Genomic DNA, 65,189 nt, shown 5'->3' with positions numbered 1-65,189 from the left:
CATGGATTTAAAGAAAAAATGCTCAGGAGTTCGAATCTGGCCTGAATTTTGTCCAATTCCAAGTATATAAAAAGATACAAGGATTTGAATTTTGACTTCAAAGCAACTCAATCTTCTTGCCTACATTAATAGGACTTCAGATAACCAAAAATCACAAAGAATGGTGAAGAATTGAGAGAGAATCAAAGAGAAGAAGTTTTTGAAAAATCACCTTCGAGTTGATCTAATTCTAGTTGATCTTGATCTGGATTTGATTGCTTTTCTCCTCTTCTTGCTTGCAGAAGCCAAATGAGATGAAAAGGGAAGTGAGTTTCTGGAGTTTGAACTTCCAAACAGAAGATGAAGTTCAAGCTCAATTTTAAAATAAACCTTCAGAAATTCTATGGCAGTGGGGGTTTGAATTGGTCTAGCAAAGCTTGGGTAAAGTGTTGATGATGAATATGAAGCCTTAAGCTTGTTTAAATAGACAATGCACTTGATATTTGCACCACTTGAAATTTGGACAAATTTGGAAACTCCTTTGCGTGGGTGCATGGGAAATCATCTGGGCCTTAGGGATGATGCAATCCACTCCCAATTCGTGTACAAAGTATGCTGAATGCATCATGTGTAAGCATGCAAAAGAATTTGATCACTTGAAATCCAATCTTGCCAAAACACTCTCCATAATGAAGCCATGCGCAAGTCCCTCAATTTTGATCCAAATGAAATGATCTTGGATGTTTTGGAAAGGTGAGATCAAGGGGAACAACTTTCATGTTGAACACGTTTTCATTTAAAGCTTGTATCATGATGAATTTTGAGGTGGAAATTTGGGAAATCAAACATATTTGAAAATTTTCTAAGTCCCAAGTCAAATGTTCACTTCTTCCACCTTGAATAACTTTTTATATGGACTTCAAATGAGAAAGGTTCCTTCATAAAAGTTGTATCTAGTTCAATCATATTAAATTTGGTCACAAATTTGACCTCATTTGAATTTGGCATGAAGGAGTTATGCATTTTAGAAGTTGAGGAAAATCACTTGTTCAATGGTATTGGTCCAAAATGTCCTATAATGTTTCCTCTTGGCACATGCATTTGCAAGTTGAATTTGCACTTCCTCCAAACATCAAAGTTGAATTAGACATCTTAAATGTGATCATTCAACTTTAATGGAATTCGTCTCATAAAAATTGAGCAAGTTATGGTCTTGGGTAGTTGACCTCTAAACTAGGGTTTAGACAAAATGACCTAAAATTGTAGGAGATAAGGTCTAGGGAACCCCAGTTTTGACTAGTTGACTTCCTCTGGTCAACCACCATGAACCATCTTGCTAGCTTGACATTTTATTGACTTTTGGGACTCATGGAGGATAATATATGCATAAGGTGATGTAAGGTGAAGTATCCCTTGAAATATTTGATCAATTGTTGAAGAAACTTGTTGAAGAAGTCACACAAGATACCTAGATGAATTAGGGTTTCCCAGGCAAACCAACTCCAAACTCTTGATGATTTCTTGATCAAAATAACATGTGAAGATCATGGGGATCCATATATGATGTATATAGCCAATGTAAACCAATTCTTGATTGAGTTCCTTGCATTGAGGGTCTCAAACCCTAGAGATGAACTTGATAGAGCATAAGTGAGCATGTACACTACCTATAAAAGCAACAAACTATACATTGACATATTTTTGGTATTTTGGTTAGTAAATAATGAAGAACAAAGTATGATACAAGGTGATCTCTCCCAATGAAAACCCAATGGATGAGGGGTAAGGAGGACGCCAAGGTGTGATCCCGATGCTAATGCATATGATGAGATAACATGAGGGATCTTAGGGTCAAAATTGGGGTCTTACAGTTGTTACTACCTGGCATGTTGTAAATGTCCAAGAGTAGCTAAGGGATCCTCTCCCCCATATACACGTTATGATGGACATTCAACTGAGACCAAAATTTATAGTTATTGCCTTTTCATTACCTCAAATTCATATGATGGTTGATGCAAGTATGAAATGATAGGTCGTAACATTATAGGTACAAAATCGAGGTTAAAGTTATTGATAATGGAATTTCAACCATTTTTGTGTTTTGGGATCGTGAGTGTAATGAATTGTTGGAAATATCTGCCTCTCAGCTCTGCCAAACAATGTTGTAGGTTTGCTTAAATGATTGTGATCTTTTGATTTTTCAATTCATTACATATCCCATATATATTTATATGATTTTCATTTAAACTAGGATGCTATTAGCGATCCACTTGAATTTCCATTGGTCTTTGATAATTTAATTGGGCATGAATTTGCATTCAAAGTTAAATGGCAACCAAGGTGAAAAAATGAAAGTGTCATGGCGGTCGTACGAGACAAAGAAACTATTGATAAACTACTAGTGCAATGGGAAGTTTGTATGGTATTTCACAAATCCCTATATGTTGTTTTTATTGTAGACCGACCTACTTCAAATATAAACCAATTTCTTTTTTTCTTACATCAACCTACTATCATTGAAGTTAAACTCTTTGATGATCAAGTTAACCGGGTATTTCATTATCTTGGTACAAACTCTTTGTTGTTTTCGTATTTTCCATCCCCTATTATGTAAAACTCATGACATTTCTATAATTTTAGATAAGGGGAAGTGTTGATGAAGCAATATTGATTGAGGAATGGAATATCATAAATGTAACAAGAACTTCATAATCTTAATATGCACTTCTATATTTATCTGTTTATACACAAAAACCTTTATGAAATTAATGTGTTATTTTGCAGGATTTGGAAATCACCTCTAAATTGAATTCATAACTTTTACCTTCTGATCCATCTGCAATCATGGTTGAATTCACAACTTTAACAATTATTTGTTATGACATGTAATATATATATATTATTACGTGATTTATATATTATGTGAATCATTAATGTTTATCTTTAATTATGTTCGGAACTATACAACCCCTGAAGAAATCAAGGCAACAACAACACCACCAGTAACTACAATCAATGAATGAGTTAAGGCAACACCACCACCACCAGTTACTCCAATCAATTATGGGAAAAGGGTTACAGTCCATGCTGTAAGTGATTCTGCGACTATGAAAGAACTTGCTGCAGGAGAATAATCTACAACTAGGCTACCTCGCAAGCATGTGAAGATGGATAAGAAATAACTAATGTTATGATGTCCCTATGATTTTCAATGTCTATGTATGTTATTTCAAACTTTGTGGCAATTATGTCTTTTATAATATACAATTTGGATATGTATGAAGATTAGATCCCTTTACTATTGCCCTAATGGCGTCGAGTTTTATATTAATTTCTAAAGTGATCACATTTATTAAATATATATCAACACACTCTTATAAATATCCACACCCAAATATCTTAATATTAATTTTTCAGATATCTAAATACATGTTTCATGTGTACTTCTTATCGTACTTATAATTTCATCTTCAAACCATTATGGTTACTAACAATATGACTCATTATCTACGTTGTCAATAGTGAAAATCATAATATTAGTGCTCCATGAGTTGATCCTACCAACTTTTGAAATCATGATATATATGAATCCTAATTTTCTATAATTCTACTTTGTAATTAATGTCTTGTAGATGAGCCTATTTGTGATTCAGGTAATGAGCCAAAGGGAAAACGTGTTTCTGAAGTTGAAGACATAGTAGTTGGTGAACAAGTGAGTCTGAAGGGTCTCATGCAAGGATGTAACGAAGGTGAAGCAATGAATCTGAAGGGAAAATAAGTTGATTTGGGTGAAGAAGGCGGTAGGGGAAAAGTGTTGATGGTAAGATTGACAAAATTATAACTGATGCGGCACCGTCACATATATCGATTTGATCTGGTAGTGACAGGTAATTGTTGACGCCTTATTAATATGTAGAAGGTAGTTTACGTGTTTATGGAAGAATTATCCTTTGCTTAAGTATCACTTGACCCGATGTATTATAAATGTAAGCAGTGTTTAGTATCTTCCTTTGAATTATCATTTGATCTGAATTTGTCTTGATACTAAGATTTATCATTTTTAGAAAATTCATTATGTGAATAAATATTAGAAAAAACATTAAAATATTCTAAGTATAACAATTTAAGGTATTATTTGTATATAATGGTGCAATGTATGTTAGAAGACATTTGATGGTTGTTTTGTAAATGCAGTTCTGATGAAAATATTACTGGTGATGAGTTCAGTGATCAAGACCTTTCTAACTGGCCTAGGTTTGTAGTTTGGAAGAAGGAAATCAAAGATGGAAATGTTGTTTAAAGAAACATACTTGTAAGTTAAATTATAGTATCCATAAATAGTTATATATAAAGTTGTTTGTCCTGTGATATATCTATATAAACATATGAATATACATATGTATGAAAGAACTTATGTTATTGTGCAGCAAATTCCCCAATCTGTGATTAAGAAATGTTTCTTAACCGGACTAAGGAGTATAAAGCTGTTGGATGCTGATACTATGGAAACCTATGATTGTGAAGTCCATACTCCATAAAGGAAATATTGCGTTGAAATGTTTATTGGACGTGGTTGGTATGGGTATGCCAAGAAGAAAGGCCTAAAAAAAGGTGACACCGTGGGATTCAGAATTCGTCACCCATCAACATGAAGAATAGTTGTTAGCGTGTTGAACCGGTGAATTTAGTTTTTAGATTGGCGTAAGGTCAAAGATGATGGTGTGAAGTGGTTGCAGGAAGTTCTAAGTCGGTTGTCTAATGATAAGTTTACTTTGTGTAGTTGCTAATGAACGGTATTCGAAAGAATTGTAAGTGGGATAGGTACTATGAACCCCTCTATGTTTAATATTTTGGATAATGTAATATGAATGTTGACATTTCTGTGGATGTTTTTTTTGGAGAGGACGTTGTATTTCCTCCAGCATGTGTCGTTTAATTAGTAGTGTAGAAGTAGCATGACTATATGATTATGTATTAAAGTTTGGTTATAACACCGGTTAGTTATGTTTTGTTTGATTATTACTTATATGAGTATACCTATAGTATCATTGTGACCATTATTATGTATATTTAGGATGATTATACTAGGAACAACAATAGTTTAACGTCAAGAAACAATTTCATATTTTACAATTGTGCGTGCACTAACACAGTCATAAACAATTTTGCAGAACCTGTTGAAATAAAGTTTTGGTTGCTTACCCAAATAAACATATAGTAGTTGTGCATAAAATCTGATCCAAAAAGTGGAAAAACAATATACTGAAAAATATTGCACGTTTGATAAGATCTAAACGAGGGAGTAGGTGTGATAAAGTACAAAAAACGACGGTAATCTACTGTGACGAACATAAGTGGTATAAGTAAAGAACAAAAGGAAAGTTAAAAGCAACTTTATTGTGTTGAATATATTTGTAATATAAGAAGAAATACAAAACTATTGATTTGACATGTTATATGAGACAATTGCTTTTAGAAATAATAGTTTAATGTGGAACATTGAAAAACTAACTAAACATCCAAAGATAACAATTTATATTTTAAATTACTTATCAATTTTCCTACCATGACACAAGTACACACACACTTTTGTTGTCCATCCGTTGACATTCTATTTTTAATAATATATATTCATTTCTTTGCATTAACATGTATATCATATTAAAATACAAAGTAAGTCGTACACAACTTTTGTCATATTCATTTCTATTAGCTTGATGATTTGAGATTGAGAGGGAACTTTGTGCGCCATTTTTTTCATACCATTGTCCTCCCGTTATTTTTTCCCTGTATATTATACAAAAAATTCAGTAGCATATAATTTTTTTCATGTTCATTTTGTTTTTAGTTCACTAAAAAACCATGGATACAATCAACAGTATTGCGTCTGCTGTTACAAAAAAAGAAAATGGACATTAATGAATAGAAAACTCCATTTAAGTTCTTCAGAAAAAGAAAATATCCATCCCCATGCAATTTCCAAGCCATATATGAATCAAGCAATAAACATATCAAACACAACACCAATTCATGGTTCAGCTTCTAATTTTATTAGCACTCAACATTCAAAACGTCATTATAGGTCTACAACCAACTCATTTGTTAGACCTTTTGGAGTTAATCTCTTTAGGAAGTTTAAAGCAACCACTGTTGAAACATCTAATTCTTCTCTTACACCACCTCAAACAACTACACATGAAACATCACATACCACCAGCTCTATACTCAATCAAACTATTCCACAACATAATAGTAACCATTCAACCAATTCCTATGTCCATGACCATGACTCGGATATGGGGTCAAACATTTCTTCAAATGGCAATTCTGATAGTGATATGGATATTGACGATGATTATTTGGTTGATGACCATCTTCAAGGTTTACCATTACTTCAAATTTCAATACCACTTTATACAAGGCTCTGTACAATAGATAGTTTCAGAACTTTTCAATGTCATGTATATGCAATATTTTTTTAACATTTCATGGTAACACATAATTCTTTGATATTAGAGATCCTATTTGGGAATGCCAATATTGTCTTGCTTGCATGTGGTATGGTGAACGTATGAGTAAATCAAGGAATACGATGTCGCCTAAATTTCAATGTTGTTGTCATGATGGAAAGGTTAAACTACCATTGATTGGTGACCCACCCGCCATTCTTCAAAAATTACTTTTCGACCCTGCATCAACTGATGCCAAGAATTATCAAGCCAACACAAGGACTTATAATGTTATGTTCTCTTTCATTTCACCTGGTATGAAATTTGACACCAAGTTTATAAAAGGTGGCGGTTCCCCAACACTAAGGCTTCATGGACAGACCTTCCATAGAATAGGGACGATGCTTCCAGAGATAGGTCAACCACCAAAATATGCACAATTATATATATTTGACACTGACAATGAAATTCAAAACCGAATGGAATGTTCAGGTACATACGTTAACAACATAATTTTTACATTGCCATATACTGATGTCATTAGGTAGCATACTAAATGAATTTATTAATTCTTATATAGGGACAACAAACATATTGACAGGGCAATTGTAACAAATCAGAGTCTCATGTTGAATCAACACAATGTTCATGCAAATGCTTTTAGGATGACACATGATATGCTACAACATCAGAACGTTAATGATTTGAAATTGAGAATAATTTTTTATCGTCTAACGAATGGTCGCATTTATAATAAGCCCACAACTTCTGAAGTTGTATCCCTTATTATTGGTGACATAGATTCAGGTACCAAACGAGATATCATCATTCAGGCATGTGGAGGTAATTTACAAAGAATTGATGAGTTTCATCCTAACTACCTTGCTTTTCAATATCCATTGCTATTTCATTTAGTGAGGATGGATACAAAGATAATATTCTCCATGCATACCAAGGTAAAATTGTCGTGACAAAAAGAAGTCACCAAACTATTATGGAATGACTTTCATTTAGATTGCAACAAAGAAAAAGTGAAGCTACAACAATTTTGTCATCACGAAGACTATTTCATCAATTTTTGGTTGATGGATACACAATGATGGAAATCGAGAGACTTAATTGGCTCAGAAAAAATCAATCTAAATTCAGGGTTGGGAAATATAACAAACTTAAAGAAAATGACTTCAACCCCCGTCAAAACAGACATGCCAAAAATGGAAAAAGAGTTGTTCTTCCTTCGTCATTTGTTGGCAGCAAAAGATATATGGATCAAATTATTTTGATGGTATGGCTATTACATGTACAGTTGGGTTCCCTGATTTGTTTTTGACATTCACATATAATCTCAATTGGCCCAAAATCACAAGAGAGTGTGTAAAATACAATTTAAAACCTCATGATCGTCCATATATTATATCGAGAGTGTTCAAAATCAAATTTGATGAGTTGATGGTTGATATCACACGCAAACATATACTTGGTCGGGTGTTAGCATATGAGTAATTTTCTAACTGGTTTCAATAATCTAAAAGCTTTTGTTTGCATTCTTAGTGTACGAACATTCACACTTTACCATAACAATATTTCACACCATTTTTCAATATTGCAACTATGCCATTACTATCATGATGAATGCATACGGAAATACTTACATTATTATACTATTTTTAACTTTTTCAATTGCATGTTCACTTTATAATATAAACATTCTTTCAAAAATTTGTCAATTTATAGTACTCATGCAATACTACTTCAGTATGACATCATACTTTAGAAATGTTGTGGTAACAATATGCATTTGCCATTAAATAACTTTGAAATTTGTATCATACAAACTGCCATATATTAAATGCACATATATTTTTTTTTTTGATGTTTCAATATTCCTCCTTCACTAATCATATTCATACATTTCATAACAGTTATATATACAATTGAGTTTCAAAAAAGAGGCCCGCCACATGCCCATATTCTCATTTTCCTGCACCCTCAAAGTAAGTATCCGAACCCTACTGATATTGAAAAAATCATTTCATGTGAAATTCCTAACCCCGATTTACATCCAAGACTATATAAATTAGTGAAACAACATATGATGCATGGCCCATGTGGGTTGGCTAGATTATCATCACCATGCATGAAAAACAAAAAATGTTCAAAATTCTATCCAAAAAAGTTCAATGAAACCACAATTGTTGACTTTAGATGGTTTCCCTCAATATAGAAGATAGTCAAACACCCACATAATTGTCAAAAATGGAATTTCTCTTGATAACAGACATGTTGTGCCGTACAACAAAAGGTTGTTGTTGAAGTTTTAAGGACACATAAATATGGAATGGTGCAATCAATGTTCAACCATTAAGTACTTATTCAAATATATTCATAAGGGCTTTGATAGAATTACTGCTTCTATTTTTCAAGCCAAGGGAGGAAATTCTACATCGGGTGGGGCTATAGATGAAATTCAATAATATCTTGATTGTCGTTACGTATCACCAAGTGAGGCATGTTGGAGGATTTTATCTTTCAAGATTCATGCACGAAAGCCTGTCGTGAAACGTATGTTTTACCATCTGATTGGAGAGAAGACTATTTTTTTATTGAGCATGCCACAATGGAAGATGTCCTTGAAAAATCAAGTGTAACCGAGTCGATGTTTACAACATGGTTAACTGCCAATGAAAAGTTTGAAGATGCTAGAACCCTCACATATGCCCAATTTGTATCAAAGTTTGTTTATGATAATATAACTAGAAGTTGGAAACCAAGGAAAAAAGATTTTACTATTGGCAAGTTAATATGGGCTCCACCTACAACATGGGAATTATTCTTTTTAAGAATGATGCTAATAGTAGTTAAAGGACCAACAACTTACGAGAACATTTATAAAGTCAGTGCTACACAACATTTTACCTTCAGAGATGCGTGCTTCACAATGGGGTTCCTTGAGGATGACAAGGAATTTATTTTGGATATAAAAGAAGCAAGTGAATGGGGGTTAGGAGGATTTTTGAGAAAATTATTTGTCATTATGTTGTTGTTCGGTACAATGAATAGACCATGTCATGTTTGGAATAATACTTGGACATGGCTATCAGATGGTATTTTGCATGAATAACGTATTTTGTCTTGCAATTCAGGTACAAAATTTTACCTATATTGCATCGTTGAACTTTTAGTTACGTCGACATATGAGTATATAGATTACAAAAAAAAGCTTCTAATGCAAACCCATGTTCTTACTACAGGCCTTATATTAAAGGATGAAGAACTTCAAAATTTGACATTACTTGAAGTTGAAACGATATTGCAAACAAATGGACATACTTTGAAGGATTTCCGTCCGATTCCATATCCAAATGGGTATGTTTTGGAACAACTTGGTAATCTATTGATTTACGACGAACGAAATTACGATGTAGCTGAACTTAAAACCGAATTTGCAAATATGTTTGCATCACTTACAGGTTGTTACATGAAATTTCCATATCTGAACCGTATATATATGTTACTTCCCATCATGTTTTTTCCAATTATTTTACATTCTCTATTATATACCTACAATTGTTTGCATCACTAACAAGCAATTGAAATATTGCAATTATATTTAAAGCAATACTATTTCTATGCAATTGTTAATTCTAACTAATATTACTATAACTTATTCTCATTCCTGGCTGTTAATGTTTTAAACTTCCAGTACTGCATCAATGCCATTTACACTACATGTTCATTTCAAGTGGTACTTCATACATCATACTTGTCATTCAATTCACCAAAATTATTAATTGTATTCCAATTTTTGTAGGTGAACAAAATACTATTTTTAATAAAATCATCAATGCTGTCACATAACAAAAATGTGGTGTTTTCTTCCTGCATAGGCATGACGGAACGGGAAAAACATTTATGTGGCGAACTCTTGCAAATTATTTGAGATCAAAACATCAAATTGTCATAACCGTTGCATCAAGCGGAATTGCATCACTGTTGCTCCCTGGAGGGAGAACGACCCATTCCAAGTTCAAAATTCTCGTACCTACTTTAGAGAATTCTGTTTGCAACATAGAACCAAAGGATGATCTTGCAGAAATGCTGAGACAAATGCAATTGATAATTTGGGATGAGGCTCCAATGGCTCACAAACATTGTTTTGAGGATCTTGATAGGACACTAAGAGACATTATGGGTAATAATCCTAATTCCAATTCCATTTTCGGTGGTAAAGTCATTGTTTTTGGAGGTGATTTTAGACAAATTCGTCCTGTTGCACCAAGAGGAACTCGTTCAGATATTGTACACAGTTCATTGAATGCTTCTTACATTTGGAATGATTGTGAGGTACTTACACTTACAAGAAATATGAGACTTCAAAGTGGTTCAAACCCAAAAGAATGTCTTGAAATTGAACAAATTTCAAAATGGTTGCCCAATATTAGGGAGGGAAAACTTTCAGAACCTAATGATGGATATGCTGAGTTTGATATTCCTTCTGAAATCTTAATATCAAGTTTTGATGATCCAATTACAGCAATTGTGGATAACACTTATCTGAGTTTTATGGATAACTACCACTCGTATGATTATCTCAAAAGTCGAGCTATTCTAGCAGCAACAATTGAAACTGTTGATAAAATCAATGAATATTTGCTTGCTCTAATGCCAAGTACATCATCTCATATACTATATTACATTCATATGTCTTTAAAATGTATACATTTTCTTAATGAATTGAATTTAATTCCTTTTAGGTGAGGTAAGAGACTACTACAACTCTAACTCAATAGATAGATCGAAAATACATGACATGGACGTTATAGAACTACTAAGTCCGAAACTTCTTAAACTCTAAGAACTTTGGGCTTACCTGGACATCACATTAAATTGAAGATATGAACTCCTCTAATGCTAATGAGGAATCTTGATCAATCCGAAGGTTTGTGTAACGGAACACGTTTAATTGTGACTAAGATGGAGAACCATGTCCTTGAAGCAAGAATAATGGGTGGTAAAGGTCACAGAAACATCATTTACATACCATGTATGGATATGTCACCATCACAATCTCCATGGCCATTTAAATTAAATCAAATACAATTCTCAATTATTGTCTCATATGCAATGACCATAAATAAATCACAAGGACAATCCCTTGATTGAGTGGGTTTATACTTGCCTCAAGATGTTTTTAGTCACGACCAACTATATGTGGCATTTTCAAGGGTCATTTCTAAGAAAGGAATCAAGATTTTGGTTCATGATGAATAAAATAATGTCAAGCAATCAACAACAAATGCTGTTTATAAAGAGGTCTTCCATAATATATAATAGGTTCGAATCATTTTAACACTATGCAATGAATTACTATGAGAGTGTTAATTTATATTTACTATTTCTTTCTCTGTTACTATTCACAATTTTCTGCACCTACTAACCATTACACTTCTTATTGCATTTCAATTTGTTGTTGTGGGCTCTACTGTGCATTCAGATTGAATTTCAAAATTTATCACATGTAGCTTACCACTATTATGGGTTTTCCTTTGGATGACTATGTTTTTTGTTTATAATATAATTTGCATTATTTGTCTATTGAACACTACAATGACAAATATCACATATGGAGCATTGAAAGTTATATGAATAATGTGTGCTTGGCCATATATACCACTATTGCATATTTCATGTTACATACTTGAAAATGAACTGAAACTTGAAATAGTCACCATTTCTACTTTTCATTATAACCTATTTTCAATCTTATTACTTTTCCAATATTACCACTTACATATAAAAGTCATCCGTTCTTCATCTTGTTCTTTACGTCGAAATTGTTTCAACACTACCATACATGAAATTGTTTCAAACCTTAAACCAAAATATTATACCATACCATTGTTTCAAAATATTACTTTTCCAACACTACCATGCATGAAATTGTTTCAAACCTTAAACCAAAATATTTTACCATACAATTGTTTCAACATTGCCAATATCCATAAACTACATATGTTTTACGACAACAACTTAACCATTAAAAATAGACTACATATTTCATCGCTAATGTTACCCGCTTGAAACTGACATTTGGAAAAATCATATTTGCGTAATAGATTCATTTTTATGTTAACTGAAATGATTTATTTATTAAAAAATTACTACATTTTTCATCGCGAGTGTAGTGTTTCATTGCTAATTTTTCTTTTTAAAATTACTAATTTCAACTTTCTCATTTTTGCCTTTTATTTTATATTTATCCAAAATTTGATTTGTTAATTTTCAACCCATCTTCTAATTCTCTCCTTGCATTTCTAGATTAATATCATCACATCTATTATATAGTCTATAACATTGTGCGTAATCGATTCATTTTTCTATTAACTGAAATGATTCATCTATTATAAAATTTTATCATATATATATATATATATATATATATATATATATATATATATATATATATATATATATATATATATATATATATATATATATATATATATATATATATATATATATATATATATATATATATATATATATATATATATATATATATAACCTTCTATTTTTTTTCCTATTTCATTTTTTATTACAATTTTTCATCATGAACACTTACTTTTTATATATGTCTACTTTTTCTTTTATTCTATTCTTATCCACAACTATTTCTCATACTTACCTATACCAAACTTGTATTTTTATTATCTATTTCAGTTCCAAATTCAAATCCCCTCAAACATTCGGGCATCTGTGAACCCACGGGTTCAAAGATAAAAGACCAAAAATTTCCGGTTTTTCTTTTTGGCTACCATTACACTACCGGATAACAGGACGTTGGCTGTACTTGCACTCCCCCTCATATCCAGTATGACAATGGTGCTAAGAAGAGGAGCGATGACGCTCACTTTCCTATTCCAAACCCCTCCTCCTTCTCTCTATCTCTCCCACACTTCTTCTCTCTCCATTCCCACAACCACCACCACCACCACCCCTTCTCTTCTCTCTCTCCGACACTCTTCAATTCCCGCTTCCAAAACCCTAACCCCTTCTCTCCCCCCTTCCGAGAAACCCCTCTTATTCATCCCACCAGGAGTTGAACCCACCCAAGTCAACGACTCCATGATTCTCCCTTTCTCTAACATCGTCGTCGGACCCTACGCCGGCGAATCTCGAATCAAGGATGTCCAATTCGTTAAGAGTAGTCCCCGGGCAAAAGATTGCCCTAAAGATGACCGACCTGAATTCGCCATTCTTGGTCGTTCTAATGTTGGGAAGTCTTCTCTTATCAATTCTCTTGTTCGTAAGAAAGAACTCGCCCTCACTTCTAAGAAACCAGGTTCTTCTCCTTTTTCCATTTTTCTTAAAGTTTTGAAATTCATTAGATGCTTTTAGGTTTTGTGTGTAATGTAATGTAATTCATTTTTGGAATTTGTTGCAGGGAAGACACAGCTTATCAATCACTTCTTGGTCAACAAGAGCTGGTACCTTGTGGATTTACCTGGTTATGGGTGAGTCTCTCACAAACACCCTCATATTATAATTGTATTGTGCCAATGACTTGTTTTAGCTTATATAATGATAGAAGCATTTTTAAGACTCTCTAAACAACTTATGATTCTTCATAACTTATTTTCAGTTTATTTTGATAAGCTTTTCAGGATCCCTTACTCAAACAACTTAGAACTTGTATGAAAACAACTTGAATTTATTTTATTTTTTGCTATAGAAATCACTTATACATAAGCACCGATATGGTATGCGTTTAAATTATAAGTGTTTTATTAAGTCATTTATCCAAACAGAACATAGTTCACTTGAATTGAGGACAAATCAATGATTCAACCAGCTTAGTGACAGTGTTGTGTGCTTACATGTATTCTTAATTGGTAGGGCTCATCAGTGGTTTCTACAATGATGTTCTTTTTCTGTGTTTTTCTTAGATTAGAGAGTATTTAAGGTCAGTGATTGGAGGTGTAACTGTTAGCCAGTTGTCATGGGTAAAACTGTTTCTCATCATGCACTCTTTTTTGTATGTTTATGCAGCTTTGCTAAAGCATCTGAATCAGCTAAAACAGACTGGTCTTCGTTTACAAAAGGTTACTTTTTAAATAGAAATACGCTAGTATCTGTCTTGCTTCTCATTGATGCAAGCGTTCCGCCTCAAAGGATTGACTTCGATTGTGCAAATTGGCTTGGACGCAACGATGTATGATGTTTTTTGTGTTTAGTCCGTGATGTAATGTTGTTAGGGTACCAAATTAAGTCTGAATTGTATTATAACTTTGTGGATTGCAGATACCAATTACCTTTGTTTTCACTAAATGTGACAAAATGAAGGTGGCGAAGGGAAAGCGGCCTGATGAAAACATAAAAGAATTTCAAGAGATAATAAAACAAAACTACAAACAACATCCCCCGTGGATTATGACCAGCGGTGTCACTGGATTGGGCAGAGATGAGCTTCTCTTGCATGTATCTCAGCTAAGAAACTACTGGGATCAATAGGAGAGCAACTTAAAACAAGCAGAATGTGAATATCTATAAGAAGAGCATTCCATGCAGGAGCAACATTGAAATAACCAAAGATACAATCACATAGAAGAGCCATGTGAAAAAGGATATGGGCTGACTTGTATTTCAGCTGAATCATTGTTCCACTCTGACCACAACCTGATATATATGCTATCTAAATCTTACACGTGGGTGAGTTTGAGTTGTTTGTATACTGGAATTTTACACTCTGTCATGTTGTAGTTCTAAGCATGTGGGAATAATACAGTATAGGAAATATCAATACTTTCAACTGTGAGTTTATGATTTTATCTTTTTTTAATCTTGAGTACATGTTTCCGCATACCATTTCCTTTGCTTTTGTTTGCTGGAGGAAAAGGAAACTTGTGCAATACTTGAACATTATTGATGTTTTGCCGTATTTAATAGATTTCCGCAGTTATTGACGCGGCCCCTTTTTGCTTACCACCGGTATTGTATATATAGGTTGAGTATTCTAATACTCAGGCTCACACCTATATTCACAACTTATAATGGGTAGTACTAAATAAAAACCATGCCTTTTTCAATTAGGTACTCCGCACTGTTGTAGTTTGAGATGATATTCTGTTTATTTAATGCATAAATTTCTGCATGACTAGCCCAGAAAGATTTAAACTTGTTAACTTTCAACTCTGCTACATAGATGCAAATGATTTCATACCTTCGGTTCTTTTACTGTGATGACCTTTGTATTCATTTTAATCCAGCCTAGAATGAAGAACAATAGAACCCAGATTCAGTGGCTGGTCTGTCCTTAACTCCACATATAGACCTGTTATTAGGCCATTGCACTAATTGGCACCCCTTGTCCAGTGACGTCACATCCTAGGTTTGGTATAAGCATATCACTTGGTGAAACTTCATGGCTGCATCCATTCCTAAGTTTTGGATCAGCGTTTCTATTGTTAATGTCCTTCTCAATATTTTTCATGTCAATTGAAAATTGGTTGAATGCATTGATGATCTCAGGTTCTTGCAACCAGGAAGACTTGTCAATTCTATCTCCTATATACTCACCGGGCGAGTGTGCCGAACCTATGTTGGTCATAGCAGGCAACCTTGTTGCCGAAATTAACTTGGTAGTGATGACAAAAAGTATGTATGTGGATCCATGAGAAAATATTTGTTGTCAGAATCCCCATTGGGAGTTGGTTTTCTCATTAATCCTGATTGGATTGGAACTTACCCACCATAAGGGTATTGACTGAAGTTCAAGACAGCATGCTGATATAATCCAGAAAATGGTGGTGAGCAAAGATATGAGATTCTCAGGGGCGTTAAGTTTTGGCCAAAAGTAGCATCATTGTGATCAGGGTGCCCCAAAGTTGATGATTGTTTGTACCCAGGATTTGAGTTCGTTGTCTGAAGAAATGTCATTCAAATCTTTGTAGTAATGGTTGACATGGAGGTGCTAAATTTTATTTTTCGGAATGTGGTTGGAAATCCTACATTTCCATGTTCGTTTCAAATTTTAACAAATTTTGTTATTTTTTATTTTATTTCAAGGAATATAATTTATTCATAAAATTTTAAAGTTTTATTCTTATATCAAAGTGGAGAAATCTTATATTTTCATGAGAATAAAAAATAACCATCCATTCTTATATTATTTTAACACTTTTTTTTTATATATTTTAAAATTTTAAAATTATAAATAAAGTAAAATTCAAAAATATTTCTAGGAACCTTAAAAACTTATCAAACAAATAGATGGGATCAAATTTTTTGGCATTAAGAATGACATTCCTGATCAAGTTAAAAATAATAATATTAGCTATGATGCATAGGTTCACAATAAAACGTCAATATAAAAGTTTAAAAGAAATAAAACATAATGTTAAGATATAATAATAAAAAAAAATTAAAATGATATATGAGAAAACTATAAATTTATCCAATATAAGTGCATAGCTGATATAAGTACTTCACCGTTTTAAAAGTCTCCGATTAGAGCATTTGAGAAACTACATAGAGAATAGTATAAGGTTGCAATTAGTGCTTGGGAATAAATATAGGATCAAAGTACACTGTATGAATATGTTAATTGCATTTTACTATGTTTTTACACCCTCTTTTATTTTTGGAATGTACAATCTTTTGTTTAATACTATGATTGATGATAGGGCTGTTAAAAAAAAGTCATAAATCGAACTAAAATATCTAATCGAAATAATCGAACTGTAATATTTGATTAAAAAATTAAATCATATTGCATAAGCAGTTCTAGAAGGACCACGAAAATCGAATCGAAACTGAAACGAAATTGAAAATAAAAAATACTAAAACAAATTTTAATTTTAAAAAATAAAATAAAAAAATAGTTTAAAATTTTTAAACATATGATTTGGTTTAAGAAAAATTATCTTTTAACAATTAACTATAGTTCAACATTTTGAAATAGTATACCAAATTAATAATTTTAATTAGTAAATTAAAATGGTTTGATTTTTTTAATAATTAAAATGGTTCAATTCGATTTAAATTGATTTTTAATATATTTGATTTGATTAGGTTCGATTTTCTTATTATATTTAACTGTACAGTGAATAGTTAATGATGAGTCTATAGGGATAACTTCATAAGTTGTATCTAAATTTGAGACAGGTACCAAACTTTGGATGTAGACAATGACTAAGCTTTACATTTTTTTTCTCTCACAATTTTCTATCGACAACATGATTAAGGTTCAACATATGATGATATCCACTTCAGACAGCTAGTTTCTTCTTACTGTAGTACTTGTCCATTGGATAGTAATGCTGAAGGGAATTATTCATGTATTAGGATTTAGATGAGCTCTGTTGCCTATGTCCATTACACCCTCTTTTCTCCACTACTAAACTCATTCATTGACTAAAGACACTATTTCCCCACTTTTGCACGTTCAAAAAATATTAAATTTGTGCAGTTTTAATGCATGTTTGTGACTATTTTGTATTAATGTAAATGTGCACTTATGAAAATTAATATTCTGGAAAATCAGTTTCAGAAGAGTTCTTCTACGTTAAATTATACTTTTTTTTTATACATATTTTTAGTAGATAGATGAGTGTCACAACCAGGGCTTCGAGAGCGAGGATTCAGACGGACTCGAACTAAAGAACTGCCTCCTCAAAGGGAATGAGAATACAAAATCAGAAGAGTTACCACCAAATTTTATTTAGTTTACCTTTATCGGAGAGGAGAGGGAAAATAATCGATAAAATCTTCGAATGAGAAAATGGATGCACACGGATAGTGCAAGGATAAAGAATCGGTCTTGCAACCGAGACTTGGGTTCGGAAATCGATCATGCAAGGGGAATGTATTAACACCTCTCACGTCCATGGTACTCCATGTGAACAATTTGCGTACATGAGCATTTATCTCATTTATTGTTTTGTTTTTCAAAAGAGTGTAAAAAAAGTGTGGGACTCTGTAGTTTTTTATTATTTGTTCTCGTCAAGGATTGTGACCCTTGTGCCTACGTATCACTAATCGGGGATGAGGAATCAGAGCTCCGTAGTTCAGAGTAGAAAATGTTTTTGTGTTGGTTGATTTTACCTTTGAGAAAAAAGTTTTCGGAGTGGTGCCCTAAGGCACAAAAATAAGATTTAATGGATTGTGTTGTTTTTACCTTGAATAAGGGTTTATGAAAAGAATGTTTGTGATTAGATTGCACTTAAAAATTCTAGACAGTAAGTCAAGCGTCTTGCGTCCAAAATAATCAGAATAAGGATATGAATGCTCCATTCTTACTCATTCTCCACCACTTAAGATTCGTGGCGCACAATACTAATCGTAGTTTTAAGTGTTTTGAATTTGATTATGAAAATGACAATTGACGTTGAATCAATGGTTTATTTATTTATGAAATTGACTAATGTAATGCAACAAGTATGCAAAGTAACTAACTAGAAAATAAAGGGTCTCATTGTAAGGTAGCCCAAGAGAAAGTCTTGTTTGTGCAAAAGTGATCTAAGCTAAACAAAGGATGTGGTTTTACAAATATATCCCCCTAGGATGGTGCCATGATGCCATTCTTGCAACCGGTATGTAAGTTACAGATGAAACCCAAAGTTGAAACCAAATATCACAAAGTAATGGAAAAGATCACCAAGCAAAGGTCCTAGGATGAGATCCTCTAAGTCTAAGTTGATTAAGTGAAATGATTTGTTTTTGGTCTTATCGTTTTATCATGTTTTTTTTTTGTTTTTAATGTATGATAATAATAAAGATAAATGACAATAATAAACATGCATGGTGAGTTTATACAATGAATATGATGATGATGAGTACTTAAATGTAAATTACAAGGTAATATGAACAAGACCGACACTTGAGGATTATCTATCCTTAGGTCAATAGATTCAAAATATGGCACATCAGGGGATAACTTATCACTGATGCAAAGTATTGAAGGTGATCAAATGATCAACTTACAATAGATTTGTAACAATGAAAGTTATGCAACCCCAAGTCCATCTATCAATAGATTGACAAAAGGAAGACTATACTAACTCAAGGTTTAAAGTTGATATTTTGATTAAATGATTATGTTAAGAAAATTATAAAGGTCAATGTACAATATGAACAAAATAGTAAGGGTTAGTGTACAATATAGACAAGTTAGTATGAAAGTTAGTGGGTTAGTATAAGTAAAAGTAATGACATGAATCAGATGAAACCAACAAGTTAATATGTACATAACAAGGCTTCGTCTATATCTCAAATGACCCAAGTTGGTTGATGTAGGGGCAATTTATCCATGCTTCAAAGTACCATGAATGAACACTTGATTATTCATTAGTAGGTTTGAAATAAGGAAAATTCAAGCAACCCTAAACAATCAAACATCATGACAAACATAAACTTCATTAGCCACTAGGTTCAAGACCTCATAAGTCAATGGAAAATTGTTCTAATGATATAAAACAAGACATAAATAAATACTAGAGACAAAAATAATAAAAGTCCATGTTGGGAAAATTGTCAGAATAATAAAATTAAGTGGTGTAAAAATAAAAATGAAATACATAATAAATAAGACGAAAATAAATAAAACAAAAATGAAAAGGAATAAAAAAAGTTAGAATGCACACGATGGGGGTTGAACCCCTGACCTTGAGGTTATAGGGGGATTAACCCCCTCTCCCACTAGGCCAAGCACTTGCTTGTGATAACAAATGTGCTTAACAAAATAAATAATAAAAACAAATAATAAAAGGGAAGCGTGCGCGAACCAACCAATCAGAGTGGGACACGAGATTCTTTTGCATTCAAAATTGCGTGAAGAACATCATCTTCTTCCTCAAAACATCCAAAATCAATTCCTCAGAACTCAAGTTTTTCACTGGATTTGATCATGAAAATAACTTGCAAACACATATTCAAATCAACCTTCACACTCATGAGCCATTGATTGGCTCTGAGTGTGCAGTATTTTCAAGAAACTCAGATGAACAAGTTAACCTAATTTATAAAATAAATGTTGGATAAAGGTTAATCAAAGCTCAAAGTATGAGGTTAATGATCAGTGAGGAATTTCGAGTTGAATGGTAACTCGTTTGAGTGATGGGGTAAATGGAACCACCTGATCGAAATCGATCTCAGAGTGGTTCTCCGATGAATTGGTACAACTCAGGTGAGGTGCAGGGAAGGTGAGTTAGGACTTGGGAAAGTTTGAGTGAAATTCAAAGATGGATTATGGGTGGTTATTTGGAACTAGAATACTTTGAATCTTAAAAATCGAAACTCTGTTTTGAGACGTTCAACTCGGGTTTGCAACAAAGTGTTTTTGGCTTTTTAAGCTTGGATTTCTGATGGAACACCTTCCTATATTTATATGGAAGGTGATGGAATGGTTTGAAGGGAAGAATGGGAAGGTTTGCTTTAGAAAGGTGTGAAGCTCGAAGCATGCTCGAGGTTGAACTTGGGGAGACATGTGCGGCTGTGTTCTGATCTTGCTTGCACTCCAGACCAATTGGTTTTTCCCCTTAGCATCAGATAGGTGCAACAATGGGCTTTGATCTGACCTACTATGGATTTGTCTTTTTGCCATTTTGGAAAAAAAATCACTTTTTGACTTTGGCTTGAAATGCTCCCATGTGCTTTTGTTGCCACCAAGTTGACTTGTAATATTGTCTTGGAATGTTATGCAATGTATCTTGGGCCAAAAGGGATCAAAACACAAGAGTTTAAGGGTTTGGTGCATGATTATGCAAGTTCCGACTGAAGCATGTCTGTTTTGTGCACCAGGATGATCTTCAATCTTTGAAGCAAGTCCAAATGAAATTGGCTCGTGCATTTTATCCAAAACTTGTGTCAAATATTCCTTGCCATGTCCTTGATTAGATTGAAAAAGAACCAGGTCAAAAGGAGTTGTGGTTTGAAAATGACAATGTGGTAAAGTAGTGTCTTGGTCATGTTTTAGGGCATGACAAACATATTGGACCAGGTTAGCCAATGCACAAATTAGGGTCCTTGCTCAATGAATTAGGTCTTGGACCTTGAATCAAAGTTGGCGAGGGTCTCAATTAGGACATTTTGATCAAATTGGAACTTAAAAATCTTGTGAAATGAGAAAGTTATGATCTTTGGAACTTGCCATAGGCCATTCTTGCCAAAATGTGACCAACCAACATGACCTAAAAATGTGATTTTTTGATTTTTTGATTTCCAAGGCATAATGGTGGATGATTGAAGTTCATATGACCATATAATGATATAAAATGAAGCTTGGGGCTTTGTGGAGTGATGTTAGGTCAAGTTCATGGGTGAATTAAGTGCATTGAAAGTTCAAAAACATGATCAAACCAAGTATTTGTAACATGAGTTAGATGAGTGTTTGAATGGTGAATTATGGTTATAATTGACATGAATTGATATTTAATGAGTGTTTGGGTGATTAGATATGGTTTAAAAGGAACAAGCTTTAGAGAAAACAAGGATGATCAAAATGGCTGCTTTAATTGTCAAAAGTCTGATCATTTCATTGCTGCTTGTCCCAATCTTCAGAAGGACAAAGCCAAGAAGGAAAAATTCTAGAAGAATAACTTCAGAAGTGAATTCAATAAAATTCTCATGGCAACATGGGATGAACTTGATGTCAAATAAGAAGCTGCCAAGAGTAAAGAAGAAGCCAACCTAGCTTTGGTTGCTTCAACATTCTTATATTCATAATCATAAGCTAGTTCTGACTTAGATTCAGAGGATACAAAAGATGTATTTTCTAAACTCTAAGTATGATTTAATTACTTTATGTTAATATCTTATGGAAATATACCAACAAAAATCCAGACATACGAAAATTATAAAGAAGCAATATGGTCTTATAAGATATGAAATAAACTTCTCAAAAGACAAGATTGATTTTTTTTAATAGATTAGATTCATTTAATAAAAGATATGTCTGACAAACCTCTTGATAAATATGAATTATCTCTTCAAGAGTTTGTCATATCTAGCTTTAACATAACCAAATTTGCATCCATGATTTATGGTGTAAGTAAGAGAAAAGGAGAAGGTCTTGTTTATCATCAAAAACCTTATAATACAAGGTCCAAAATCTTAATGAAACCATCATATCCTTCTTCTTCAAGCTCTTCTAAAAAAAGGTTGAACTCTCATTTTATGTCTGCTAGTAAAACAAAGGGTTTAAACCAAATATAACTTGTAATTGCAGAATCAAAGATTCTAAAAGAATCAGAACCTAAAACATCTAAGTCAAAGGCTCTGAAGAAGATGGAACCTAAGACATCAGGTTACAGGGTTCTGAAAGGCCAGGAACCTAAGACTATGAATCATTCAAAATAACAAACTTCAAAATCTAAAGTCTTGAATGATCCAAAGTGTAACACCCCTTTTCTACCCCAAAATACTTAACATATAATCAGAGTAAATAAGCACGCATATGAACAAAAGGGCGTCACATCGACGTTTTCAAAAACTAAAAGCTTTCAAAAACCAACATCATTCATCATCAAGATACAATACACCCGGTCATTTAAAATAACACATTTCCCTTATCATGAATATTCAAGAATATGCGTTCGCAGCGGAAAATAATGAATACTCATGCATTTCATCAAATGATCCATGTCCCATACCATGATCATCTCTCAATAATCTCTTCAAAATAAACTAAAACCATAATCAGAATATTTGGCACTATGGCCTCTCAACAGCAATTGCAAATAAGCATGTTCACAAGTAATAACATAATACTTATCCAATTAGGATACGAGTTTAATACTACTAATTTACCCAGTGTTACATGACCAGAGCATTGACTCATTACCTAGTCTTCAAACTAAAATACGGGAACTCTCCAGCTAATCTCGAGCGAGCTACCGTCCACTTACTTCAGCGCTACTACTCCTGAGTATCTGCGTGATACCCATGTAAAGGTAACATTCAAACAGAAAGGGTCAGAATTCAAATCATTATGAAGAAGTATAATCAAGCACAATGATTAAATCAACAATTAAAGGAATTCATCACACTTCATATAACCATGTAAATAATATTCACCAACATCAATTTCACATGTTTCAAACATCCATCAAACTCAAGGAGTACAATATTAAAATCCAATATTATATTCTCAAATATACACATAACTACAATTATCACATAATCACATATGTTGTCAAGTTATGTATCCAAACATCACCAAATTCAATTATCATATCTCATACACACATCACAATCACAATAATGCACACACTCAATTATCATATAACTCTAATGTGACTCAATGCATGACATGTGACTCTATGCATGTGGTACCATAATGTGAACCCAACGTTTCACCGCTTTCCGATTCAATATCTAGAATCCAAGCCACCACGTCTATTTCCAATTAAGGATCAACGTCTGCTACGCCTATTTCCAATTAAGGATCAACGTCTATTTACCACGCCTATTTCCAATTAAGGATCAACGTCTGCTACGTCTATTTCCAATTAAGGATCAACGTCTATTTACCATGCCTATTTCCAATTAAGGATCAACGTCTGCTACGCCTATTTCCAATTAAGGATCAATGTCTAATACCATGTGAACCCACAGTTTCACCGCTTCCACCATGAAGCCGACCATGCCATGAATGAATGTACAAATACCAACACATATGCAATTAAGATCATCTCTACCATCTTAACATTCAACATATCGGCATAATTCAACTCTATGAATTATCCACCAATGGTACATATACACATTCATAACAATATATCATTCATAATCCACCAATGGTACATATACACATTCATAACAATATATCATTCACAAGTCAACAATGGTACATATACACATTCATAACAATCTATCATTCACAATCCACCAATGGTACATCTATGTATTCATAACAATATATTATTCACAATCCCACAATGGTACATATACACATTTAAAATCTCAATTTTTCACTTTTCAAACAGTGTTAACCGGTTAACGCATATGGTTAATCGGTTAACATAAAACAAAATCAATTTCCTGGTAATTTTCAACAGTGTTAACCGGTTAACGCATTTGGTTAACCGGTTAACGCAAGACAAAATGCAATTTCTAACGTAATTTCAAAAGTGTTAACCGGTTAACGCATTTGGTTAACCGGTTAACGCAAAAACAGAATGCTATTCCTGCGTTAACACAAAACAGAATGCAAAATTTCCTACATTTTTCATCGTTGGAGGACTTCCGGACCTCCGATTTCGATTCCGTAAAAAGCTACACGTTCAGAAAATTATAACTCATACAATACTCTTAACATATAACGTTAATTTACAGTTTTAACACAACCAATCACCACAATTCAAGAATAATCATCAAAACCTAATAATTTCAAACAACCATACCAAATTAAGGATTTTAACCTAAGCATACATCTACCCATTGACCCAATCATACTAACCCATAATAATAAGGATTCCCCCCTTACCTCTTCGATTTTCTGGAAACCCTAGCTCCTCCTTATTTTTCCTCTTCTCTTTCTCTATTGTCTTCAATGATCAAATGAACCCTAATTCTCACTCTCCTCACCTCTTACTATTTATATTAGTATTCTATTTGGGCTTGAAGAGTGATACTTCTAATTTAATTAATAGGCCCAATAAGACATAATATTTAAATATCTCTATTTAATTCAAATAAATTAACTAACACCATATATCCACCAAGTTAATTAATTCAATTATTCATGATATCTGATATCAACTAAATAATTAATTAACACACCAAATTAATTAATATAATCGATTATTATACTACCGAACAACCCATTAATTAATTAACACTCCACATAAATAAAATAAAATCTAGTAATAATAGCATAATAAATAAATACTAAAAATTGGGTTGTTACAACTCTCCCCCACTTAAAAGATTTTCGTCCTCGAAAATTCACCTCAAACGAACAACTCCGGATACGATTCCCTCATCTTATCCTCGAGTTCCCAAGTAATATTGCCATTGGTGACTTCGCCCCATATCACTTTCACCAAAGCAATTTCCTTACCACGAAGCTTCTTCACTTCTCGATCTTCTCTAATCCCGTCAAGAATGCCACACGTAAGCTTCAACATACCAAGCTTAACGCACGAAGACGTCGCTTCACAACCAATCTTCCTTAGCACCAACCTCAAAAAAATAACCGTCTTCTCGGAACAGTTGATATACACCCGATTAAATTCTAACCAATTCATACCCAAAATCACATCAAGTTACTCTAAAGGAAGACAAACTAAATCAATTCCAAAATCCCTACCAAAGATACTCAACGGACAATTCAGACACACATAGGAAGTAGAAACAGAGCCCATAACAGGTGTATCAATAACCATACTTCTACGCATATCAGATAATATAAGATTCAATCTCTAAGAACAATCCAAAGAAATTAAAAAATATGTTGTACCGGTATCAATAATGGCAGTCAAAGGTGCACCATTAATAAAGCACGTACCTTGGATTAGCCTATCATCGGTAGTGGCCTCCGCACCAGACAATGCAAACACCTTTCCCTTCGCTTGCTCCTTCTTCAGCTTATCACATTTGGTACTAATGTGACCTTTCTCACCATAATTGTAACAAGTCACGCTCGAACCAACTCCACAATTGTTTGCTTTGTGACCACTCTTGCCACACTTGAAACACGTCGCAAGATCCTTACTACAATCGACAACACGATGACCTTCAACGCCATAGTTGAAACACTTAAGTGGAGTATAAGATCCTCCCCCACTTGGCTTCTTGCCAAAACCATATTGTTTCCTCTTGTCATCATACGGTTTCCCACGATCCTGGTCTTTCCCCTTTAAAGTCTTGTAGAAAGAAGCACTTCCCCTACTATCCTCATCATAAATCCGACTCTTGTTAACCAACTCCGCAAAACGAGTAAGCTGTTGGTAACCAATGGCCTTCTTGATATCATGTCTCAAGCCATTCACAAACTTCAAACATTTAGATCTCTCAGCATTAGCAGTATTGTAATGAGGACAATACTTGATAAGCTCCTGAAATCTAGCAGCATATTCAGCAACAGTACCATTTCCTTGCTTCAATTCAAGGAACTCCACCTCTTTCTTCCCACGACAATCTTCTGGAAAATAGTTCTCCAAAAAGACATCACGGAAAAGAGCCCAAGTAACCTCAATGCTGTCTTCTTCGAACCTCTGAAGATTGTTATTCCACCAATCTTCAGCTTCCTTCTCAAGCATATGAGTACTAAACTGCACTTTCTGAGCATCAGTACAGTTCATGACTCTGAAGATCTTGTCAATTGCCTTCAGCCAAGCTTGAGCTTCATCAGGTTCATGCCCACCCTCAAAGACAGGTGGATTGTTCCGCTGGAATCTCCCTAAAGCACGGAACTCATCATCATCTCCATTTCGGTTACCAACATTCGCTTGAGGGATCTGACCCATGGATTCAGCCAACATCCTCAGCGCCTCAGCAATGGCATCATCATTTCTGCCTACAACCATCGTCCTGAACAGCCCGAACCATCAGACAAACAGTATCGATCGTGTCAGACACAAATCAAATACAACGGGATGGGAAACCCTAACGAGTACTGACCAACTGGTCGACCATGCTCTGATACCACTAATGTAACACCCCTTTTCTACCCCAAAATACTTAACATATAATCAGAGTAAATAAGCATGCATATGAATAAAAGGGCGTCACATCGACGTTTTCAAAAACTAAAAGCTTTCAAAAACCAACATCATTCATCATCAAGATACAATACACCTGGTCATTTAAAATAACATATTTCCCTTATCATGAATATTCAAGAATATGCGTTCGCAGCGGAAAATAATGAATACTCATGCATTTTATCAAATGATCCATGCCCCATACCATGATCATCTCTCAATAATCTCTTCAAAATAAACTAAAACCATAATCAGAATATTTGGCACTATGGCCTCTCAACAGCAATTGCAAATAAGCATGTTCACAAGTAATAACATAATACTTATCCAATTAGGATACGAGTTCAATACTACTAATCTACCCAGTGTTACATGACCAGAGCATTGACTCATTACCTAGTCTTCAAACTAAAATACGGGAACTCTCCAGCTAATCTCGAGCGAGCTACCGTCCACTTACTTCAGCGCTACTACTCCTGAGTATCTGCGCGATACCCATGTAAAGGTAACATTCAAACAGAAAGGGTGAGAATTCAAATCATTATGAAGAAGTATAATCAAGCACAATGATTAAATCAACAATTAAAGGAATTCATCACACTTCATATAACCATGTAAATAATATTCACCAACATCTATTTCACATGTTTCAAACATCCATCAAACTCAAGGAGTACAATATTAAAATCCAATATTATATTCTCAAATATACACATAACTACAATTATCACATAATCACATATGTTGTCAAGTTATGTATCCAAACATCACCAAATTCAATTACCATATCTCATACACACATCACAATCACAATAATGCACACACTCAATTATCACATAACTCTAATGTGACTCAATGCATGACATGTGACTCTATGCATGTGGTACCATAATGTGAACCCAACATTTCACCGCTTTCCGATTCAATATCTAGAATCCAAGCCACCACGTCTATTTCCAATTAAGGATCAAAGTCTGCTACGCCTATTTCCAATTAAGGATCAACGTCTATTTACCACGCCTATTTCCAATTAAGGATCAACGTCTGCTACGGCTATTTCCAATTAAGGATCAACGTCTGCTACGCCTATTTCCAATTAAGGATCAACGTCTATTTACCACGCCTATTTCCAATTAAGGATCAACGTCTGCTACGCCTATTTCCAATTAAGGATCAACGTCTAATACCATGTGAACCCACAGTTTCACCGCTTCCACCATGAAGCCGACCATGCCATGAATGAATGTACAAATACCAACACATATGCAATTAAGATCATCTCTACCATCTTAACATTCAACATATCGCCATAATTCAACTCTATGAATTATCCACCAATGGTACATATACACATTCATAACAATATATCATTCATAATCCACCAATGATACATATACACATTCATAACAATATATCATTCACAAGCCAACAATGGTACATATACACATTCATAACAATCTATCATTCACAATCCACCAATGGTACATCTACGCATTCATAACAATATATTATTCACAATCCATCAATGGTACATATACACATTTAAAATCTCAATTTTTCACTTTTCAAACAGTGTTAACCGGTTAACGCATATGGTTAATCGGTTAACATAAAACAGAATCAATTTCTTGGCAATTTTCAACAGTGTTAACCGGTTAACGCATTTGGTTAACCGGTTAACGCAAGACAGAATGCAATTTCTAACGTAATTTCAATAGTGTTAGCCGGTTAACGCATTTGGTTAACCGGTTAACGCAAAAACAGAATGCTATTCCTGCGTTAACATAAAACAGAATGCAGAATTTCCTGCATTTTTCATCGTTGGAGGACTTCCGGACCTCCGATTTCGATTTCGTAAAAAGCTACACGTTCAGAAAATTATAACCCATACAATACTCTCAACATATAACGTTAATTTGCAGTTTTAACACAATCAATCACCACAATTCAAGAATAATCATCAAAACCTAATAATTTCAAACAACCATACCAAATTAAGGATTTTAACCTAAGCATATATCTACCCATTGACCCAATCATACTAACCCATAATAATAAGGATTCCCCCCTTACCTCTTCGATTTTCTGGAAACCCTAGCTCCTCCTTATTTTTCCTCTTCTCTTTCTCTATTGTCTTCAATGATCAAATGAACCCTAATTCTCACTCTCCTCACCTCTTACTATTTATATTAGTATTCTATTTGGGCTTGAAGAGTGATACTTCTAATTTAATTAATAGGCCCAATAAGACCTAATATTTAAATATCTCTATTTAATTCAAATAAATTAACTAACACCATATATCCACCAAGTTAATTAATTCAATTATTCATGATATCTCCTATCAACCAAATAATCAATTAACACACCAAATTAATTAATATAATCAATTATTATACTACCGAACAACCCATTAATTAATTAACACTCCACATAAATAAAATAAAATCTAGTAATAATAGTATAATAAATAAATACTAAAAATTGGGTTGTTACACAAAGCCTTATTACAAAGCTAAGGCACAAAATAAGAAAAGGTCTATAAGAACTAACACTAAAGGACCCATAAAAGTATGGGTACCAAAAATGAGATCATTTTTGTTGTAGATTTGCTGAAGAACAAAGCAATGGCCCCAGTTCTAGGACAATGAATGCTTACAACTTACAACAAGAAAATGCTTATATTCGAAATCCTAACTCTGAAGGAGGAAATAAGTGTGAAATCTGGAAGAAACCAGTAAGGCAAGATTACTGGTACTGGGAAGACTGCTATTATCCTATAAAGTGTTGGTGCTTCAAACTCTAAATAAATATATGAAGCTCATCCAGTTGTTTTGGAATCTGAAAAGACTCTTGATAATTTTCTGTAGAGTATTGTTGGAACAATCTCAATAACAAATCATGCTGCACAAAGAAAGGTATGGCTATCTCTGTATTTTTATGAACCAATTCCTAATCATTTCTTTTTAAATATCCTTCAGAAGAACTTCATATGTATGAAAGAAGAATTACACTTCACTGTGATAATTCTACTTCTATCAGAATGGCAAAGAATCTTATTTTATATCAAAGTCAAGCATCTTAATCTTTTAAATATCTGTGCTTATATTTGATTAGAGTAACACAATCTAATGATGTCCATAAGCTACTATGATCAGAAGCTGTGACCAAACTTTAGATGAATAATAGCTTCCGAAGAATCTCAGCCTCTAAAACTTAGAATAAGGTTAACTGCCTCTAATATGCACACAAGTGGGCACAAATGTTTCTTTGCATCTGGAACCTCTCCTCTTACGTGTCATAAATCTGAAATGTCTTCTGACACATGGACTATAAATGTTGGGTAAAAACTCCCATGATCTTGTGTTTTTGTCTTAATTACTTTACTTGTCGCTTTTTTTGTCTTTATTTTCTATTTTTTTCAAAATTATTTTTCACTAAAATAACTCTACTTATCAGATGCACACATTTCCCTCTCTCACTTCCCATACTTTTGTTTTCTTAAACATCCTCTAAAAAACAACCCTTTTCAAAAAGAAAACCCTAGAAACCCTAAAGCTCCTTCTACAATGGCATCTTCATCATCCGCTCAAGATGAGCACATGATTGTCGAATTTGGAAAGAGTCTGACTATTAAACCCAAGACCATGGATATCAATCAAGAGGATATAAAGCTATTGGTGGAACAAATTATTGACTTTGACTCCTTTAATTAGAATGGGTATGACCTTTAGAGATACTTTAGAGTATAAAAGTAACCGTCATTTTTTGATATGCTGAATGAACCAACTTACCCTCATATGGTAAGGAATTTCTGGGTTATACCTGAAGTTTATGACAAACTCTCAGCGTCTATGAAACAAAGTATGATGGTACGAAATGAAAATTCCTTGAAAGGAAAGAGTAGAGAAGATATGGGTTTGAAGAAATTTTAAGAAGTTGAGATTAGGTATGCAATGATGGGTGTTGATGTAATAATCACTCAGAAGACTATTGTTAAGCTTTTGAAGGTAACAAACTCTAGAAGGTTCATTTTAAACACAAAGGAAAACAATTATGAAGCTAAAGCAATTAAAATATGTTTATTTGAACACTATGGAGATTTGTGTTCTTCTGACTTTGCAAAGGTTAAGAACATGAAGAGAAATTTAAAGCCTATGTTCAAAATTCTTATTGGATGTCTGATCCCTAGAGAAGGAAGTACTGATCAAATCTCATGGATCACAAGCACTTCATTTTATACTTGGTAAATAAAGATAAGATAAATCTCTATGCCTATATATTCCATCATCTATGTGATGCTATCAAGGATATCATGAAGTACCTAAAGAAGAATGTGCCCTATACTAGACTTTTTTCTGAACTGTTTTATCAGGGTCGTCTGATTGATGCCCTTAAAACTCCTCCTGATAATGAAGATCTAGAGGAGATCCATGGAAATATTCTTTCTGCTTATGTTCTAGCCAACACGAAGCTTCTGAAGAAGACTGAAATGATGGTTTCTAAAGAGCCTCTCAAAGTTAGATGTATAAATCCTGATTATCTTGAGGATTACCCTATCATTAACAAGATGGAAAATCCTGATATAATCAGATTATACATTCAACAAGAATTTGAAGAAGGCGTGGTTATGATATACAAAGACTTGCCTAATGAACCTACTTAAATGTTCAAATCTTCTAAGAAGAGAAAGCAGGTTGCTTCAGATACTCAAAAGGAAGTTCAGAAGCCTTCTAAGAAGAAGAAGGAGATTGAGAAATAAGTTAAAGAGGTTATTTCTTCCACTGTCTTAATTCCCTCTAAGACTAGAAGTGGAAGAACTCCTCAAAAGGAATATTCTTCCTCTATCTCTTCTAATGCACCTTTAAAGAATAAGAAGTTAAGGAAGATGGTTGTTCCTGAGTAAATTGAAGAGGAAGAGGAAGAAGAGGATGTTGGGGAATCTTTGGTCAGAAGGAAGAAAATTGCAGATGCTGCAACCCAGAAGAGTATTGTAGAACCTGTTTTTAGGGGTGCTTAACTATTAGCCTTTGCTCTGTTGGAATGTGTAAAGAAGCATCCTGAAACTTCTGATGCTCTATTGGAAGAAACTTATGTTGATAGAGATTTTCTGGAGACTGCTGAGGCCTAAGATGATGAAGTCATTACTAGGTTAAAGATTGCTGAAGCTGAAGCTTCTGGTGTTCCTAAAGAAGCTGTTTTAAAAGCTATTGTTAAAGAGAATCTTGCTAATTCAGATGCTTTAGAAGCTGATATGACAGGTATAAATCTAAACTCTATCTTAAAATATGGTTTTGATTATTCCACCCTAAATCACATGTCACCCACACCCTCACCAAATTCCTCACCCAACCTATCTACAAAACACACTTCACCATCTGCTGGTGAATCCATTGATGTTCAGAAACATCTAACACTCTTTTCTACTTCTGAACAACCATGACCTCTGAACACCATGCTTGAACCATCCATAGATATTTCTAGTGGGAAAAACTCTTCTAGTTCTGATTCAGAAATTGATGAAGCTGAGTTCATTGCTCGTCTTGGCCTTAAAACTATAACCCTTTCACCTATTCGACTTATCCAATCCATCCCTATTCAACCCTCTCTCCTCAAGATCTACCATCTAACCAAGCATGTTCTACTTCTAAACAAAATAATTTATCTATTTAAGATGAAGCTAAACATGTAACCCTTATCCAACCAGAACCTGTATATCCACCAGAAACTCAACCACCTCAACCATCACCTAAAACTACACCTCAAAAAGAACCTAGTCCTGTTCAGACTCAATTCCAAGTTCAAGTTGCATCTAAATTTCTTTTTGAGACTGAACAAGTTATTTAGGATCTATCTATAGTTCAATTTACATCTGAACCTCGAATTGAAACTGGACAAGTCTCCTTTGACATACTTCAACTAGAAACTTATCTAAACCAGACTATCCAAGAAAACCAACCTTCTGGCCTTTCACAAACTGATATTCCACCTTTTCCACCAATTATTCAAGCCAATTTGGAAGAAATCAAAACTATTTTTCTTGATAAAGTGCAGAATCTGGTTGATGAGAGAACCACTGCTTCTGACCCAGTAGCTTATGCTACTAAGTGGAACTCCTCCACAACCTCTGTAGTACCAGTCTTTCATGATCTGAAGAATGTCTCTTCAAAGTCTGTTACCTCTACCAGTACGAGACAAACGCTTCTGGAGGCAAAGCTGGCCTCTCTTGCTGCTAATTAAGAAGCTATGGCTATCAAGCATACAATTATGGATTATAGGATGAAATCTATGAATTCTAGATAAGATATCATGGGTGCAAATCTGAAAGTTGTTATGGACCTTCTGAAGAAACCCTAGGCTTAGGACTTAGAATATGTCTTGTCTGTTATCTCCTTAACTGATTTTATTTAAATGGTAGATTTTTTTTATAAAAATTAACTGTTATGCCTTATGTCTCTTATGCTTGTGTGTTTTTTAAACTCTGAGCTATACTTTTGGGAAATTTTTATATTTTCTGGTAAAATTAAAAACATTTTCTTTTACTTTAGGCTTAATTGATTAAAAATTTATGAAACTTCTCTGACGTTAGATCATTCAAAAAGGAATCAAGAGATCTTATGAAGAGTATCATTTCAAAAGAAGAAGTGATTACACTACTACAAATAACCCCATCTCACCTCGGACGCGAAAGGGATATAACCTCGGTTACACACAAGAGGTAACGAAGAGCGACATGAAAACCTTCCACTTTATCCCTCGATTTTTGAATAACCGAGGGGTTAGTTTAAATGGTCACGGGTTCGAACCCCAACAATAGCTTTTTTTTATATTTTCCAAACTAGTATCATATTTCTCTCGGTTTAATAAGAAAGTCGAGTGGAAAGGTATATATATATATATATATATATATATATATATATATATATATATATATATATATATATATATATATATATATATATATATATATATATATATATATATATATATATATATATATATATATATATATATATATATATATATATATATATATATATATATATATATATATATATATATATATATATATATATATATATATATATATATATATATATATATATATATATATATATATAATACTCATTACATTGTTTATTCAGAATATTAATAAATTAATTTATTTACAAACTATATTGTTTACACATAATATTACATTGTTTACACATAAAATTAAAGTAAAAATTATGTTCTTCATCGTCATCGTTGTCGGTGAAGAACAAATGTTAGATATCTTGGAGAAGAGCAAATGATGGGGATCCCCGTTTCATTGATCTTGAGGAAGATCAAATGTATGATATAAAAAAAAGGTTAGATAAATAAAATAAATATTCAGTTAAGAGATTATGTTAGAACATAAACCTTGAACCAATTTTTTTTTGCACTTGCAATCCATCATATAAATCTTTGGCAAAGTAAAAACACTCTCACCAACCATATATTAAATAAAGTTAATTTTTTTTTCTGCTCTTGCAATCTATCACATTGAGACTTTTACTTTGTAAAATCTCATGGTGATCTGATTAAACATACATGGTTTCACAACAACATTTGGATTTCTTGTGGATTCACTACTATCAAATTTTAATATTCAGAATACTTTTATACTGAGGGTTTTAGGTTTCAAGAAGATTACTAATGGCAGTCTCTTGAGCGTTGATACTCATTAAATGAACGATAAAGATTTGTTTAAGGACGGTGAAGAAACTGAACAAACACGCTTATATTTTGCCTTGGTTATTACTCAAAATCGAGGTAAAATGTGTTTTAATTGAAAAAATAACATATGTTTCAACCCAAGCGACACATACCTCTCAATTTTTGTTAAAACCCAAGAGGAAAAAGCTTTTATTTTTTATTTTTTATATTTAAATTGTTTACACAAAATATTAAAATAAATTGTTTAAATAAATCAAGAGTTTGACAATGGATTCTTGGAGAACAACCTATCTTTTTAAATTTCTGATAAGTTATATGTTCCTACAAAGAGAAATTTTTCTTTTTTTGTATTTGCAATCCATCATAGAGAGATTTCATTATCTTGAGCAAATATTTTCATAGCAAATGCTTTAAGATGAAAGAGAGAAAAAATGTTTTCTTTTATTGGCAATACAAAAAAGTTATTACAAAAGTACAACAACAACATCAACATCATTATGTAAGATAGATTGTAAGGGCAGAGAACATATTTTGTTCAATATTGAAGAATATTGAAAATGTTTTCTGTCTTGCAATTCATCCCAAAGAATGATGCGTACGACTTTGGAACCGCTACATATAAGTTAGGTTTAGGGTAAAATCTGATTATCGAGTGCTTTTAAAGTAAAATATGTTAATCTAGTCACTCAGTTATTAAATATAACCGAAGGAATAAATAATTAATTTAAAAATTTAAAATTAAATAAAAAGAAAGACACAATTTTAAAAAAAATAAAAACATTAACTAATGATGCTGGGATTCGAAGCATGTCCTAAAATATTTTCCCCCTCAGTTTTATTTAGAAACCGGGGGAATATTTGGTATTTATTAAAAAATTATAAAACATGGCACGCATTGACCTTTTACTTCAGCTTTTGGTAGGATGAAGTGAAAGTTTTGTCATGAAATGTATTATTTGTAGTAGTATTGATATTTATTTTTATCAGAATTTAATTTTTTCCATATATTTTTCAATATCTTCTCTCTCTCTCTCTCTCTCTCTCTCTCTCTCTCTCTCTATATATATATATATATATATATATATATATATATATATATATATATATATATATATATATATATATATATATATATATATATATATATATATATGCTGACATAATTTTATTAACTTTTTATTGATGACAAAAGGGGGAGAAAATCATGGAAGTATTTAAAGAGAATAAAAATATTATTAAATGCTATTATTTACTTGAACCCTAATCATAACTCATTTTAAAAGGCTTAAGAGAATAAGATCAATTCATCTTATGTCTTTATGTAGATGATTTATTAGTCATGGGTTCTAATGAAGACGAATTGGAAAAGTTAAAACCAAGCATGGATAATGAGTTTGAAATGTCGGACTTAGGAAATTTGACCCACTTCTTAGGAATGGAAATTGTGAACACAAAGCATGAAATTTTCTTGCATTAGAAGAAATATGCAGGAAACATCCTCAATAAGTTTACTATGAGCAATTGCAATCTTGTAATCACTCAAATGGAAACCAACATCAAATTGAAGAAGGATTCATAAGATGAACTAGTAGATAGCACATTATACAAACAAATCATTGGCACTCTGAGGTATTTATGCAACACAAACCCAAATATTTATCGTAGTTTGAGTTTGTGATGGGAAAATAACAAGTGTACTATTTTTCTCACTGTAGTAATAAAAGGGAAATTCCCCGTTTGTCGATCTCAAGGACTGCTTGACGATACAAAGTTTATAGATTGTTTCAATTAGACAAAAGCCTTTGGTTTTTGTGTTGTGAGTAAATATATTACCAATTGCAAATAAATAAAACAAGTAAAAAGGTTGAACGAGATACAAATGAGAGAAGATTGCTAGGGTTCGGTGAATGAAACTTCCTGTAACAGATATAATTTATGAAAGTTGAGACAATATTCTTGTCCAATTAATTCCGGTCCTCAAGGGTGTTGTAGCACCTCAAATTTGCACCTATCATTGTACATACATTCTCATGCTAGGTCATAACATAACATGGTCCACTGCATAGCATTGCATTGTCCTTTTGCCTCAAGTGCAAGCCAATCAAGAGAATTAGGTCAAACTGGTCAGGAGATCAGTCAACCAAGCAAGCAAGTGTGTTTCTCAAGGAGCCAAGGCCCTAGGGTTGGTCCAACATGTTCACATGACTTGGGGGTCCATTTTAAGTGTTTAGGTCAAAGATTGGAGGCTCAGAGGTCATCAGTCAATGCACAATCAGTCAGAAACCCTAGAAAGTCAAACATGGTCAACTGTGGTTGATTTTATGGTTTTGATGGATGGATTTGGTTTGAGAGAGCTTATTCATGTCCAAATAGGCCTCATATATCATGGCAAACAATATCACTGGAGAATTTGAAGCCAAACAGAAGATTTCCAAAAATAGAAACTGGACCTGTAATTTTAACTGCCAAAAATGGAAACTTCTTGATCCCAAACTTACATCATGATACAAGCTTCAAATGAATTTTTGCCCAACATGAAAGTTGAAGATCTTGTTCTCCCATGTCCAAAAAGTCCAAGAACTCTCAATTCCCATGCATGGTTGGCAAGATATGATCAATTCATTTTCAAATTTTCTTGAACTTCAAAAGGCCATATCTCTCAAACCATTTGGCCAAATTTGGTGGGGTTTTTTCCTACAAGTCATATTCGATCCCCTCTTTCCAAAAATGTCATCCTCATTCACCAAAACTTCACCATTCAAAATGGCCTTTTTGGACTTGGATTATTTAATTTCAAGTGAGTTGGAATTTTGACTTTTCCAAATATCCATTTTTAAACACTTTGGCCAATTGGAACTTGTTTGAAATGTCATTTGACACTTGCCCAAGGCCCAAACTCGGGCAGAACACACACCTCCATGTGCATTTGGTTCAAAATTAGCAAAATGGCAAATGGCTTCATTTAAGATAATCATGCTTAACATTCACTTAGCCAATGCTAAACAGTCAATATATAACTCATTTTCTGTCAATTAAACCCTAGCAGCAGCCTCACACTCACTCAGAAATCGATTGCTCTCAAAAACACACATTTCCTTCATATCAAAATTCTGGAAGAACCTTCAAAGCACACGATTTCTACTTGCTTGTTCTTCATTTTGCCAACCATTTAGAGGCCTTTGCAAGCACAAAACACCAGCTGGAACAGCATTCTCATGTTCTGTTTTCTCCAAGCACATCAATGGCCAAATTCGATTTGAGTGTTTCCAAGGGTTGTTGAGCTACAAGCCACTCTCCATTCATCATTTCCAACCACAAGGAGCACCTGCTTCAAGCCAAAGCATTCAAACATCACTGTTTTCACAAATTTCTTCAAGAACAAGTAAATATTCGAATCTCATATTTCATTAAACTATGCCATGCCTCTTGTAGATCTTTGTTTGCTGGTTGCATTAAGCTTAGAATCGTGCATTTTGGTTGCTTGTGTTAAGAGAAATCTGACTTTAAAGTTCTATGTTCAAATTTGTTTTTGTTGATTACTCTTTTGTGAGCTCGAATTAATGATAATGGTTGCTGGATTTGTGCTATTCATACTTTACTTGTTCGAATGGTGTGCTTAATTGCTATTTCTGGGCATGTTGTTTTTGTTCGATTGAATGAAAGTGATGAAGCTTCACTGTTGCTGGTACAAACCCTAATTTGCATTTCCAGAATCCCCTGTTCACGTATTGCATGAGTTTGCTTCACTATTCACTGCCTGCACCAATCACAACATTTCATGTGTCTCACTAATACGCACCGTTTCACTAAATATTCTCCACAATTACAAGTATGCCACCGGTCAACCCTTTGACTTATCCATCCATGTTTATTTTGTTTATTTATTTCATTTGATATGCTCATCTTATAAAATTCATAACAGCTTCATTTCAAATCCAAATTTCATGAGGATTTTTGCATAATGCTCTGCTTGATGTCTATTATTTTATCATGATTTTTGCTGATTTTTTGGATGGATAGATTTTTAATAGTATTAGGGTTTTGTTCATGTATGCATATTTTGTACCTGTTGCCAAATCTTTTGTGAAATAGTCATGCATTATCCATTTGATCTGAAATTTTTTGTGCACAAACTAGACTCATCCATGGTGATTTTGGTATAGAGTTTGTGAATTTATCTTTTCTGGATTGTGAGTTGTGAATTTTTGAAGTAAGGTGTGACAATTTGTGTCACACCATTGATGTGCAACTTGCTGATTTTTGTATCCATGCTTCTTGACCTCCAAAGGGATTGATTTTTTGCATGAACCTAATCTTGTATGTCTAGTTTGCACATGATTTTTCTTGGAATTATTTGTGCCATTTTCCATTTGTTTGAGATTTTCTCCCCTGTTGGACCAAAATGTTGACCTTATGTGATGCATGTTGCCATTTCATTTGTGAAATGCTCATACTTTATTAGATGGGCATGAAATTTTACATGAGATAACTAGACATCCTCATCTTTGCCATGGTTTTAGTCCCATTCATTTATGATACACCCTCTCTGATTTATGAATTTTTCAAGTTGATGCATGTTTGGTTGACTTCTTTGAGCATGTCCAAAATTGCTTTGACTTTCTGATTTTCATTGATTGCCTTCCACTTGTCCAAATGAGATGAAATTTGACATGCTTACCATGCTATGTGTCAGGATTGATCATGATTTATTTGGTGATTTTTGGTAATGTTTGAGTTGACTTTTGATGCAAGTCTTTCTGTTGACTTCTATGAGCTCTCATTTGCCATGCTTTGACTTCTTTTGTTCATGAAATGATGATAGTGATTGATATGAATGTGAACCCAATTGGCATTGATTTTTGATTGTTTGAACATGATTTTGGATGCTTGCCCTTTGCTGTTTTGACTTTTTTCATTCCTTTTGACCCTAGGCTTACCCTAGTGGTCCTGTGACTTATGTTTGAGTTCTTGTTTTCAGGTGAAGCTACAAATGACCAATGAGACCAATTCTTTTTGATTGAGCTTGCTTGAATATCATTGTTTAACATGTTTTGTTTTGTAGGTGGCTTGGCTCTCAAGCCTTAAGCCTTGTGCCTTGCACATTCATTTGCTTCTGACTAACTGTTAATGTCTGTTTCCTTTTGCTTTGATTTGAGTTGCATACTAACATCTGCTTGACTATTTCAGGTGCTTTTAGTTGCTTAGTTCCTTGTGAACTTTTTGCTTTGCTTTGCTTTAATAGCAACTTGCTTTGAGGTATATCCCTTAATCTTCATGTAGTCTGGAAGACCTGGCCTGTTACTTGGCCAGGCAACTGTCTGAAGTCCTCCTTAAGAGGCAATGTTTGTGTATGTTTAATTTGTCCTTGTACATAGTCAAAGACCTCCTAAGTGAAGAGGCAATTGGCAGAATCAAGGGATAAGCAACCTATCCCCTGCTATTCTGTGTGTCTTCTGCTTTGCTCACACCACTGTGTTGATGCATTGCAGATACAAACCCAAGATCTTGTACAACTGTACAGTTGAGTCAGTATCAAATGTGTAGAAGGGTTCCCACTTTCTGAACCCACACATTCTTGTCAAATGCTCTCCCTGGCCAGGGATAAGAGCAATGAGGCACACCCCTCATTTCCTTTCATCTGCTTCACCTTAGCCCCTCAATGGCAAGGTTAAGAGCAACATTCACCCCATTCCAGAGGTTTGTTTGTTGAGGTTGATGTGACCCCTCGACTAAAACCTAACCCATGTTTGAGCCCCTTGTTGGTGTGTTTATTTTATGCTGTATGTGCTTGTGTGGTGTGATTGTATCCCCTAGGTTTGTTAGACTCCGCGCAGTCTCGTTTGCATGTCAATTAAGGTAGCACGGTTCCTTCGTATAGGACTTCCTTTCTTGTGCGAGCTTTCCTAAAACACAAACAAACATTATCCCCTCTTAAGGATACGTTAACTCCTTCTACTACAGATGAGTAAGTCTCCCAAGGTCGAGCATCAGGTAGATTGTGCAGTGACGTTGTCCATTTAAAAAACACAAACCAACAGCATTTTTCGGCCGAACTACGGTAACTCTGATTCTCATGTCCAGATGAGATACGTAGGCACGAGATGCGATGTCTTGTCGAGTTTGACTAACAACTAACACTAATTCTTTTCTCTCGCCCTCGTTGCGATTGAGACCTCCCCTTTCTCTTGCCCTAGTTGCAATCGAGACCCTTGCTTCCTGTGCAAGTTAGGTTTGTGTGTGGCTTGCTTCCTGTGCAAGTCATGTTTAGGATAGGCTTGCTTCCTGTGCAAGTTAGCTAGAAACCTTAACTTAGGGACGACTTTGCATGACAACATCTAGGCTCGAGTCGTAGTCTCCCTAGTGTTGTGTCTCCCTCGGTTATCTGGTTAGGCTAGTCCTTTGTCCCTGCGTAGGGGAACTACATCGCCCTGATCTTCATACCAGATGAAGTATGTAGGCAGGAGATTGAGCTGATCTCTCCGGGCGCCCTTTTTTCTTTTTGTGTGTGTCGTTAGACAGTTGCTAGGCTCGAGTGCCTGACTCCTTAGCAATTCGTTGTCTGTTTGTTTGAGTGTGTGCTTGACAGTTATAGGCTCGAGTCCCCGACTCCCTATTAACTTGTTGTGTTGTTGTGTGCTTGGAAGCTGATGTAAGACCATCGAGTGGCATTCGGGTTCCAGTGTGTGTGCGTTTTGGTTCGGATGCTGATGTAAGTCCAGTGATTGGCATTCAGGCTCCACGTTTGCCTTTGCCTGTGTTTGTTTGTGTGCGTGTCAGCCGAGCTACGAATGCTCTGATTCTCCTTCGTCCAAGGAGATACGTATGCATAGGATGCGACATCCTAGCGAGCATGTGTCGTTTCCCCAGTCCGAACTACTTCGACTCTGATGTCTATGCCTGATAGACTAAGTAGGCCCAGGATGCGATATCCTGCCGAGTCAGTTTCAGTCTTGTTTGTTTTCTTGTGTCTCTTTCAGCCAGTGTGTGTGTGTGTGAGCAGTATTCTAGCAACCATGTTCCTTCCTATTGTGCGTGGATCCCGTAGAGTACTACGGATGCGTAGGGGTGCTAATACCTTCCCTCCGCATAACCGACTCCCGAACCCATTATCTTTGGTCGCGAGACCATGTCTTTCCCAGGTTTACTCTGAGCGTTTCCTTTCCCTCTTTTGGGATAAATAACGCACGATGGCGGCTCTGTTGTTTCTTGTTTTCCCGCCGGTTTTTCGCGTAATGCGACAGGTGTCTATTCCTAATTCCTTAGTGAAAAGACCTTTGATTATGTAACCTAATTACTATGTCCATAAATAATTAAGTTCATACTCAAACATTCAAATATCAAGAATTACCGGTCAGATAGAAAATCCCTAGTCCTAGGTTATTTTTACTATCCAAAGTTCTTATCCAGATCAATGAATAATCGTTGTCCAGCTTAAACTATTCATATTAATCATCATTCGTTGGTCCGACGAATAAAGCATAAAAAACGGTAATAAGAACAAATCAATGGAAAAGAAGAAATAGTCAATGCACTCATAAACATAAAATCTGTCACATTCAGAATCAGGGTCACCCCCCTAGCAATGGGGGGTTTAGCTACTCATAATCGAAATAAAAACAAAGATTAACATTGTTGTCATTACAGAATTTCGTGAGAAATCAATCTTCAATCGTCGGAAAACTCTTGAACATATGAATCCTCTGATAACCGTAGAGTCTCCAGCTCTCAAAACGCGTCTTTTTTCTCTCCAAAATCGTCCAACCCCTGGAAAATCGTGTTCTGCCCTCTAAATAGCTATACAGTTGGACTTTTCCTGATTTTGTGCTCCATACGCGTATTGCCCAGTCTCATACGCGTACTGCCTAGTCTCAAACGCGTACTGCACGTAAGACAGCCTCTGATACGCGTATTGCCCAGTTTGGTACGTGTATTGCCCAGGCTGGTACGCGTACTGCCCAGTCCCATACGCGTATCACCAGAGGCTTGCTATTTTGCTTGATTTTCCATCCCTCTGGTCATATACGTATGCTACGCGTACTGGGCAGGTCCATACGCGTATCATGTAAGGCCATACGCGTATGGACATCAGGTTCTCCAAAATTTGATTTTTTCTTCCGTTTTCTTGCTCGGGCTCCATTTCGCATCTGACGTTTGATTCCCTGAGCTTCCAAACTAGTTTTTTACCTGCTAACATACCCAAAAGTGTAAAATATCCTCAAGAAACTCATAAGTAACAACACACTTAATATTATAGAATTGAGCTTATATCTAACTAAAAATGCTTCAGTTTACACAGTTCACCTGACTTATTTACGGTTAAATAGTGGAATGTCTAGCATAAATGGTGACTTATCACAACCCCAAACTTAGCTTGTTGCTTGTCCTCAAGTAACATTTTATTACCATCAAAGATCATGTCACCCCAAACTTACTGTAAAACAGTTCTTACCACAATACTGCTGAAATCTTTTGCACTGAACCTCTTGATGTTTTTTTCAGGTTTTCTGATTCTTCCACATAGCCAACGAGCTAGAAACTCTTTCCCTCAGAGATATGACTTTACCTGTCAGCTTATATCACACTCTCACCAAGTCTCTCTGGGTTAAAGTGTTATCACTCTCAAATCACAATATGCAATATCAAATCAGAAGTTTGAATAAATTCTCTCATCCTATCAACATGTACAATCACACACACTTTTTGAGGTCTTTTTGGGTTGTAACGGGGCTTTGGTTTAGGTAGGGTATGAAATTGGAACAACGGTTTTTGGGTCTTTTGGTTCAGAGTACATGAAATCATTCTCTCACTACGTTTCTTTCCTATTATTCCTGTAGGGTTTTGCAATCCTCTTTTCCTTTTATCTATAGTGAATGTAGCATTTTTCAAAAGCTGTTTTTTTATTGTTTTTCGCTTTTCTCTTTCTTTCTTTTCATGTTGTTGTTGTTTTTTTTTTTTTTTTTTTTTTCTCTTTTTTTTCTTCTTTTTTTTTCTTCTTTTTTTTTTCTTTTATACGACATTCACTTACTATTCACGTACTGCAAAGCTACCCCAAACTTAAAGGTTGCTATTCCAACAGCAACCCCAAACTTAGATAGAAACGTAGAGATGAAATCAATCCTCACATACTCTGAACAGGGTAGGATAGGTACAAGGTCATGGCTTTAGAAAAAACGGGTATATCAGAAATAAATGATTAACAGGCTCAACAGGGTAGGATAGGTACAAGGTCAAGGATTTAGAAAAAAAAACGGGTATATCAAAAATAAATGATTAACAGGCTCAACAGGGTAAAACAATGGATAATAATAATAATAATGGGATGGCTAGAAAGGCTCTAGGTGATAAACAAAAAACATGCCTCAGTGTGTGTAGTCGTACAGCTAATAATAACAAAAGAACATACGCAAACTAAGATTGATAAAGACATACCTGATATCTCTCATATGATGATAAGTGTTTGGCTTTTTCTGATCTCACCAGGACGGGTTAAGCTGACTTGTTCTATCATACCTCTGAGTTCAAAGCTCATGCTCGTGGTTCTGATGTTAATCTTAACCAGTGCGTCCAATCATAAACAACAGTATCTACAGTCAGGGGACTGAAAGAGAGGACGCCCAAGTATTTGGTGTAAGTGATCAAGAAAACCAATAGCCAGGCATAGTCACATATCTAACGAAATAAAAAGGAAAATGGAGGCAAACCAAATCAAATTCATTAGATTAAGCCAACCCATAATAGGTGATTACATCAAAGCAAAAGAAAATAAAAACTGAATCAACCTAAAAAAACAAAAAAAATACACAGAAAAAAACCAAAAGTACAAAAAAAAAACATAATCAATCACCCAGTCCACCGTCCTGCATATGAGTGTCAAAATCAATCTCATCTGTCGGATCCAACATAGTGTGCCCTCGTGCGAAGGCAGAGATAGGCGTCAACGTCTCTGTGTGGCCCGACGGAGTATGCTGCTGCTGAGGTGGTGTCTGGTGCGGTGGCTGCTGTGGTGGCTGCTGCGGAATCTCTCCCCCTATCTGAACGGGCTGGTTCCACCAAGGAAAGGTGAACTGGCCAAAGTGAGGTGCTGGAGGCGGTCCGGAGAATCTATCTCTAAAGCGTTGTGCCTCCTCCCAAAGATCAGTCTGATGAGTAAGAACTCTCCCTGACAGCCCATACTGAAAGCAGAAGTCCTGCATAACACAAAACTGTGACATCTGCATCCGGTACTCTCTGGAGTTCTCATCAATCTGAGGAGGCTGAGGTGGCTGTGTCTCTGTAGCAGTCGGCTGAGCCTCCTGGCGCGGAGCACTGGTGCTGCCCTCCCTGTCTCGTGGTCGCCTCAGAGGTCGGGGCGGATCATCTGTGACCGTCCTCTCCTTCATCCAATGGGCGTTCAGCGGTGCAGCCGGTCGCAACATCAGTGAATCAGAGAAATCCGGAACACCAGCTTTCTTGCACAGCAGGTAAATCACAGTCACATGGCCTAAGGATTTCTTTGGCGACTGAGCAATCTCATCCATATCAGCAGCGATGATTCGTCCAATATTCACCTGCTTCTTTTGTAGGATTTGATGGAGAAGTAGGGCACGCTCTGATATCAATTCCGACCCGCTCCGATTAGTACTCAAATTGTGATGAATGAAATAAGCCAATGCCTTAGGAATCGGAGCTAGATCAACCACCATAATCTTCGCCGGAGAGATTTTTGAAGTAGGTGCCCAATCATGACCTGGTCTAATCAGTGACTCTTTCATATCATTGTATGGCCAATAGTTTTTGTCAGAACGCTTCAACTCAGCAAACGGGCAAACAGAATCATAGAATTTACATTTCAAGACACTGTTGATAGTTTTCGAATCATATTTGATCACCTTGCCTCTTACCCATGTAACAAAAGATTCATTCCCTATTGGGTCTTCTTCATCGGAGGTCACCCGTTGCGCGTTTGCATAAAATTCCCAAATCAAATCCAGCGCAACAGTTTGGATTTTATCATTAAAAAATATTAACTTCTGCTTTTTTAGGAGATTGGTGACTTCTGGATATGTTTAATTTTGATACATCCAATGCTTCTCTTCAACCATATTTCGGATCTTGATCTGGTCATATCTTTCTTCATGGTAGGAGGTACGGAATATCTTGACCTCTTCTGGTGATTGAGACATTGTAGGATCTGTAGACTGAATGAAAGAGAAGAAAACAGAGAAAAATCAAAGCAATACGCACAAAACACGTAACGAAAACAGTGAGAAAATGAAGTCCGTACGGACAAAAACTATAGAAGCATGCCCATAAAATGATACGCGTATGATACACAGCCAATACGCGTATCTGGCTCCCATACGCGTACCATACGCGTATTAATCTGCCTTACGCGTATGATACGTTGCTTAAACCAGTGCAAAAAGTGATTTGCGTAACAGATCACGTATCAGAATGTGATACGCGTATTGACTGGTCCAATACGCGTATCATACGCATATTCTTCTCTGGTACGTGTATCATACGCGTTTCACCAGAGGAGCGTAATTTTGTGGTCCAATACGCGTATTATGAGGTCCATACGCGTATTGGCAGTTTTTCATTTTCATTTTCATTTTTTTTTCTTTTCTTTTAAAAAACTGACTCGGCAAAAATAAAATAACAAAACCAATCAAACCTCCCTTGGGTTGCCTCCCAAGCAGCGCTTCGTTTAACGTCGCATGGCTCGACGGGACACCTCATACTCAGATGAGTTTAACAGTTTCAATTGGTCCCCCTTCACCGGGATTGTATGGTTTCAACCTCTGACCATTAACTTTGAAGGTGTCGCCATTCTTCTCATTTTGAAGCTCTATTGCTCCATGAGGAAGTACTTTGTTAATGACGAACGGTCCAGACCATCTTGACCTCAATTTCCCTTGGAACAGCTTCAACCTGGAATTAAACAACAGTACGAGTTGTCCCTCCCGAAATTCCCTCTTCTGGATCTTTTGATCATGCCATTTTTTTGTTTGTTCTTTGTAAAATTTGGCATTTTCATAAGCTTGATTCCTGAATTCTTCCAACTCATGAAGTTGAAGAATTCGGGACTCACCAGCTTTGAAAAGATCACAGTTAAGGAATTTGGAGGCCCAGAAGGCTCTGTGCTCGAGTTCGAGTGGTAAATGACAAGCCTTACCGTAAACTAGTTGATAGGGGGACATACCTATTGGTGTTTTAAATGCAGTCCTGTATGCCCACAATGCATCATCCAGCTTTACTGACCAATCTTTCCGAGAAGCACTTACCGTCTTTTCTAAGATCTGCTTTATTTGACGGTTGGATACTTCCACTTGCCCACTCGTCTGGGGGTGATATGGTGTGGCTATCTTATGTTTGACATTATACTTCTTCAACAGATTCTCCATGAGTTTATTTATAAAATGCGTACCTTGGTCACTAATTAAAGCCCGTGGTACCCCAAACCTGGAAAAGATGTTATGCCTCAAGAACTTCACCACCACTTTAGCATCATTTGTTGGTAATGCCACAGCCTCTACCCACTTTGACACATAATCGACCGCAACCAATATGTAATTCTTACCAGATGATGGCGGAAACGATCCCATAAAATCAATACCCCAAACATCAAACAGCTCCACTTCTAGCATGGAGTTTTGCGGCATCTGATTCCGCTTTGTAATGTTACCTATTCGTTGGCACCTATCACATTCTCGGACTATAGAATTTGCATCCTTGAATAGCGACGGCCAATACAAACCCGATTGGAGGACTTTTGCTGCAGTTCTATCTCCACTGAAGTATCCACCATACTCCGAATTATGACAAGCTTTCAGAATGTCGGCTTGCTCTCTTTCTGGAACACATCTTCTGATCAAACCATCCACTCCCTTTTTATAGAGAAATGGATCATCCCATAGGTATAACCTGCAATCATAAAGAAACTTTTTCTTTTGGTGAGAATTAAAGTCATCAGGTATAACCCCACCTACCACATAGTTGGCATAGTCAGCAAACCATGGTATCTCCTGAACAGCAAGTATTTGCTCATCAGCGAATGTGTCCTGAATAGGATGTTCTTCCTCAGTTTCTTTGATTGGGGACATGCGAGATAAGTGGTCCGGAACCGTGTTCTCGCACGCCTTTTTGTCTTTGATTTCCAAATCAAACTCCTGAAGGAGGAGGATCCATCTCAAAAGTCTCGGCTTTGATTCCTGTTTAGCAAACAAATACTTTAAAGCAGCATGATCAGTATACACAATGACTTTTGAACCAAGCAAATATGATCTAAATTTGTCAAAAGCATAAACCACGGCCAACAACTCCTTTTCGGTAGTTGCATAATTCATTTGGGCCGGGTTAAGGACATGACTAGCATAATAAATCACATGCAATAATTTGTCCTTTCTCTGTCCTAGGACAGCCCCCACAACAAGGTCACTTGCATCACACATTATTTCGAAAGGCAAGGACCAATCGGGGGCGATTACAACAGGCGCACTGCTCAACTTACTCTTTAACGTTTCGAAAGCTACCATGCAGTTTTTATCAAAATTAAATTGCTTGTCCTTGACTAGCAAATCAGTCAATGGTTTGGCCACTTTTGAGAAGTCTCTGATAAACCTGCGATAAAAACCTGCATGGCCCAAAAAACTCCTTATCCCTTTTTCATTCACCGGAGGTGGGAGGTTAGCTATCACCTCCACTTTGGCTTTGTCCACTTCAATTCCTTTGTGGGAAATTTTGTGTCCTAGCACAATTCCTTCCTACACCATGAAATGACATTTCTCCCAATTGAGAATAAGGTTAGTTTCCTGACATCTTTGCAAAACAAGAGACAAGTTAGCTAAACAATTATCAAAAGAAGAACCAAACACAGAGAAATCATCCATAAACACCTCCATATACTTTTCAAGCATGTCGGAGAATATAGATGTCATACACCTCTGAAAAGTAGCTGGGGCATTGCATAGCCCAAATGGCATCCGTCTGTAAGCGAAAATACCATAAGGACATGTAAATGCAGTTTTTTCCTGATCTTCCGGGGCTACAGCAATTTGATTGTATCCCGAATATCCATCCAGAAAGCAATAATACTCATGACCTGCAAGTCTTTCTAACATTTGATCAAGAAAAGGGAGAGGAAAATGATCCTTTCTTGTTGCAGTGTTCAGTCTTCTGTAATCGATGCATACTCGCCACCCTGTCACTGCGCGAGTTGGGATCAGTTCATTCTTTTCATTTAAAACTACTGTGGTTCCTCCTTTCTTTGGTACCACATGCACTGGACTCACCCACGAGCTGTCAGAAATGGGGTAAATCATTCCCGAATCTAACAACTTTACAACCTCTTTCCTTACCACTTCTTTCATTGCTGGGTTTAACCTCCTTTGTGGTTGTACTACTGGTTTCTGATTATCCTCCATCAGTATCTTATACATGCATACTGTGGGGCTAATACCTTTTAAATCCTCAATAGTCCACCCAATAGCACTTTTATGTTTCTTTAGTACCTGTATCAACTTTTCCTCATCTATGGCATTTAGCTCAGAACTGATAATAGCAGGATAATTTGTTCCAGATCCTAGAAAGACATATTTAAGGTTTACAGGTAATTGTTTTAATTCAAAATTTATACCTGGTTTACTTACCTTTTCATTTTCTAATTCTGATGAAGATCTCAGATCCTCCCACCTGCGTGGTTTGGATTTCATCCAAAGAGGTTGTGTATCCAGCATGGCAAGCACTTCCTTTTATTTTTCATCATCATTCTCTTCAATATCTCTGACCGACAAACTAAGAACTCTTTCCAACGGTAATTCAGGAAACTTTCTTTGCATTGTGCTAGTTACCATTTGATCAATTACTTCCACAGAGTGGTTTGTACACATATCCTCTTTATGTTTCATAGTATCTCGGACATCAATTCTGAGCTCTTCATCATATACCTTTAGGGTCAAGGTACCTCCCTCAATGTCTATCATGCATCTACCTGTTTCTAAGAAAGGCCTGCCCAGAATTAGAGGTATCTCTTCATCTTCTGGCATTTCCAAAATTACAAAATCAACAGGAAAAACAAATTTATCAACTTTGACCATAACATCCTCAACTACCCCAAAAGGTCTCTTCACAGAGTGGTTAGCAAATTGAAGTGTCATTCTGGTATCTTGAACATTTCCAATTCCTAGCTTCCTGTAAATAGACAAAGGCATAAGGCTAACACTAGCCCTCAAATCAATCAGCGCCCTTTTAAAAGACCTATCTCCAATGGTACACGGGATGGTCACAAAACCTCTATCTGGCTTCTTTACTGGAATCTTCATACCCTGCAAAATAGCACTACAAGTTTCAGTTAGTATAACCGGGTCAGTGTCAGTGGTGCGCTTCTTGGAGATGATGTCTTTCATAAATTTCGCATAGATAGGCATCTGCTCGAGTGCCTCAGAGAATGGAATATTGATTTCTAATTTCCTGAACAACTCCATGAATTTCTGAAAATTTTTCTCATCTTGCCTCTTCTTTTTGTTTCTTTGTGGGTATGGAAGCTTAATGATGGGTTTTGGTTCAGGTAGCTTTTCTTGTACCACCGGCAGTGTCACACTTTCTTCCTCAGGCGGTGTCTTGTTTTCTAAGATTTCCAGGTCCACTTCAAGCAATTTATCTTCTTCTTCATCCTTCTTCTTAAGATCTTCAACAGATTTTCCGCTTCTTGTTGTTACCGCACTCACATTATTGTGCTCCCTCGGATTTGTCACTGTTGCACTAGGTAATGCGCCTGGTATTTGGGAATTTGTTATCTGTTGTGCTATCTAACCCAATTGAATCTCCAGATTTTTAATGGATGCATTGGTGCTCTTCTGATTATTCCTGGTTTCTTCCTGAAATTGCATACTCTGAGTTGCCATCTTCTCTATAGCAATCTCCCAATCCGCTTTCTTAGGTACTTGTTGCTGATAATGTTGTTGTTGCGGCTGATATTGTGGTTGTTAAGGTGGTTGTTGTTGTGGAGGTCCTTGCTTCTGAATATTACCTTCCTGATCTTTCCAGGAGAAATTAGGATGATTTTTCCACCCCGGATTATATGTATTTGAGTAGGGATTATTCTGCCTCAGGTAATTTATAGCTTGCACTTGTTCTGCGGTTGCAACACAATGCATGGCAAAGTATGGTCCACTACAAATCTCACAAATCATGGTCGGAACCGGTTGAACTTGAGCAACAGTCTGGGTACCTAAATTCAAAGCTTTCAATCTTCTTTCAACCTCAGCAGCAATCTGGTCTTCCATTTTCACTACCTGATTTGCTAATTTCAAGTCAATTTTTCCCTCCGGCTGATTCCCAGTACGGTCATATAATTCCAAATGCTCATTCGCTGCAATAGCTTCGATGATCTTTTTGATACCGGTTGCTGTTGAAAAATTAGATGAGCCACCAGCAGCTGTATCAATGAGTTGCTTAGTTCTCATCTTCAGCCCGTTTACAAAATTCTGCATTTGTTCAGTTTCATCCAGATTATGTGTAGGACATGCAACTAAACATCTCTTGAATCTTTTGTATGCATCCCCAAGTGTCTCTCCGTCTTTCTGTTTAAAATTCACAATGTCATACCTCTTACGGATATACACAGAAGCAGGAAAATACTCGTTCAAGAATGTTGTTTCCATTTGTTGCCAAGTAGTAATGCTTCCTGCGGGTAGGGAATAGAACCATTCCTCAGCGTCCTCAGATAACGTGAATGGGAACATGACCAATCTCTTTGCCTCTTCAGAATGCCCATCAATTTTTAATGATGTAGTCATAGTCAGAAACCTCTGCAGATGCTTGTTTGCATCCTCATTGATCTTTCCTGCAAAAGGTTTGCTTTCTAACTGGCGGATAGTTGAGGGGTATAACTGGAAGTGAGCAACATTAACAGGTTGGTTAACAATGGCCAACTGCACTGCTGGGTTATTCTGTCTGCCATAGTCACCTAAAAGTCTTTCCGCTGGGGGTGGGTCTGCAGCCATGTTAACAGTGTCTGGATATGAATCTGTGTCTGACTCAGATTTTTCGGAGTGAACAGAGGCTGGTGTGCTAAGTGTGGCCGGTTCTTCGGTGTCAGAGTTTTCCAGTTTCTTTCTTCTAGCTTCTCTGAGCTTTGCGCGCAATGTTCTCTCTGGTTCTGCGTCAAAATGAAAATCAGCTGAGGCCTTACCTCGCATACACAGATTAGACAGAAGTTAGTTATAATAATAATGAAAATAAAATTAACAGTAAATAAAATTTTGGATGCAGAGCAACAAAATTCTAATTGAAAATAAATTAATAAACTCTATTATCTTTGGCAGTCCCCGGCAACGGCGCCAAAAACTTGATGGGAAAATAGCAAGTGTACTATTTTTCTCACTGTAGTAATAAAAGGAAAATTCCCCGTTTGTCGATCTCAAGGACTGCTTGACGATACAAAGTTTATAGATTGTTTCAATTAGACAAAAGCCTTTGGTTTTTGTGTTGTGAGTAAATATATTACCAATTGCAAATAAATAAAACAAGTAAAAAGGTTGAACAAGATACAAATGAGAGAAGATTGCTAGGGTTCGGTGAATGAAACTTCCTGTAACAGATATAATTTATGAAAGTTGAGACGATATTCTTGTCCAATTAATTCCGGTCCTCAAGGGTGTCTATTCCTAATTCCTTAGTGAAAAGACTTTTGATTATGTAACCTAATTACTATGTCCATAAATAATTAAGTTCATACTCAAACATTCAAATATCAAGAATTACCGGTCAGATAGAAAATCCCTAGTCCTAGGTTATTTTTACTATCCAAAGTTCTTATCCAGATCAATGAATAATCGCTGTCCAGCTTAAACTATTCATATTAATCATCATTCGTTGGTCCGACGAATAAAGCATAAAGAACGGTAATAAGAACAAATCAATGGAAAAGAAGAAATAGTCAATGCACTCATAAACATAAAATCTGTCACATGCAGAATCAGGGCCACCCCCTAGCAATGGGGGGTTTAGCTACTCATAATCGAAATAAAAACAAAGATTAACATTGTTGTCATTACAGAATTTCGTGAGGAATCAATCTTCAATCGTCGGAAAACTCTTGAACATATGAATCCTCTGATAACCGTAGAGTCTCCAGCTCTCAAAACGCGTCTTTTTTCTCTCCAAAATCGTCCAACCCCTGGAAAATCGTGTTCTGCCCTCTAAATAGCTATACAGTTGGACTTTTCCTGATTTTGTGCTCCATACGCGTATTGCCTAGTCTCATACGCGTATTGCCTAGTCTCAAACGTGTACTGCACGTAAGACAGCCTTTGATACGTGTATTGCCCAGGCTGGTACGCGTACTGCCCAGTCCTATACGCGTATCACCAGAGGCTTGCTATTTTGCTTGATTTTCCATCCCTCTGGTCATATACGTATGCTACGCGTACTGGGCAGGTCCATACGCGTATCATGTAAGGCCATACGCGTATGGACAGCAGGTTCTCCAAAATTTGATTTTTTCTTCCGTTTTCTTGCTCGGGCTCCATTTCGCATCTGACGTTTGATTCCCTGAGCTTCCAAACTAGTTTTTTACCTGCTAACATACCCAAAAGTGTAAAATATCCTCAAGAAACTCATAAGTAACAACACACTTAATATTATAGAATTGAGCTTATATCTAACTAAAAATGCTTCAGTTTACACAGTTCACCTGACTTATTTACGGTTAAATAGTGGAATGTCTAGCATAAATGGTGACTGATCAGTTTGGTTAGCTGATTTATGGAGGAACCAATGTCATTTCATCTACTTGCAACAAAGAGTACATTAAGGTACAATAGAGATACAACAGAACATGGAGTACTAATGTCAAATTAACAAAACACAAGAATGGAAGTCGAGGTGTATGGTTATTCATATTCATATTGGAGGGGTGATCAAGATGATAGAAAGAACACATCTAGTTACTTTTTCATGCTTGGATCAACACCAATCTCATAGATTTAAAGAAGCAAGGAGTTGTAGTTTTGTCTTCACGTGGGGCAGAGTACGTTGCAACCTTCTACGTTACACGTTAAACACTTTGGTTGGAGATGTTACTTGAAGAGTGAACAAATGTGTGAAAATCAAGTTGCTAGTAGTCAATCAATCAACAATTGATTTGGTAAACCATTATATGAGCAATGGGAGAAGAAAACATATAGAAAAAAAATACCATTTTCTTAGAGACCAAATTTGTAAAGAGAGACTGAGAATTAAATATATCAAAACTGAGCATGCAAGATTTAAAAGCTTAGATAATGAATTAGGAAGGGTATTAAACGTAATTCAATTTTAAACATTGTAGTTAGTGGCAGTTTGAAAGTGTGATTTGCAGCAGAAGCAGATTGTCACACCTTGACAATTTTGATTAATTAGTTGATTTGATTTTTCTAACCAATATAAATAGTTCATTCCATTGTATTTGTATTATAGCGCTCTCTCTCTCACACACACACACAACACACACACCTTGACAATTTTGATTAATTAGTTGATTTGATTTTTCTAACCAATATAAATAGTTCGTTCCATTGTATTTGTATTATAGTTCTCTCTCTATCCATCTATCTATCTATCTATCTATATATATATATATATATATATATATATATATATATATATATATATATATATATATATATATATATATATATATATATATATATTTGTATCGTAAAAAAAAAAGGTTTATTGTATCGCTTTAAATCTTTTTTACGTGGACACAGAAGAATCGCACAATTTATTGGATAAAATGTGATAAAGTGTGCACAAGTGCGGTTCATGGATCCGTAAATTGCATGAGTTTAATATTTATTTATTAGGTGAGTAGCGTTGAAGATTGATGATAGATCAATGTATTGTCGAACAAGTATGTTGATTTTTACGGCACCAAATTCATTTCCTTTTAGTGTGTGCTGTATTTATCGTTCGAAGGGTTAAAGAGAATAATAAATGGAAGAATATTTCCTTCCATTCAAAGTGATTCTAAGTGGACTCACTTTCTTTGTCCCATACTTGTCTCTTATATGTAATAAGGAGTTGGCATATCGTAACTTCCACTTTCGGTTTTAAATTAATTATATGTATAATTTTGTTAATGAATAATGGTTTCTTGCAACAGCTACTCCACTTCTTGCCACTACATAATTTTATAAACTATGAAAATTTGATGTTATCTGATTTACTAATATAATGTAATTGTTTGAGGTTGAGATTAACTTGCTGTTTCATGTGACCATTATTATATTTTCACCATGCATAATGTGGAGATATCTTTTTCTTCTTAGTTTAATGGTGCCTGGTGGATTTTGATTAGACTTGTATCACTCCTTCAGCTTTTGTCATGAATATTAGACAAATATGGGCCACTATATTACAATGACGGGTGCTAGGCTGAAGAACTGTTTTTTCTCGGCTTTGCTGTAGGTGCTAGATGTTCTTGTTATGTTGGATGTGATGAACCTTGCTAGCAGTATGTTATGAACAATACCATGTTTTTTTTAGTTAATTTGAACGATACCATGTTGTGTATAGGTTAGTGATAGGAGAGTTATGTCAACATTGTGATATGATTATATCTCTACTTGTTTTAAAGTAATTATTTGATCATTAGAGTTTGTGTTGAGCCTCTTATTTATAGGGGACGTCGAACATCCGCTCCATCTTGAATAGGGCATCTAGTGTGACATGTAAACATGAGAGATAATTGGTAACGTTTCTCTTGTGCAAGATAGAAAAGAGTGTAACGGTGGATGTATATCTATTTCTCTTTATCATCTTTTATTGATTGTCGCTATAAGACATCATTAATATATGACAAAAAATTTGTAGTGAAAGGTGTGTTAAAGAATAATCCAAATTCAAGTAGTTAGTTACATTTTATTTAAGTGTTATGTGAGTTTAGAGTTAATTTATTTTCCCTTTAAATTTTATTTCAGATATTGAATGTGTATATAAACTAAATTTGTATTTTAGTTAGTGTAGAATCATTTTCATTGTAACCGTTTTTGGTGTGAAAGAAAGTTAGTTAGAGTTTTTCTCTCTCTATATATCTTGTTCATATTCAACCTTGTGCACCAACAATTAGTATCTAGAATTCCAGTTCCATTCAGACAGGGAAAGACGAACGTTAGTGAGATTAGTGATTTTGCACAAGAACAAAGATGAACAGTGGAAACGGTAGCTTGAACCCAAAGCTTCCTGTCTTTGATGGAAAGAAGTAAAATCGATGGATGATTCAGATGCACGTGTTGTTTGACGCTCAAGATGTTCTTGATCTCGTCAATGACGGTTATCTGGCTGTTGCAACAGATATAAATGAAGCACAAAGGAACACACATAGAGAAACAGAGAAGAAGGATCAGAAGGCCTTGTTCTAAATCCATCAGTGTGTGGATGTGAATGTGTTTGAGAAGACCGCTTATTCAACAATGACAAAGGTTGTGTGGGACACACTAGTACATTGCTATAGAGGTGATGCATCCGTGAAGAAGGTGAAGCTTCAGTGTCTATATAAGCAGTATGAGAATCTCAACATGAAGAACAATGAGAAGGTACCTAATTACATCTCCAAAGTAATTCTGATCACAATTGAGATGAAGTCTTGTGGAGAGACTTTCCCTGAACAAGTAATCAATGAAAATGTATTGAGATCACTTACTCCTCAATTTAATTACATTATTGTAGCAATTGAAGACTCTAAGGACCTTAGCATCATGAGAATTAAAAAGCTGTAAAGCAATCTAGAGGCACGAGAGTTGCGTCTGACTGAGTGAACCTTTGCTTTTTCATAAGCCAAAGTTTCCACCCTTGCCTTCATGTGAAATGACTTTTGCGTTTTAACCCCCATTCTCAAGATGGTTTGTTTGTGGAAATGTTTTAAATGACATGGAGAATGCTTATAAAAAACTTGCTCAAAGAGTGATTCAGACCAAGCACGATATACACAACTACCAAGGTCACCTTCATGTCGACATCAATCACGTCAAAGTCTTATATGATATTGTTGATGATGAGGCATCAAGGCTCGTTGGATTAAACATTCCTTCCTTTTATGTCTCTTGGCCTAACTATGTCACACTTCTTTACACCTGTTGCTTTGAGGAGAGCCATAAGGGATGTTATCGTCGTGGGCGACCAGTCTGGCCCAACGTCACAGGTAATACTAGCATTTCTTCTAACTTTGCAATTCTTGGTGACAGTAATCTAACTCATATATCAATTTATAGAGTGAGAAAAAAGAAAACATTTCAACTGCTGCTGCCCTCAAAGGGAAGGCGAAGGAAAAAGAAGAAACCCATGTCGAAGAAGAAATAACAAAACAAGTTTGTATATCACCTATTTTATTTTTAAAGATAAAACTCAATCATTTTGATTGAACAATATTTCATTCTTTTAGGGTTGAAAGTGTGTGCAGGATGGGGTCGTTTCTCTTCCTTCATCGAAGAAAAGTAAGAAGGATGCGCCTACTGAAGCATCAAATAAGCCTCAGGTAACCTTCGGCTTTCTATTTCTCGTTTGGTTATTCTTTTTCACCTAACTTAGCTTATTTCCATCCTTTTCTAGGAAACTAAAAAGATAGAGGAATATGATGACACTAAATCATCTCTAAAGCCTACCTGACTTGAGGTCCCTCATCCTGAACAAACACATGTTGCCTCCTCTGACCAATAACTGAGAAGAAGCTCAAAAGGCTTACCTCTCTCGTTCTGGCAACGTCTTTTAAAAAAAGACTCAAGATGAGGCTGCTATAAACATTGAAGGAAATAATGCTGAAGTTTGCCCTAATGTCTTTCCTACGCCAATGTGAAATGTCATGCAAGAGAAGAAATCATCCGACGAGACCTTTGCTTGAGCCATGGTACATTATCCTTCTTTCTCAAGACATTTATGACGACCCTATGTGTGTCGGATGACTATTTTATTCTTTCTTATTATAGGGAGGCCCACTCCTCGACAAGGATCCTAAAGAACCCACTTTTTCTAGTATTAATTGGTCAACGCCTCCCAACACTAGCTCTCACTATGTGTATATGAATATCACTAAGCACTACGACCCTGAGACCAATATGGAAAATAAATATGAACACATGAGAAAAGATGATGACCAAACCATCAATTCAATCCCAGCGACCAATCATGTGTCACTCCATGAGAAGGATCAAGACTCTGACAATTCTGATGATGTTGATGATTCTACTAAGGGTCCAATTGCTTCTGACAGAGAGAAGTCAACTTCCTTGTTTGATGATTCTGAAGACACTCCTTCAAAAGATCATAAAGAATTTAAGGATGCAAGACATGAGTCGAAGAAGGAAGCAAGAAAAGCTGCATATGCCCCTGGCGCTGACTCACAACCTGGTGTGACCAAGTCCTTTGGTGTTGCATATATTACTCATAAACCAATCAAATATTCCTCATCCAACACTTCTCTCAGCCGAGAGGAGATCATGGCTATTAAAGAACAAAATCATGTTGAGTCTTTGAGAAGATTAGTAAAGAGTCGATGTATGAGTGCTGCTAGTCGCTCCTCAAGTTCCTCAGCTTCTGAAAGCAACCTTAATGAAGATTATGCACATTTGCTGGCTGAGCAATTGAAATCCTATACTTTTGGTGTTCATATTTTCCAAGCCCTTGAGCAAGACCCTTCGATAAAATCTGACATCAGGAAGCTGCTGAAGAAACTCAGTGGTCAAAAGATACATGAGTTTGTAGTCCCTTTCATGTTAGACTTTGAGCCCTTTTTTGATCAGATATGTCAATCTATTGAACAAAAATCCAATATGTTGATATTCTTCGATAGGAAGCTGAAAAATCGACCAAAGAGTGATATCTAAGTGTAGCATCATAACAGAAAGTGGATACCTTGTAGGCGATGTCTCAAAAAGATAAAGACCATATATCTTCCTACAAAGGACAAATTTCCATCTATGAAGAACATATTACACAACTGGAAAAGCAGGTCAAAGTTTTGAGAAAGAAGAAGAAGGAATTGGAAGGCTATATGTTGGCTTCTACTAAAGACCTCATTAATCAAGAAGCTCATGTTGGCATTAAACATGTGGAGGCTTATCTTCAACTAGACCATGAGACCGAGGAGTTGAAAGTTGAAGATTCTCGACTTGGTGACATAATCACTCTTCTGAAAGCACACCTAAAAATATCAAGAACAATTTTGTTTAAGTCATTTATATATATTTGTTCTATTAAGTTTATGTCATGACATTTTCCATTTTGGCACCGTTTAAATACCGTATTGGCTTTCTTTTGTGTTAAATTATTTATTCTACTATTCGAATCTCCTGCAAAATAGGTTTATACCCTTTCAGGTACTTCCCACTTGTCCTCAGGGTTCAACGTTCTGGGTAGTACCATCAATCTCACATGCATTGTTTGAAAACGCCTGGGTGGTTCAAAAGGGACCTTCCCAGTTAGGTGAGCATTTTCCCAGAACTATATCCTTTTTGTCCATAGGCAAAATGACTTTCCAAACCAAGTCACCGACCAAGAAGTTTTTAGGATTTACGTTCTTATTGTAATCCTTAACACTCTTTTCTTTTGCCTCATGAGCATGTTCAATGTAGTCATTCTTTCCTAATCTAGGTCAACCAACTCATCTAACATCATATCCTAGAAGTTATCAGAGGGTATTTCATTTTGCCTTTGAATCCTTGCTGATTGTAAGTAAATTTCAGCAGGTAGAATTGCGTCATGCCTAAACGTTAGTCTAAAAGGAGTTGTGTTAGTCGCTTCGTTAGGAAAAGTTCGACAAGCCCACAAAGCTTGATCTAGTGTTTTGTGCCAATTCTTAGGTTTTCGGCCCATATTTTTTACTAGTCAAACTAATTATTATTTTGTTGGCCACTTCGATTTGTCCATTTTCGAGAGCATAGTAAGGCGTGGACTTTAGGAGTTTGATTCCAACTTCTGAAGCGAACTCAACCCTCTTTCGACTGGTGAAGACAAAGCCTTGATTTATGGTTAAGGTTACAGGTAATCCAAACTTGCAGATGATATGACTCTGAAAAAATGTACCATCGTGTCTTGGTCGACCTTTGTCAATGATATTGCTTCCATCCATTTGATAAATTAATTAATACCTCCCAAGATATACTTTTGACCCTTAGAAGATGATTGTCGAATTTCACCAATTAGGTCCAATGCCCAACCTCTGAAAGGCCAAGGTTTTACAACTAAATGTAATTCGCTAGCATGGACATGTTGAATCCCAACATGTTTTTGACAATATTTACATCCTTTGGCAAACTCTATGCAATTTTTCAGCATGGTTGGTGTTAGTTGTAAATTTACGTGTCGGGTTTTTGTTATCGTATCCACAGGGATTGTAAGATATCACCGCCGTTCGATGGTTGTATTAATTCTAACTCAATGTAACAATAAGGTTTTGGTTGGTTGTCACGTTATCTTGCATAAAAAGGTAATAAATTGCGGTAAAAGTTATGGTTTGAATAAATGAGAAATATTGCCAAAGTTAGGGTTCGATGATCACTTTGCATGTATTTGTTCGGTCAACAATCTTATAAACTCCTTTAGATGATAAATCATTTCACAAAGTCCTCCCAATATGTTTCTCTCGAACACACATTGTGAGTTTTCCCATTTTGATCCATTGTTTCTCTCGAACACAATCTATCAAAATGACAACTTTTTGGTTCAACCTTATGGTGAACAAAATCATTCATTACTATCTCTAGCTAACAAACAAGATTGGATGAAAACCTAGGTCAAGAGTTGGTAAACATCTCTCGATCATAAACCAACACAAAGAGTTTTAAATAGAAACAAAGTTTTCATCATATATTCACCATTAAAGAGTTTACACATGAAGATCGTTACATTTACACACAAAGCTAGTAATCACCTACATCTAACCTTGACAAATGGAGGACTTAGCTACTCATTTTCATGGTAGCTTGGTCGGCAAGTTTCGAAAGAAGGTTGATCAACATCCAAGTCGGATAATCGATGTTGGATGGGAATCCACCTTCTTTTTGTAGAAGATGGTTACAAGATGAAGAGAAATGAAATCTAGGGCATAAAAGATCCTAAGAACAATGCTGTAAAATATCTCTAAGAAAGTACAAAAGTGGAAAAATTAGGTAAAACTAAGGTATGGCTCTCAAAAGTGGCACTTGCTACTTATAGACCTGTGCTGGGTGTAACACCTCAAAATTTGCCCTCCTCTCTTGGGACTAGCTTAACATATTGCATATCATTTTTAGGTCATTAGGCATTGCATATTGCATATCATGTGGTTACATTGTGCAAGCCATTCTCCCAAGTCTTGATCAGAAGATAGGAGGTCATGTGCAAGCTAGGGTTTCATTGGACTGGTCATTAATCATCTGAGGATGTGGAGGTCCAAATTAGGGTTTCATGATTCTCAAGGGGATTGGTCTTCATCTTGTTTGAAATGATACATCATCATCATCATGGTCTTGATATCATCCAGAAGGTTCAAGTGATTGATCATACACCTTGAGATTAGGGTTTTGACCACTAGTCAACCCTAATCAGTTGCATTGGGCCAATCAAGGCATGGCAAGGAGATGGGGTCTACAATGGATATGGGGATCATTTCATGATTGTATGGAGCTTATTGAGGCTAGGGTTTCACCCTTGGGCCATTTCATCAGAAGATTGGGGTTCAGATTGATCAGTGCCTTGCCAAATTCATCTATCAGTTGAAAAAGTCAACTGTGGTCAACTGTGCTTGATTTTATGGATTTGGAGGTGGGAGAGAGTTGGATACACTTCATTCATGTTGGAACAAGTGTTATTTGACATTGCAAAGCTCAAGAATGAAGAAAATAAAGTCAGAACAAAAATTGCCAAAAATAGAAAGTGACTTGTAATGGAAGTTTCCCAACATGGAAAGTTTTTCATCACAAAATTACGTGTCAAAAAAAGCTTCAAATGAAAATTTGTTCAACATGAAAGTTGTAGATCTTGATCTCACCTTTCCAAAAAGTCCAAGAACTTGAAATTCCCATGTATGGTTGACAAGTTATGGTCCATTCAATTTCAAAAATGACCTATAATCAAAGTGGCATAACTTTCACATGGAGTGTCCAAAATGAGTGATCTTTTTATGAGTAAACTCCATTTGACATGTACTTTCATGGTGCATAATCAAAATTCATCAAAAATGGTCAATGCAAAAGGTCAATTTTCAAGTGCACTAATTAAAATCCAAGGGCAAAATGGTCCAACTTGAGAGATAATGGGAATTTTGGAATGGGAGTTTTTGCAACACCTCACAAATGCCAAATGTGACTTATTCCAACTGTCATAAGTGTTCAAGGTTCAATATTTGGCAAGGCTACTTTTGAACATTCACTTAAAATGCATTTTTTTGGCATAGCATATTGAAAATGAGAAATACAATGCCAATTGCCATGGGATCAAAGCCAACACATTCCAAATGATAATTAGAAGGTGTCTGAGCTGTCACATTGCTGTCATGTGCCCTAATGTGAAAAGTCATTTTTGCCCTTGCATTGAAAAATGGCATTATGCTAATTATTTGCATTTTGTTAATTGGTGATTTAGAAGTGATTAAGGGAGAGTATAAAGCTCTAATTGTAACAGAATTTGTTAACCACAATCACAATTCTCAAAGCTTGTAACAAACTTTCCCTCCATTTTCTCCAAATTCATCAAGAATCTTCATCAACACTTTTCACAAAAAACTTCATCAATTCTTCATGAAACTTGTTCATTCTTCTTGATTCATCTTCCATAAGCCAAGATCTCCACCTGTTTTGGTGAATCGGAGCAAGAAAGCATTGGATTCGTGACTGTTCAAGTGGTGCTCAACAATGGTGATTTGATATTTCTTGCGATTGGAGCTGTGTTGGATCGATCTAGCTATTGCATTCTCCTTCCACAACCTTCTTCTTCATCTGTTTTGAAGAATCACCTCCAAACACGCGCAAATCGTCACTGTCTTCATTCAAGGTACCAAAACTCGACTCCATTAATTGCTTCAATTGTTACATGCTTATTGTAGTTCATCCAACGTAGAACAACATGATGTGTTTGGTTTTCAAAATGATTAACTGTAGAGAAAGTTATATTGATTGGAAGTTTGATGTGTGTTTACATTTTCGCTCGATCCGTGAGATATAGTGAGAGTTAGGCGAAATCGGTAGCATATTTGTGACCTAGGTTGAGAGACGGTTCCAACGGTACCTCGCTTGTCCATTTTCGTTGAGTTTTGTTCATGGCCGTTGCTGGAAGTGAAGAAGCTTGTGAACGCGGACGAACGCGTGAGAAATCTGGAGGAAAACCGTGTTTGATCTTGGAATTGTGCCTGGCCATTTGAAATTTTGTTTGCCGCCAAGTTCATCCAATTAACACGCGACACCGCATTAATGTGCTGCGCACCGTTTTGGCCTGGCTAGGGATATTCACGAAAATGCCATTGAGACTTATTTAATTCATAATTAACTTAAATAAACATCTCATTTTTTAATTAACTTCAAAAAATTATAGAAAATTCATGCTTAATCCAAAATTAGTGGGAGTTTTTTTGTTGGATTCATAATTTTGTCTAGAATTTTATAGGCATGATACCACAAGTTGTGCTTGGAGAAATTTTGACTTGGCCTATTGATCTTTGACTTGTGTACATTTTTTGCATGTTTCACCATATCTATCATGAAATGCTCATACCTTTAAAGAAATGGATGAAAATTTTTGTGCTTATTCTGGACATGTTGAGGGTGATTTTCATGTAAAGTTTATGATTTTTGGATACTTGGTGATGGAGATATGATTTTTTGGATAGAGGTGTGACAATTTGTGTCACACCAAGCTAGGTCAACTTTCTGATTTTATTTGCCTGGCCTAGAAATGTTTGATTGCTCCAATTTTTTGCATGAATGATCATTGATGTGTCAAGATAACATGTGAATTTTGCTGGGATTTTTGGTTGCATTTTCTAATTGATTGATAATTTTCTTCTCTATATGCTCATTTGGTAACATTGTGTGATACATGTTGGCATTTTGCTTGTGAAATTCTCATATGGTATTGGATGAAGATTAAATTTGATATGTGGATTGTAGACACATTATAGGACATCATAGTTTTGATCCCATTCATTTCTTAATTGTTGTCACTGTTTTATGAATTATGGAAGTTGATGCTTATGTTGATGTCTTGAATTGGCTTGTATAAATGTGTCTGGACTTATTGATTTTCATTGACCTACTTTCTTTTGTCCAATTGAGCTGAAAATTGACATGCCATACATTGAATATGTCCTGTTTAGGTGTGAATTTTTATGGAATTAATTGAATTGATTTGGTATGCTTTTGAGTGAGATAGTTCTGTTTGGTTATTTGAAGTTGCAAATTACATGATTGATGTTAAATTGTGCATAAAATGATAATGGTGATTGATATAAGCATGGGACCAATTGCATTTGCTTTTGATTTGTTTTAATGTGATTTTGGTTGGTTTGCACTTGCTGTTTAGAACTTTTTACCTCCTTTGGACCCTAGGCTTGGCCTAGTGGTCTAGTTTCTCACATTTGGTTTGGATTTTCAGGTTGAAATGCAAAAGGCTTAAGGGAAAAAGTGCAAGTTGATTAAATTGAGTTTTGTTTGATGTTGTCCACTAACATGGCTTTGTTTTGTAGAGATTGATGCTTGGGCTTGATCTTATAGCTTGCACTTGTGTGCATTAACTTGTGTTGCTTTGTACAGATTAACTGATTAACAATTTGCTGTTTACTGTTGGTTTGTCTGAGTACTGATGATACTTGATTGATTTCAGGTACATTTAGTCGCTTACAGTTCTTTAAGAACTTGCTTGCTGCTGCTTGGTTTTTAAACCAATTGAGGTAGGACTTCTATTCTTCATGTAGTCTGGAAGACCTGGCCTGTTACTTGGCCAGGCAACTGTCTGAAGTCCTCCTTAAGAGGCGATGTTTGTGGTTGTTTACATTTGTGCCAAGCAGGTAAAGACCTCTATGAGGCAATTGGTGGATCAAAGGGATATGCAATCTATCCCCCACTATTCTGTTGAGTCGTCCCTCTGCTCACACCACTGTGTTGATGCATTGGGACATTAACCCAAGATCTTGTGCTGTTGCACAATCGAGTCAGAGTCTTTGAGCGTAGAAGGGTCCCTCCATTCTGGACCCACGCTCCTTTGTCTGAAGCTCTCCCTGGTCAGGGATAAGAGCTGTGAAGTCTAATCTTCATTCACCTTTCATCTGCTTCACCTTAGCCCCGCAATGGCAAGGTTAAGAGCGAATACTACCCATGTACAGATGACTTGCTTCGGCAGTCAAACCCATTGTTTGAGCCTCACTTGACTG

General features: G+C 35.5%; 1 protein-coding gene and 1 pseudogene across 1 annotated transcript; both read left to right on the top strand.

The window, feature by feature from the left end:
• The first annotated feature begins 8,902 nt into the window (after positions 1-8,902).
• Positions 8,903-11,283, top strand: LOC127102876 (uncharacterized; annotated as a pseudogene).
• Positions 11,284-13,168: 1,885 nt separating this feature from the next.
• LOC127105122 (GTP-binding protein At2g22870) lies at positions 13,169-15,410 on the top strand. Its single transcript, XM_051042286.1, has 4 exons — positions 13,169-13,770; positions 13,873-13,942; positions 14,478-14,640; positions 14,730-15,410. The coding sequence occupies exons 1-4, from the start codon at positions 13,302-13,304 to the stop codon at positions 14,937-14,939; spliced, it is 912 nt and encodes a 303-aa protein (XP_050898243.1). The 5' UTR covers positions 13,169-13,301; the 3' UTR covers positions 14,940-15,410.
• Positions 15,411-65,189: the final 49,779 nt, after the last annotated feature.

This window comes from Lathyrus oleraceus, chromosome 7 (assembly GCF_024323335.1).
Source record: "Lathyrus oleraceus cultivar Zhongwan6 chromosome 7, CAAS_Psat_ZW6_1.0, whole genome shotgun sequence".
In the NCBI taxonomy this organism is placed as follows: domain Eukaryota; kingdom Viridiplantae; phylum Streptophyta; class Magnoliopsida; order Fabales; family Fabaceae; genus Lathyrus; species Lathyrus oleraceus.
Note: the sequence above shows the minus strand (reverse complement) of the source record. Positions and strands in the feature narration are given on the sequence as shown.

What these genes read in the sequence shown, in the direction of transcription:
- LOC127105122 (XM_051042286.1), top strand. Translation starts at nt 13,302, where the DNA reads ATGACAATGGTGCTAAGAAGAGGAGCGATGACGCTCACTTTCCTATTC. An exon ending in GTGGATTTACCTGGTTATGG is followed by an intron (nt 13,943 to 14,477) that starts GTGAGTCTCTCA and finishes ATGTTTATGCAG; the next exon opens with CTTTGCTAAAGCATCTGAAT. An exon ending in ATTGGCTTGGACGCAACGAT is followed by an intron (nt 14,641 to 14,729) that starts GTATGATGTTTT and finishes TGTGGATTGCAG; the next exon opens with ATACCAATTACCTTTGTTTT.